General features: G+C 47.8%; 1 protein-coding gene and 1 long non-coding RNA gene across 5 annotated transcripts; one reads left to right on the top strand and one right to left on the bottom strand.

The window, feature by feature from the left end:
* The first annotated feature begins 7,136 nt into the window (after positions 1-7,136).
* Positions 7,137-23,883, top strand: TNFSF15 (TNF superfamily member 15). The gene is made up of 4 exons (XM_042879374.1): positions 7,137-7,582; positions 13,644-13,695; positions 14,056-14,103; positions 19,368-23,883. The coding sequence occupies exons 1-4, from the start codon at positions 7,391-7,393 to the stop codon at positions 19,793-19,795; spliced, it is 720 nt and encodes a 239-aa protein (XP_042735308.1). The 5' UTR covers positions 7,137-7,390; the 3' UTR covers positions 19,796-23,883.
* Positions 23,884-25,532: 1,649 nt separating this feature from the next.
* On the bottom strand, positions 25,533-49,441 carry LOC122184434. 4 transcript variants are annotated; one of them, XR_006180551.1, is made up of 7 exons: positions 48,777-49,441; positions 48,406-48,534; positions 43,680-43,751; positions 36,045-37,128; positions 29,231-29,317; positions 29,011-29,081; positions 25,533-28,391 (listed from the first exon to the last, which is right to left on the bottom strand). It is a non-coding gene; the product is annotated as an uncharacterized LOC122184434 (long non-coding RNA). The 4 variants fall into 4 exon arrangements; XR_006180549.1 differs by lacking the exon at positions 29,011-29,081; XR_006180550.1 differs by lacking the exon at positions 29,011-29,081 and having other exon boundaries at positions 36,033-37,128.
* Positions 49,442-54,613: the final 5,172 nt, after the last annotated feature.

Here is a 54,613-nt window from a genome sequence, read left to right on the forward strand (position 1 = left end):
GACCTGGCAGTGAAGGCTTGTAATGAAATACATGTGCAAGATGCTGAGATTCACACAGATCCCAGTGTGAACCAAGCTGTAGATGTCATCACCAGCAATATGGCTTCTAAAATTCTAGTTTGCTGAAGATTAAGCATCATGCCCCAAATCAGAGGGGTAGTGACCTCACCAGGGTTTCTTCTCATGCAGTTGCTGCATTCTCTCCAAACAAGTTAGTGCTTTTTCTATATAAAAATGCTCACTAACAGCTTTTATATGGTGACAGGACAAAGGTCTATGCATCAGAAATCTCGGTGGTAGCTGAGCTTGGCCAAAGACAAGTCATACCTCTGTGTCCTTTACTGAAGTCATGCATGTCTAATGTAAGGCTCTAATGTAAGTCTCTTCCTCTCACACATATCTTAGGACCGTGGGGGAAGAAGAGCTCTGAAATAAGGGTCAGTGAATGGTTCAGGTCCTCTGTTTGTTTATTTAACTGGTGGGGTAATGATGGGCCATAAAGTCTCCACCAAAGCAGTTTTTAAAGCTAACAGAGAAAGATTCGAAGGACAAAATATTTGATAACAGAAGTATGGCATGAGATGTGCAAGTAGGAATCAAAATACCTGTCGGTTCATTTCAAGGGAAAAAACAGGGTCATATCAGCACAAGGAAATTGTTGGTACATAGAGAAACATTAACTACTCTCAGATGCAAAAGGTAAGGTTTGCTGTGCCACCACACATGAGGACATAAAAATACTGACGTCAATCCACACTGACTTCTGTTTCATGCTCTGCCCTTGGTCCAGGCTTGATGCCTGGGATGTGAGTGTGTATTTCTCTTGAAATGAGCTGTGGGGTATTTTCATACTCCCCATTTTGCTCCAGAGAGTAGGATGAAGGGAAGCAATGTCAATGGCTCCATGTGTGTGGCTGGAATGCAACCTTCCTGCTTGGCACAATGGCAGCATCCTGCATTTCAATCATGTCTGAGGCTGATATTTTTCAGGGGAAGAACTGGCCTTGACTAAGGAGACCTGGGGACATCCCTACAACTGCCCCGATAAATGCCCCTACATGGGGCATTACTCAGAGGGCAGTGAGGTGTTGGAATAGACTGCTGGGAGAGCTGTGGATGCCTCATCTCTGGAGGCATCCAAGACCAGATTGAATGGGATCCTGGTCAACCTGACATAATGGTTGGCAACCTTAGCTGTGGCAGCAAAGTTGGAACTAGATGGTCTTTAGGGTCCCGTCCAACCTCAGCCATTCTGTGATTCCATGATACAAAGAAATACATCTCTATCCCCAGGATAGAGATAGAGATTTGGCATGCTGTTGGGGATTATTAGTGCTGGTGGGCAGCTGAGCTCTGCGTGGCCTCTTGGTAACTCATCCCCATTGTGTTGGTAAAGAGAATTGGAAACGCAACAGTGAGAACACCCATGGATTAAGATAAAACTTGTCAGTAGGTAAAGCAGAAGCTGCTCATGCAAGCAAAGTAAAGTAAGGAGTTCATTCACCACTTCCTTTTGGCAGGCAGATGATCAGCCATCTCCAGGAAAACAGGGCTTCATCAGATCTAACACTGCAACTCCTCCTTTTCCCCAGCTTTTGTTGCTGCACATGACATCAGCTTGGGTCAGCTCTCCTGGCTCTGTGCCTTCCCAGCACCTTGTCACCTCAGCCTGCTGGTCACCAGGGCAGGATGAGAAACAGAAAAGGCTTTGATTATTTGTAAGCACTGCTCAGCAACAACTAAAATATTCCTCTGTTATCAGCACTGATTTCATCACAAATCCAGTACGTGGCACTTAATCAGCTACTATGAAGAAAAATAACTCTATCCTAGCCAAAACCATGTGCACTTCATATATTGGTGACAGCCTAAAAATTTAATCTCTGTCTCAAAGTGAAACAGGCATCACTCACAGACTGAGTCACGAGGGTCTGGGAGCATATTAGGGCAATACAGGCTAAGATGTCAAGCTAAGACTGTGTCCCCACTGCCCTGCTTGCAGAAAGCTGGAATCTAGAGCAAGTGAACTGCAGGATCCCTGATTCCTTTGCTCACACTTGACACTTTCTCAGACAAAGCAACAAGAAAAGGAAAGTCCAGCTGTGCCTGGCCGTGACATGTAAAAGTAAGGAACCAACAAGTCATTCTTCCGCCAAGCCAAGCCATACAATCCATTCTATAAAAGAACCAGGAACTGCACAGTGTAATCTGATTTTCTTCATTTGTTTGCACTTGCCACACAAATATGCATCGCTGGTATTTTGTGTATCCTCAGCAACTTCTCAGTATTGAGACAACAACTGCTAGCTGTGGTTTGCTTCTGAAGTACTAACAGGCAAACAGAGCAATGAGGCTGGTGTGGAGCAGAGTCAGGAGGGACTGCTGGCAGCAGGGAGAAAAATACAGTGCTTCACCATGAAAGGAATACTTCATGGAGAGAGCTTCCTTGTATTAATTGCAACAGTTGGGAGAATGTCCAGATAACCTGTCTCTGACAATACAAAGTCATTCTTGCAAAGCTTGACCAGGAATGTGCTCCAGCGGTAGACAGAAATAAGCAGTGTCTTGTACTCAGCTCAAGAGGAGAACTTCATATGTCTGACCTGATTATATTATTTCCTGATGCTACTGTCTGCTCCTTAAACATCTTCCTGAATGAGAAGCTGAGCTCAGCATATGTTCTAGTGCACAGGTAGTAGTGTGATTCTCACCAGGACAACTGTTCATCCTGGACTGATGCATGCTCTTTTCATGCATGAACTTCAGCTCACCTGTACAGATGTGGCAAGGAGCAGAATACTGGCCCCAGAGCATCTTTCATAGAACCTTGCTTGGTTTGGCTAAGAATACTTTCCATAGCCCTGTAACTGTTCCTGGGCTGCTGCAAAAGGTGAATGATCGTTTTGGTTTCCAAAACATTTTCCACTGGCAGTAATCACGAGCTTTCCTCCTTATGTCTATTTTCTGATCCTGGGAAATGCACTGGGAGGAACAAGGAGTAGCTGTGAGCATTATGGCTGAGAAGGAACAAAGACAGTGAATGGGTCTCAGACCACCAGAAATGAATTTCCAAGAGAGTAAATCACCTTGTTGCTAAGTCACCACAATTCCTGAATAAGTGCTAGAGGAAAAATACCTTGGGCAAAGGAGGAAATCAGAGCAGAGCAGGGAGACCTGCACTTGAGTTCTCCTGGTTTCAAGAGAGAGGAGAGACACTAGTATGCAAGGGAAGCCTTGTCAAGTTCTTCCCTAGGTCATGCCATGATTCTTATCCCTTGGTCGTACAAAAGATGTACGTCACTCCCTCCTGAGCAGCAATTTGGGGCAAAACAAGTAGTTTGCCTGGTCGGGGATGATTTCTTTCAGGGCCTACACCCCACGGGAGCCATGTCAGGTTGGGTCAACATTGCTTCAAAATTATTCTAGGGGACCTTGTGCCATTGCAGTTCTCTTGTGCCATCGCTTTCTGCCCCACTGCCCTCAACACAAGAGGAACGCCGAGCGTCCTAAGTGTTATTTGCCTTTCCCTCCTGAGTGAAGGTACAGGGGTGAGAAGTGCGACCTGAGCACCAGAGACCATGGATCTACTTTGCCTGGGCCTCACCACATCTCGCTCCTGTGAGCATCTCTTGGTGGCAGAACAAGGTGAGGCAGTTCAGCACAGTCACAAGCTTACATCATGCTGACAAGGATCACTGTTTGCCACAGCACACAAGTGGGAATAGACCCGGATTTGCTCTGGAAGGCTCTCCCAGAGATCGTGGCGTGGCACAGCTCCCAGGAGCTGGTAGCAGCTCCCATCCCACCATCCCTGCCTCCTCCACAGCCAGGGATGTGGGAGTGGCATTCCCCGGGGCCATGGCATTCTTGGTGCAGTTCCCCACACTGGCTGGCTGACTGTCTCCCCGCTGATCTCCTTTTTAGGGTGCGTGGGAGGGAAATGTGCTTACACGACACTCACGGGACGGCAGCGGGAGGCTTTCGGCAGCAGGGAGACGGGAGGTCACAGCAGGGACATGGCATTGCAGGTAGGAAACCATTCCGCATCCTCCCACTCCTTCCCGTCTCACGTCATGCCCTGGCCAGGGGCAGCTCGAGGAGCAGGTCCGTGTCTCTTGTCTGGAGACAAACCCAGTCTAATTGGGTGATACTTCCACCGATCGGCTGCGTTCCTGCTGGGAACAGGGTTGTGCAACAGTGAGGACTGGTGTGAAAAGCCCCTCCTGACACACATCCATACCTGACCTTGCTCACGGCGAAGCCCTCCCACAGCTGTGGTGCATGAGGGAGGACACACATCCTGTTCCACAGCGGTGGTGCTGGCGGTGCTGGCACACCAAGCTGAGCCCCAGTACCCTGCCTTCCCTCCAGCCCTGCTCTTCTCAAAGACAGCAATTGTAACCAGCAACACGTTGGTGTCCATGGGGTGAGAAGTCTCTACACCAGCAGCACATTTTGCTCTCACCCCTCCTCTGGTTGGCTCAGAAGCACACGTTGCATGTTTTTCTCATACAGCCCCAAGTGCTGGAGGGTATGGATGGTCACAGGGACAGTGGGGAAAGCACAACCAAGAAGGGGCCAGAACCCAACAGCCATGGCACTGGGGCGACAGCAACATAAAGGAAGGACAAAATGACAAACAGGTATGCTGTGACCAAGACCAGAAGTGCTTGGTGAGCAGCTGCAGCCTGTCCATGCTGTGTAAATGGGAGACTCCAGGTGAGCGAGTAAAACACTGAGAAGGAAGGAGATGGCAATATGGCGAGGGGCAAATATCACACATTGCTTCCCCCTCTGTTCCCAGCTGAAGGACATGCTGTGCTCTGTCTTTCTAAAGGGAATCTCACAGGATTGAATCTCGTAGATAAAACATTTAACCACACTGCACCAAAAGCACTTTGCAAACTCAGTTATGGAATTATGGAATCATGTGAGTTGGAATGGATCTGTAAAGGTCATCTAGTCCACCAAAAAGTGTGAAATGGCCTTTGAATGCTCAATTTTTTTTCCTCCAAACTTGCTGCAAGTTTAAAAACTAAAACCAACAGCCACTGTTTGGTGTAGATAAGGAATGAATTAAGACACTACATGCAAAGTAGCTCCCAAGATGAACAAAATGTACCTGCAGTACCATCCCTTTGCATGCTGCTTCATCCTTACCATATATATGATTCAGTGTATTTATCCTCATGTGTATCATGCACAAGCTTGCAGACAGAACAAAAAGTACTCCGGGAAGAAAAGACAAGGCAGCAGCATGCAGGTGGACTGCCCCGATGACAGGATGTTCCTTCCTCCTCTCGGGGATCTCTAACTCCATCTGTGCCTTTTCTTCTCCTAAAACATCTCTCAGTTCCCATGTGTTTACAGTAAAATATTTCCCCCCTTTAGAGGTTGTTAAACACATGAAGGGAGCTGGCTGGTGATCGCTGCAGACTTTTCTCTCATTGATACCAACTTGTCAGGGGTCACAGGTAGGAGCAGCAGGGCACTGAAGGGAGCAGCACGAGGCGTTTGGAGAGCACCAGGATGCACAGACAGACAGCCAAGCAGGGCTGCCCCTTCTTGCCAAACCCAGTGCAGCATGGTGGGACCTCCATGAGAGGCGTGCTTCAGATGTGCATTCAGTATTTGTGGGCACTCGCGATGAAGGGAATGTTAATTTCCAAGTGTTAGTTCTAATTTTGTAATACTGTGCCCTAGAATAAGCATCTGGGATCCTAGCAAACACAACATTGCATCTCTACACGGCACTTCCACAGAACTATGGGTTCTCGTGCTGCTGCTCCCAGGAGCACATTCTTGCCCTTTGGAAAAAAAAATATATGTGACTAATGGAGCTACAGTGAAATCAGCTCTGGGTGCTTTAAAAATAGATGATAACACTTCTCCTCCTTTTAAAGCCTGAATGAAAACAAACGTTGAATTAGAGAAGAAAACAAAGTCAGCGACTTGTCCGAGGTCACAAAGGACTGGCAAGGCTCAGCATGGATTGCAGCACGCATCCCTCAGTGCTTTGGCAGCTCTCTGTCCCCTCTCCCTAAACCAACCCAAAGGCTTTCAGCATTTCCTGCTCCTGCCTGCATACTTCGTGACACACACAGGGCTGCACCAGAAGGTATTACTAATGTATCCTCTGATAAGAAGGCTTCTAACAGTGTTATCAAAATTAAAGTGATAAGGTTGAATTTTTATGGGCTATTCCTCTGCAGGTGACTGGAGTGCAGCAGGCAGGTTGGGATACAAGCAACTACTTTCATCACTCAGATGTCATTTTCTAGTAACAAAACTCTGAAACATTCTTGATGTGGGAGATGGAAGGAACCAAAACTTAATGCTCTCCCACTGAAAACAGAAAAGAAAAATCCACACTGCGGGAAAAAGAAGTTTCCATGCATCAGCATGTGCGAACGTTTCAGTTTTGAGGAGACAATGCTTCTGTAGGAAAACCTTCCCATTTCAAAGCTTTGGCTCGGCCCTGAGGGCCCCATCTCCATCATCTCCACCATCTCCACCATCTCCACCATCTCCACCATCTCCACCATCTCCATCATCTCCATCATCTCCATCATCTCCATCATCTCCTGCAGTGTGGCACACAGGGGCCCTCTGAGAGCAGCAGGAGCTGCTGCAGGAGCGTCCTTGCCTGAACCACGCTGTGCAGCACCCTTCTCTCTGAGATAGCAGTTATCAGCAGGGCAGGATGACATGCCATTTTCACATTTCCCCACGTGCAATGGGTTCCCAGCTTTCCTTCCTCCAAGCAGAGGGCGCAGACTCCTGTGAGAGCATAGTGATAAAGGTATTGCTCTCTGGCCTGGCCCTTGGCTGCGTGCTGCAAAAGGTGCACGGAACCAACCCGGAGCATCCTGTTAACACTTGAGAACTAACCCGTACATCAGGGTCCAGGACCCCTCCTGGGTGCTCCTCGCTTTCCCTGCAGCACTTCCCTTTCCTCTGCATGCCGCGCTGAAACCGAGCCACGGCCGCTCGCCCTCGTGCTCCCCCTTCGCTTCTCACTTTCCCTCCCATTGGTTTCACGTTCCCTTCGCCACGCGGAAAAGCTTTCAAGCTCATCCAGCCCGGCAGCAGAGTTTATCCTGGTTCCACCCACTGGGACTTTCCTAGCTTCCTCCTGCACGGCGAGGGGAAAAAAAGGCAGAGGCAGACAGCAGGCATCCCGGGGAGCTCGGGGAGCCGCGGTGCTCCCTTCCCTGAGCTAGGTTTCTATTGTAGGCGGTGCATTCCTCGGGAGGGAGGGTGTGTGTGTGTCGGTGCCTTCCCACACTCCGGGCAGCTCTTATTTAATGGGGGTCTCCATGCAGGGCAGAAAGCAGAGGAGGTTTAGCCATTGCCAAGCTCAGCGGCAGCTCGTAAGCCAATTGCCGGCATGGATCACAGGGCTGAAATAACCCTGGAGGAGGCTTCGGCGACTGGCCAAGCCTCCAGGATGCACATCAGGGAGGACCTGAGGAGGATGCGCTGCGCCGTGCTGCTCTGCCTGCTGGCCGTGCTGCTGCTGGCGCTGCCCATCGCATACCTGCTGGCTGGGAACCTGCGAGCACCCACCTCCTGCCCCCAGGTAAGGCACTGCCATATCTCCACCTGTGGAAGTTCTACCTCTCCCCTTGTAGTTGTGTTTTGTTGGTTTTTTTTTTTTTTTTTTTTTTTCCAAATTTTCTGGGTCTGGTTTTCTCTTTGGGTTTCTTGTGTTTAAGGGAAGGAGAGAAGCACACTGTTACGTGCTGTCATCCTCGTGCAGAGCCAATCTGCTGAGGTTCTAGCTGATTTTTGCTCAGTCCCTGCTCCTCTTGTCTTTATTTCACTCTGCTCACAGTACAAGATATGCCTTTAAAACTTTTGCTGGCATGCTGCTTGAAATTCTTGAGGGGAATCTCTATTTGGTTGAAATCTGTGTCTCTGCACTGATCTCAGCCAGATTTTGATACTCGTTTTCCTCCTTTCAGATGAGCTCTGAGACTTCCCCTCCCATGTCCTATTTCAGCAATCATCTGCTGACCAAACGCTGATGTCAGTGGCTCAGTGCCCATCATACATCACCCAGCAGGCAGCAGCAGCTCTCACGTGTTATTAAAGTACAGCCCTGCACAGATACCATCCGGGACAACTATGGGGCCTGACCCTAAATTTCCCACTGTGGGATTTGCTCCCTATCAAAACTTTCTCTACATCTGGGGAAATTCTCATCTCTTTGATAAGACAGCTGAGCTCTCTTTGCTCCTGGGCTGGTGAAGGTGGTCACCACTAAAGCTCTTCTGTGCTGCCCCGCTCCTGCTTGTGTTAGCCTGCAAGTGCTTCTTTCCATTCTATCCTATGAATCTATCAGGGCTGCCCTGTGTAAGAAGAGCACACGCATACAGCTCTGAAGAATGAAGGTTTGAAGGAATGTTAGCTGCAGGTCTGAAATTCTGCACTCAATTAGTCTGCTTGTCACTTAGGGACAGCAGAAGACAGCAGCGTTAATAAGTGGCCTCGAGGGTAAATTTTGGATGCAGCAACCATTTTGCTTGTGTGTATTTAGACAGTCTGACAGCTGTGCCCGCAGCTCTGTGCCTCTGCTTGTTTGGCTGCATAGAAAAGCTCTGGCCCTGCTTTGAACCTGAGTTTATACCCAAGCAGACGCAGCTCCTGGTGCAGCATCTTCCACGTTAACTTTGCACCCAGCTGGCAGGAGGTGCAACACCCTGGCACCTCAGATTGCTAAACATGCTGATTTCTTGCATGTGTAGAAGTGCTTACTGCTGTGCTGACCCTCCTGCTGTTTATGGAGTGGGTGCATGCAGTGAGAAGGTATTTGGGGGGCTGTCTCTTTCCTCTTGCTGTTCCCACCCTCTGAGGTTCCAAGCAGAACAGTTCAATTCCTGAGATGACCTTAAAGAGAATTAGTAATAGAATGAATTAACGATAGAATGCAAGCTGTTAGGTAGAATAGTGCATTCCTTGTTCCTATTCTGCTGGCACAGTCAATAGAGAAAAGTGTTTGTGTCAGGGTCTGTTTTTTTTTAAGAGGAAAAGAGCAATGTAAGCCATTAGGTTTGCTCTAGCCTATACATGCCCTTCACAAGCATGTACTTCTATGCACATGCACTGAATTAGAGTGTAATAATCCCACGGTGATGCAATCAGGTGATCAGTTGCTTTGCAACCTTTGCACGTCCCACTGAGGCAGGAAAAGCACCAGGGCTGGCTGTGTGCCCATGGTACCAGTGCTAAGCTGGGTGGGGGTGTGCCTGGCAGCACTGTGCTGCATTTGCTGAGCTTTTCATTCATTCCTCCAAACTCTGAGTGTGTCACCAGCTTTGTCCAGCAGCAGAGTGCATTGGGGGGGGGGGGGGGGGTTGCTTGCTTGCTGTTCACCCCTCTGAGCTCACCATGTCTGCAGCACAGCTGGATCCAGAGGAGAGGTTCTGAGTATACAGGCTCTCAGGACCAGGTCTTTTTGTGTTTCCAGCTGCATTTATACAATTAGAATTGTGTTGCTGGAGGATGCCTTCTTCACGTGTCCCATTAATAAAGAACTTAGCTGGGAGAAGGCATGTCTTGCATTGTGGTCACAACAAGCGCAGGTAACCCTACAGGCTTGGGGATGAGTGGCTGGAAAGCTGCCTGATGGAAAGGGACCTTGGTGTACGGATGAACAGTCGGCTGAATGTGAGCAGCAGTGTGCTCAGGTGGCCAAGAAGGCTAATGGCATCCTGGCTTGGATCAGGGATGGTGTGGTGAGCAGGACTGGGGAAGTCATCTTGCCCCTGTTCTCAGCATTGGTGAGGCCTCACCTCGAGTACTGTGTTCAGTTTGGGGCACCTCAGTACAGAAATGACACTGAGGCACTGGAGCAGGTCCAAAGAAGGGCAGCAAGGCTTGTGGAGAGCTTGGAGAATACGGCCCTACGAGGAGAGACTGAAGGAACTGGGGCCATCTTGCTGTCTTCAAATATCCGAAAGGAGATTGCAGCAAGAGCAGGGTTGGTCTCTTCTCACTTGTGACAGGTGACAGGATGAGGGTAAACGGCCTCAAGTTGCACCAGGGAGGTTTAGGTTGGGTATAAGGAAAATATCATTTACATGAAGGGTTTTTAAGCAGTGGAATGGGCTGCCCAGGGAGGTGGTTGAGTCAGCATCCTTGAGTGTGTTTAAAAACCATCTGGATGTGGTGCTCAGGGCCATGATTTAGTGGTGGGCTGTCAGAGTTAGGCTAGCACGGTTACGATGTGGTTGGACTTGACGATCTTATCCAACCTGAGCAATTCTGTGGTTCTATGTGTTCGGAAGCCCTCACAGCAGCGCTTTTGGGCTGTGGGTGCCCTGGGCACACTGGAAGCAGGTGGGCTGGCCCTGCTTTGCAGCTGACATGAGTTTGCTCGCTGACCCTTGCAGCAGTGAGCTCATGGCAGGAGTGCCGCAGGACCAGAGCTCAGCCCATACAGGATTATCTTTTTCCACTGCACTCTGGCCAGTTCTGGCCCACAGCTCCAGCACCAGCTGGGAGGAACTGGTGCAGCCGAACGGGTGAGAAGCACGTAGTAAATCCCTGAACCCATCCTTCCTGGAGCAAGGAGGAGGGGGAGGGTTGTGCAAGCGGGGTGTGCCTCTGTGGCTGCAGGGTGAGACGGTTGTTCATCTCAGCTACTGTGTGGGTGCCCGTGGTGTCATGCTCTCCTCAGAAGGGACATAAGCTCACCTTTTCCTCAGGAAATGCCCCTTTTAGGGAAGAGCAGTTATGTCATCACAGCAACACGTGCGAACCACCGGTTCTCTTTCTTGTGGTGAGCTGTGTCTTGTGTGAGTAACTGAGGCTTGATGATGGGTTCCCTGGACACCTTCCAGGTTCACACGCGGCTTCCCTGCTGGAAGTAGAAATCAGTTTCTTTTGTTCTTCAAGACAAAGCAAGGTGAGGAAATAGGGTTCTCTAAGCATTTGACACAGTTTGGGCTATTAGCAGGAAATCATAAAAGGCTGCGGGGCATCCTTCCCAGAAGGAAAGCCAAGTTTTAATCTGAATGCGCAAATGCACTGAAGGGAATCCAGGCAAGCATCTCCATCCATCCCAGCAACTCACTCCATTCATTCCATAAAGCTGAAAGTCAAGGCCTGCCCTGCAGATTTTGGTACCTGGGCTTGTGCTGCTGGGAACCTTAGCGTGGCAGGACCACAAGCAGGGCACAAGGGAGGTTCAGTGTGAAACCAGACAAAAAATTTGCACGTGTACCTGTGTGCCATGTCAGCCTGGCTGAGCCAGGAGAAGCTCAGCCTGGGTTTCCATCCTATAGTCCAAAAGGATGAAGCAGCAAATATCAGAATAAGATTGGCAGAGCTGTAACCCATGCAGAGCCAGATGCCCTCATGGCCTGCCCGAGTGGGAAGGAGAAGCCCAAGGAGGTGGTGGAGTTACCATCCCGTGAGGTTTTCAATAAGAGGGTATATGTCACAGTGAGGGATGTGAGTAGTGGGCATGGGCTGATCTTTGGACTAGTTAATATTAGTGGTCTTCTCCAGCCATAATGACTGTGATTCAAAATGACTTCTTGATCCATAGGGATGTAGAGGTGCTGGGGGAGCAGCAGGGAGCCTTGAGCCATGTCCTGGGTGTGGGAGACTCTTCCAAAAGCCATAAAACTTCTCTTTGATGCTTACGGTTCTCACGGACAGAACAGCCAGTATATGCCACAGCCCAGGCAAAATGCATCCAGCATTAAGGACAGCTTTTGCCAAAAATCCAGGCCATGCAGCACCCCTGAGCTGAGGAAAACCGAGTGCAAGCACCATGTGTGCCCTGCAGAGACCTGCCATGAGATTGCACCTTGTGCTAAAAATGGAGCTGGGGATGTTTGGCTCATGAATCCCCCCACCTCCACTGCCAGCCTGTTTTTCCCAGGCAGTTCTCCTGGACAACCCCAGCCCTTCCTTGAGGTGCAAAGGGGATGTTTTGTGTTTGCCCTCCTCCTGGGCTGTAGATGTAAATGCGGCGGGACTTTGGGTAGTAGTGGAGTTTTGCATACTGCAGTTTTCAGGATTACCATAGGTGCTGGAGATGCCCTTTGCTCCCAGCTCAGCTGTAGGGCGGGATTTTCAAAGTTGCTCAATGCTGCTTACATTTTCTCTGCTGTAACCAAAGGGAAAACTGTGGCCACTTGGTGAACTTTACAGAAGCCCAGCTAAGCAAGAAAGGAGAATAGAGAAAAATGCTAATTGTGTGGTTTCTCTACTGCCTTGTGCTGCTTGGCTCTCCCTCACCCCCCTCATCCTGAAAGCTCTTTATGCACCTCATCCACACCCCTAGCGTACATCAGCAGCACAAGCATTGCTAACATCAGGCTATTGTGTAGCCTTTTTAAGTACTCAAATATTTTCTGTTTAAGCTGAGGTTTGTGTCCTTATCAAACAGCACAATTAGGAAAAAACCTCCAGCTTTGCCACGCAAAGAGCACATTCACACCATGCAGCACAGCTCTTCGGCACTGCTGCTCTTCAGGGCACAGAAGTGCAGCTGCTGCTCGAGGAGCATCCATCTGGCATTCTTTGGAAACAAGTGAACGGAGGTTGCATGAAAAGCTTCTTTACCGCTGGCAGATAAAACCATTTTGATGTTTTTGACTGAGCAGTGGGGTCCTTCCCTCTCACCTCTGCTTTTATTTCAACACCTGAGTGTACATAAGATACGTGAAGTTAGGCTTTACGCAAACAGCTCCACTGAAGTTACATCGTTAAATGTTGTGATTTGTGATTGATTTGTGGCTCTTTGTGGCACTTAGCACTGTCTGAAAATACACTACTTGATAAATATGTCACAGGGATGCACAGCCAGCATCTCGCAGCTCCTTCCTTCCCCCTGCAGCCACACTGCTTTCCAAGCTGCTGGAGGAGAGCTGGAGCTACAGGAGCATGGCAGGGTGTGAGCTGGAAGCAGCCCGTCAGCATAGCACGCAGCCAGCAGCCCCTTCTTCTTTTTCTGCTCAACCCAAAGGCTGGCACTGCTTGGCACAGGCACTGTCACTGTGGGGATGTGCTCATGCTTAGTGCTGGGGGAAGGTTTAAGGTGCAAACAAATGTGAAATAAGTCTATCTTGCCCACAATTCAAGATATGCCTAAGCAGTAGACTTGCAGCCTGAAATAATGCAGGTGTAGAAAGAGAAGCTGCAGGTCTGTAGATGGTACACCTCTTTACTGGTGTTTCAAATGCACCATGCAGATGGTTGAAGCAGGGAAGAGCATCTCGTGCTGTGCTGCTTGCTCCATTTCACTGCACAGATGGAGACAGCAGCCACCAGGCAGCAGTGCTCCAGCAGTGCTATGCAGAGGCACTGGCCTAGGAGTGATAGTTCCTTCCCTCAGTGCTCCCCAAGCTGTGCCAGGGGTTTGTCCAACCCACGAGCTGAGCACAGCCACTACAGCAGCCCAGCTCCTGCCCCAACACCTGCCCGAGATGTGGGTGGCTTCAAACAAGCAGCAAGAAACTTGCACTGAAGCAAAGCTCTGTCAGGGCTTGTCCTTTTACATAAAAGCTTTAACGGAGGAGAAGGAGGAGGAGGATATCAGTGTACCATCTCCTGTTCTGGGGGGTAAGCAAACTGGATGTGGTGCAGGAGCCCTGGAGCTAACTTCTTGCACATCTCTCTTGCAGGTCGTGGACGAGAGGAGCTCTCACTTTCTGAAGCAGCGAGCAGTAGCTGCTGGTAAGTGTGCCAGCCCTTTTCCCATCCCCATCATCTCTGTTTGTCGAGGTTTTGCAATTGCTGACGCAGCCCCTGGGCCAGACAGCTCCCTGCCTGCTCTCACCACGAGGATCCAAGCATGTCAGGGCAGGGCAGGGTCACGGGATGTGGGGAGATGGGTACAGCTGGGGCCATAGCGAGGGGTGAGCATTCCCAACCCCAGACAGGGCCAACTCCATCCCAGGTGGGCTCACACCTCCCGGCATTTTGCTGGGACCAACATATCTCCCTTATGGGCCGAAGTGTGGATTTGGGAGCCTGTGAGTTCATCCCTCACGCCTTCCCTCCACACACTTAAACTTTTTTCCTCTTTTCCCCCAGTTACAGACACACTTCCCAGTGCCGAGAAGCCAAGAGCACACCTGACAGGTAATGCTTGTTCCAAACCAGTGTTTCCTTTGGGTCTCACAGATGTTGCAGTGCAATAACCAAGGTTTATAGGGTCTGATAGAATCAAGCTGCAAGATGCAGTGGAAGAAGTCACCAGCTTTGTCTCATTGACCACAGCAGTGATTATAGGAAAGGGCCCACAGAGGAGGCAGCTGGCAAACATTGCCACTTCCCTGGGCTGTTGCTGTCATTGTGTGAGCACTTGGGTTCCTGTAACTGAGCTTCAGTGCTGCCTGTCATGTTAGTGATCTGCTGGGTCCCACATTGGTGGGAAGAGCCCAAGTGAGCTGTGAGTTAGAAAGATCTGCCAGTTCTGGAGTAAAATAAGACCAAATAAGGCCGGTTTTGGGGTGCTTATATTTTCTGCAAGTGCAACCTGAAGCCACACACACCACATTCCCATCAATAGCTTCCTGGTTTTGCTGAGGTCACACGTAACATGCATTGGAGCAACCAAGGGAAGAGCTTGTTGTCAGCTTGTGTTGGCTAGGAAGATGCCAGCTCAGAACATCACCACCTCAGCATCAAAGCTGAGGCTGTCAGCACATTGAAAGGAACTTAGGGAATACTACCTGAAGAAAAAGATTTGTAGTTTCCTGAGTGGATGGGACTGAGAGCTGAGGAGCTCTCCAGCTGCTCTGGACTCCCCCCCCTTATGTCCACTAAGATAATTTATACCTCCCCAACATATATCTCACTTGCAGAGGCTTCCCCAGTAGCCTGTGTGTTGTCCCAGAGGAGCCCTGTAGTAACTTGAAGCATGCAAGAAGTTACACGAGACTTAACACGTGTATGCACGGGGTTATCAGAGCTTCAGGGCTGATTTGTCAACCACTATCGTTTGTTTACTTTCCCTAACCCCAAGCTCCTTCTTAATGCACTCCTTATGTCCCACCCCTTTCTACACACAGGTGGATAGAACTGCAAAATGGATCTGTGCTTGCTCAAAATACATAAAATCACAGAACCACGGAATATCCTGAGTTGCAAGGAACCCACAGGGATCACTGAGCCCAACCCAGCTCCACACAGGACCCCCCAACCCGCAGCCCTATGGCTGAGAGCAGTGTCCCAGCACTCCCTGAGCTCCAGGGCTGTGCTCACTGCCCTCTGGGACACAGCCATTCCCCAACCCCACTGGGCCATCCCCTGACAGCTCCATGCTGTTCCCTCAGGTCTGCAGAAGAAGGACCTTGGCTGCTAATGTAGGTCCCTTTGTTTCCCAAATCTCCACATGACCAAGACCCAGAGGCTCTCAGTGCAGCTGACTCACAATTGCAGCCCAAGTGTTGCTCTGCTGATGGGAACTTCCCTGGGTTGCACAAAAGTCCAACTGTCACAGGGAAGCACCCAACAGTTTGCTTTAAGTTTTCTCAGGCCTCTGTTTGAAACTCCTCCACCATCACTCCCAAGCAGTGCCCTGGGATGGGGCCTGTCCACCTCCTGCCTCAGCCCCATCAGTTTTATCTGGGAGAAGGAAAAAGCAAGGGGAATTTTCTCACTTCTTATCTGTGCATAACAGAGTCGAGAGCCTGAGCTGAAGGCTGCAACCAGGCTGCTGTGCCACCGAGCCACCAGGAAACCAGGCTTCCATGAACTTGGCTTTAAGCTTTCTTGTTGGGTTCAAGCACTTCTCTTTTGCTTTTCTGCACCCTGCAGCAATGATTTCCTGAGCTCAATGCAGAAGTCTTTGGCGTTGTTCTAAACTTGTTGTATAATGATTTCCTGGGTGTCCTTCTGGTCTTCACTTCTCTGAAACCATGACTTGGGCAGAGAAAGTGAAAAAGGAATAATTATTCTTCAGATCTTTTGTACATTCCCCCACTTCAGGTGCCTGGTTCACTGTGCAGATAGCAGGCTAGGTGCCTTTCCTCATGGCAGATCTTCTCCAGAGCTCCAGCTGCCCCTCTCTCCTTCTGGGTTTAGGAACGTATGTTTTAAATGTAAAAGCAGAGTGAAAGGAATGAGAACTAACCAGAGTGTTTAACACGGGAATGCACCACTAAATTAGCAGTAACAGGATGACTCAATGTTTGGGTCTCTGTTCCTTTTCTCCACCTGTCCTTGGCCTCTGGAAAATACACAGAGCAGTTTGGACTCATCCGTACCGACACCAAGACCTCCTCTCCCTGTCTGCCACTGAAGAACAGTCAGTGTGAACCCCAGCTGGGGCTTTTCTCCACCCTCACTGTTTCCCATGCAGTAGTTCAGATTTGGTGCTGACCACCACCATCCCTGCGGCCCTTATGGAGCTGTGCTTCAGGTCAGGAGGCAGACCAGTGCCTGCATGAGATGGCATGGCACCTTTGGATGAAGTGTGTGACGGAGACCCAACCAAAGATTTGTCCAGCACTTGCTGTGCTGTGATGCTATCTGAACACCTCGCTAAATCTGGGTAGAAAATAACTTCCTGGCTCCACTTGGCAGTTTGGCAACCTCTCCTATGAGGAAAGGTTGAGGGAACTGGGCTTGTTTAGCTTGGAGGGAGTGTATAAACAGGAGGGGGAATGGCTGTTTATGAGGGTGGATAGTGATAGGACAAAGGGGAATGGTTTTAAACTGAGACAGGGGAGGTTTAGATTGGATATTAGGAGGAAGTTTTTTCCCCCAGAGGGTGGTGAGGCACTGGAACAGGTTGCCCAAGGAGGCTGTGGATGCCCCATCCCTGCAGGCATTCAAGGCCAGGCTGGATGTGGCTCTGGGCAGCCTGGGCTGCTGGTTGGTGACCTGCACACAGCAGGGGGTTGGAACCAGATGAGCACTGTGCTCCTTTGCAACCCAGGCCATTCTATGATCGTATGATTCTGTGATTTTAAGATCAATTATTAAATTTCTTGAAAAACAGAGACCCCTCTGTGCTTTGCAACTTGTGCAGCACGAGACCGGAGCTGTGTAAGAGTCCAAGGCCCTCATCTCCTTCCTAAGGTATAGCTCAGTGTCACCAGTGAGGGCCATGAACCACAGAAACCCAAGCTCACCAGCATGCCACCAGTGCAACCAAGTGACAGGGATTCCCCAGCAAGTGGCTAAACCAAAAGGGATTTTAGGAAAAGAGAAGAAATTTTACATCTGAGAGATGCACAAAAAAATGAAAGTGAAAGGGAAACTTGAAGGAACTGCAGCAGTAAATCCCATAGTGAAAGCAGATTTTATTTACTTCAGAGATTAGCATAAGATGTGCATCTGCAGGAAGTGCAGCTCCATATACTTAAGAAGTAAATGAATGACAAGTATGGCTGTGCTGGAAAAGGAGCCATACAATATTCAGAGGCACTTCAACATGCATCTTTCCTGATATATCTCTAAAGCATGGGGAAATTTGACCAGCCTGAAAATGGAGAGCATCAACCAAGTGAGTTTTAACCTAAAAGGAAGGTTAGAGCCATAAAACTTAGAATTGCCTCATTCCAGAAGTTATGAAATAATGTGTTTCATATGAGAGGCTTCGTAGTTATTAAAAACACTGAAGAATTGAGTGTCGCTGACATCTTAAATGCGTCATTGGATATGTAGAAAAAGAACATTTCTCCTGAGCCTTCTCCTCAGTTTTTTCTACCCAAGATGGAAGAGAGCCCAGAACTCTTTCAGGAAATGTTACAATCTTTCCTTATCTTCCTCTGCCACCACCCTATCTCAGAGAGGCCTTACTCCTTAGCCACAGTGACCCCAGTGCCGTGTTAGTTTTTGCCAGGTCCCAAAGCAGACGAGGACACAGACCAGGAGTGCTTTTGCTTTATTTCCTCCTCTCTTTCTATATCAGCAAAGCTCTGTTTCCCCTAAGCCTCACATTCTTTATAATGCTTTTATATTTTAGCTTGGCTTGCTATCACAGTCCCCGTCTATCGTCTTCCAGCAAAGAAATACTCCATGTGCTTTGCCTTCTGGGAAAAGATAGAGGGATTTAATTTTTCCGAGCACTGACAGGCAGGCTGGGAAAAAAGCCATTATTTTGTTGTGCTACTGAGAGAATATGCAAGAAATTGCACTTCTAACAGCAGCTTGTTTTCCTACGGGTTATCTATTGTCAGAAGACAGGAAAAAAAGGATGGCACTGGGGGCTGAGGGTATTTGTTTTCCTGGATCTCATTTCCCCCAGAATAAACCTAACAGACGTTGCCAAGAGCATTTCTAAGCTCATCCCCACCCGCCTTCAGTTTGCTTCCCTGCCTGTGCACACACACCCTATCCCCAAATGCTGAATCATAACTGACCTTAAGCATTAACTTAAGCTCATGAAAGCCGCTCCCTGGTTCTTCCCCCCCCCCCCGTCCTGAGCATCCTGATCCTCTGCTTAGATCAGGCTGTGCTGGAGGTGGATTGGAGCTCTGTGTGTCATCGGTTAACCGCGGGAGCGTTTCTGTTTGTTGGTTGTTCTGTCTGAAGTAAAGCTGAAGTTAGCACCGAGCTTAGTGTTCTGTCCCAAACGTTTTCAAAACAGAGTTAAAAATGGGTTTTATTACAGCGTGTCACTTCAGAAGTGGGTGTTTTAAAGCACAGTGGGGTTTTCTAGCTCTATGGTGAAATCAAAGGACGGCAGTTGTGCAGCAGAAGATCTCAGTGCAGCACCCAGCAGCAAACCCCATTGTTAGCCTCCAGAAGTAACCTGGCAGGAAGAATTCGAGGTTTTCAGTGCTCAGTGATAGATCACAATGATCGTTGTGAAGCTTCTGCAAGCAAACAGAGCCTGATGTCCTCAGTTAATAGTAGTAGTTAGCTCTGCTATGGCACAAACACAGCTTCAGTCCATCAGTACTCACGAAGACACTGCTCTCGTGTCTCTGACTGCTGTCCTGAGCCATTAGGTGCAGGCACGTATCCAGCTGTACGACTGGCCCAGCACTGCTTTCACTTAAGAACAAAGTTTATGCTTTGCAAATGGGTGAGAGCACTCCAGACCTATGAGCAAAAGCCCTGTGTCCTACCCCACAGTGAGACAGCCTTAGGGATGGACAGTCCCATCATTTGGGATGCCCTGTCACCTAGGATACCCAGCTGTAACCGAGCCCTGTGGGCAGCATGCTCCAACCAAGGTCTTCCAACTTTGGCTTTGGCTCTTGGTTGCTCAGATCTGGACATCTTATGGGCAGCCTCCAAAAGTAGCTCTTGACAGTTTGCCTGCAGCTGACTGACTGTAAAGGAAAAACATTTCTCTCCTGGAGTTTTGATTGCCCTGTGGAGGAAACATCCTGTATTTCTCCAGCTGGAACAAACTAACACATCTCTTCTCCCTCTTTCTTCCACAGTGAAGAAACAAGATCCCTCCAGCGCCACGGGAAGACATCTGCCCATCCTGCAGTGGGAAGACAAGCGAGGCTTGGCCTTTACCAAGAACAACCTGAGTTATTCCAGCAAAGCACTGGTGATACCTGTGTCGGGGGATTACTATGTCTATGCCCAGGTCACTTTCCGAGGGCCCAGTGACACTTCAAGTAAAACCAATTCTGTCACTGCAGTCATCACCAAAGTCACTGACAGCTATCCCGAGCCCACCCAGCTGCTGACCAGCAGCAAGACCCTCAGTGAAGAAAGGAACAACTGGTTCCAGCCCATTTATCTGGGAGCTGTGGTTTCCTTAGAGATAGGAGACAAGCTAATGGTCAACGTTAGTGACATCAAGCTGGTGGATTACACTAAGGAGCACAAAACCTTCTTTGGTGCCTTTTTATTGTAGGTCTCTGGCAGCAGCTTTGTGGAAGCCTCCCTTAAGGGCCCTGGTTTGGTGGTTGCATGTTGGGGAGCTGGTCTCTGTGCTGTCCTCTGTGCTTCACTCACCTGCTGCCTTAAATTATGGGGGGGGGGGAGCTGGAGCTGCAGGATGAATGGAAGCAGCCCAAAAAACTCCAGAAAAATGAAAGTCAGACTTAAAAGATGATGGGGATTCTTGAAAGCTCTGTATATTGGAGAGGAACCTTTTTTTATGGGTTGGGTAGGGATATTTATCGTAAATAGGCTAGGCTGCATCACTAATTCCTTTTCCAGTACATCATTTCTTCAACTGAAAAGAGTGTTTTAAACTTTCTCCAGCACTTCCAGTGTAATTTTGCATCATCTTTCTTCAGATTCTTAAAGGCAATTACAATTAATAATTTCCTTAAACACAGTTCAGTGCTTTGCACTAATATAAAGCCTAGATTAATCATTAACTGCTCAATTAATCACTTCCAGTTTCCCTGTAAAGTAGATTAAAATTATATCATGTGTTTTGCAGAAGCTACCTGATTTTCTTTTGTTTTCCAGGATACCATTTACAGATATTTAAGTCAATGTATAGGCTTTAGCTTTTATTTAAAACTTCTAGGGAGCGTGCAGAAACATTTTCATTTCAGCATGACCGTGGAATCCCCCCACCAGATCCAAACATTAGGAAAGCAGAAAAAAAAAAAAAACAACCAAAAAAAAAGAAGGCAGGGAGATACGCAGAAACATCCTCCACACTTTCAAAAACCAATCACAGAAATTTAAAAAAAAAAAAAAAAAGAAAAAAGAAAATTGCTCTGCAATATTTTGCTTTCCACCGTGCATCATGCAAAGCAAATGCAACTAAAGACATCAGTGCCCTCCTAACGCTTTGCAACCACTGCTGCAGCAATCTGCTGACACAAAGATCTCCCCATCCTTTGCCTGGGTGCAGGCTGACGATCAGTAGTCCATGCAAAAGGTCGGAGGATCCAAAGAGAAGCTCGCAGTGTGCCATGGCCAGCTACAGAGCTTGGGAATGCTTAGCTTCCCATCTCGTGCTTCTTTTTCTCATAGACATTACTATCTCAGGGAAATTCCCCAGCTCCCCTTCTCCTCCCACAGTAAATACATCACTGTCAGTGAGTCAAGTCACGCTCTTCTATGTTCAGGCTTTACACACTGAACTGCTTGGTGGTCTCTCACTTGAGTCCCTACCAGGCAGCTGTTTGGCAGGGTCTGTCCAGTGGCCAGGCTGCGCTCTCTGCAACTCTCCCTCTTTCTTCCCTTTCCCCATTGGGCTCCTTCCTTCTTGGCCTGAAGTGTCACCAAGATGGCCTAGCTAACATTTCCACCCAGGGACATGGGCCCCAGCAGCATGCTGTTAGCACCAAGGAGGCACCCAGCACCCAATCTGTCCTTGTTACTCTCCAGAAGGGCAGCTCACCATCACCACCTCAGCAGGGCTTTTCCCACTGCTTAAGAAGCCCCAGCTTTTCTCTTTGCACCAATATGGTAAAATCACAAGTCCAGGAAAAGTTTATTCCTCTGGGAAACCCTAAGACTTTCCATTTTTTTAGATCTTAGATTTGAGTCCTTCAGAGCTTCTGATCCCTTCGTTTTGTGCCCAAAACTGGATCTGCGTTCTTGCAGACCTCCATAGAAAGGCACATAGGTGACCAGCACACAAAAATTCATTTTTTATCTCACAGAGAGAAGACTTAAAGTGACCTGTCCAGGACAGGGGATTCTCAGCCACTAGTTAAAAAAGCTTCTGTGAAGTTAATAGGACGAATTTGGTTTATCCTTGGAGAAAATTGAAATGCAAATTCTAGCTTTACTGAGATATTTACAGAAATCCAGAAAGGTCTTTATTTCTACAAATGAGATTATGTAACACTCCTATGAGGCCATAATGCAGTCTTAATAGGCTTGTAGAACAGATTTCCATAAATACTATATTTTAAGTTGTCATCCCTTACTGCTTGTTGCACTGAATTATGTGTAATATGGGTTCTAGGGGAGAGGAGTCATGCATGCAGTATTTGGCTCACAGAGAAAGAGCCTTCTAGGGCTACATAAATGTACATACATAGATTTTCTATATATATTTATGCATACTCTATGTACAAGTTTTAGGAAGTGCTTTGGCAATGATGAGCCTTTTGCTATAACAAGACATAATTTGTGCCTGCTGTACACTGACGACAAATTTCACAAGCATCTCCTGCTGCTGTAACAGATACAGATGTGACTGTCTTGTTCCACTGGCCGTAGCACAAGTGTATTTATTTTAGTTCATGCCTTGCAAGCTGTCCCACCCCATCTCATACACTGGCTTCTAGCACGTTTAGCATGCCAGCACAATTTACAGAGCATAAAGTAACATATCTAGCACTACTTGTTTTAAAGTAGTGCAGGCAGATTGATCCAAGCACAGCCACCCCAGTGGAAATTTCTATTTCTCCCCTTTTTTCCCCCTCTTAGTGCTAATAACGCTTCTGTAACAGTGACCAGCAGGTACAGCAGGGAGCACCCAGGGCTGGCTGTGACCCCACTGACTGCAGAAGCCAATGGTACAGCACTGGGGTAAAGCTGCTTAAGGGGAATAGAGGTCAGGCTCAGAGGGAAGGATCTCAGGCAGACTGAACCCAAGCTGCGGGTGATCAGATTTTCCCAAAGCTAATTGAGGACGGAAGCGTTCTCGGAAAAATCACTGTTATTGGGTTAGAAAAAAAGAGTTCCTTTAATGTAAATCATTTGTGGAGATGTGAAGATGCCCATAGGTCAGCATTTTCAGTTGAACGAGGTGATGAAATGGGGCCTTGTGAACAAGTGACCTTTCAGCCTGCGGTCAGGCTGAAAACGCGTTTTGTTTTGGGTGGATGTGAAACTGAGACAGCTGGAAGAAGCTCTCCTAGAGGAAGAGCTTCAAGAAGGCAGCTTATGTTCACGAGCTAAAAATAATGGTAGGGTTTCTGGATTTGGCCCTTTCATCTCTCAGAAAAAGACATTTAAGAACTGCTCAGTACAAAAAACATTGAAAGAAGCTGTTTCAGGTCTTGTTGGCTTTGTTGTTGTATATTTTTTTACGAATATTTATTAACAAAAGACTTCTGTTCTTAGGAATTCTTTTCTTCTCTGATTTCTTTGATCTCCAAAATCTAACGCTAAATATAACCCAAATTCCTAATGCAGTTCACTTACCTACTGCTTCCTTTCCCCTTAAGGTCTATATGTTAGTAAATGAGCATTCTCTCTGTATCAATAAGTAAATCTAAATCAAGCTATAAGAGATTACAACTCCAATCTTACCAACATACATGCATGCCTTGCTTAGTCTTAAGCTTGTGGGTAAAAAGAATGCCATTGTAAAAGGCAGCTCAGTTTCCCTTATTGGCATACAGGAGTAAAGCCAATTAAAAGTTGATTGGTAGAATGTTTTAGCCATGTTTACCCTGAACAACACCACTACATGGGTAGCCTCTCAATAAGGAGAACTCACATGGGCCACCATGTGTTTTGGCAGGACTGGGGTCTAGAGGTGGAAATTTAAGGTCGGGTTTCTGAGTCAAACATCACCCAAATAGCATCAAGTAGGCTGGTGGGAAGAGTTTGGACGTGCCAGTTTGGTGAATGTTAGTCTGAGCCATCCCTCAGAGGCAAGGGACACGGCCAGGCTACACTAACCAAAAGGAATGGGTGAAAGTACTGTCATTTCCAACACACACACACACACACACACAAAACGTATTTTGAGAGAACGTCGTTACTCAACTCCGTGCGATCCAACTGACTGCACTGCGTTTTGCTTTTATTAATCTCTTGAGTGGCCCATCATTTCAGATGGGAAATGAGGAGAAAATTCATTCTTTAGAAGAATCAGACAGTGTCATGAATTTTTGCCCAAATCTGGGTGTTAAACGCCAGTATAGCATTTTGCTACTGTAATGTATTTTCATATAAATGATTGTGTACTGTTTTGTGCTTCAGTACCGGTGTGAGCCTTCAACAGCAGAACTGACTTTAGAGTTTTGTTTCCAAGTGTTATGAAAATAAAAATGCAAGTTAACTAATTTAAAAGCTTCTGAGCCTGGTCTCCATCCAAAAACACTAACGAAATCACACGCAAGAGCGATCTGCTCATACAGCCAGAGAAACCTCCTCTGCTGTGCATCAATCATCTTTGCTTCCAGACACACACGGTGAGCGATCCCCCACCAGAGTGAACTCAGACACGGCCCTTTTTCTTTGCCACGGGGTATGTAGGGCTCCCATTTCAAAAGAAAAAATGTGAAGGTTGAGCAATGCCCCGCTGAGCACACGAGGAAGATGAGGATATTCTTCCAGCCAACTTTGAATATCATCACCTGATCAAAGAGCCATGCTTTCCCTACCTCTACGTGAGAGCACCTCGGCAGCTTGGGAACTGAGTGTGTCCGATTGCTTTCCACTAGCAGAACCCAGAAACCTTCTCCCATTTTCTTTCCTATTTGCACTATTGTTGATACATCCCAGGATTGAACTGCAAGTGCCGTTTTTAAATTGTTTTAGAAGAGATTTCTGGTTAAGGGCCACGTGCTCTGGCTGAAGGGAGGTTTTCGCCTGCAAACTCAGAGGGAGGAATCACGTTCAGGCACATTTACCCTGGCTTTCACCCACACTCACATACCTGAGATGTTTTGTTAGGCTGTGAGTGGCAGCATCCTCAGATCAGCCAGAAGTTAACTAAGCAGTAAGCATCAGACTTTCTCCTGTGGAACATCCACATCAAAGAAGATTTTTTTTTTTTAATTTTAATACAATAGTTATCTCAAATTAAAAGCTTTTTATTAGTATTAAGATATTTGTTAACAGCAGCAGCTGCCTGCAGCAGATACACAGCATTGCACTTAAGCTGCTCAAATACTTGCTGCCTGAGTAGAACATAGGGCAGCTATGTACGTAGACATTTAAGTGCCACTCCATTGTGATCTTGATGGAAGGAAGAGCCTTACCTTCAAATGATGAATTTGCTACACCATTAAGTTCTTCCTGGAGAGCAAGACATTACCCATGGTAGTTTAACTTCCTGAGATGCCCAACCACAGCTGAAACTATTTGCTCACGCACAAAGTTCATGCCAGCTTTGTTCATGTACAAAGATCCCTTTTCCAGGCTGGGGACATGTTCTGTATCACAGTACTTCCAGCTTTTGGGGAGATCACTGAGTTCAGTCTGGCAGGGTTTGGAGACTTTGTCTCTTCAGCACCTTGCAGGATGGAGCACAAAGCGGAGGCAGTCTGCACCCCCAGGAACAGCATGGGTTATATACACTTTCCAGCTCATCAACGAGCAGCTGAATGAGGGCTGTGTTCTCTAGCACACTCAGCTGTTGTCAGACAGGTTCTCGAAGAAAATTAGGGCTCCATGATGCCAAAGACAGATAAGAATCTCTTCAAAAGTGGAAAGCAGGAGCCAAGTTTGTCAACAGCAGCAGTTACAAGTTTGTTTTTGCCTTAGAAGTATCAGGAGCACCAGCTAATAATACAACATTAGATAATACAGATAGTTAGATAATACAGATAATACAACATTATCAAGTGCCCTAACTCCAGAATGTTTTGGTGGGATGTTTTTTCAGAATTATGAACTAAACTTGCTTCCAGAATCCCTCATTGTTGCACAAGTCAAACTATGTTCTTCCATCGTCTGTAGATTTTTGTATTAAAAAGTCAAGAAGGCACTGGAAATATTTTGTGTGTATTTATTGGCACTATACATATATATATATGTCAATTTTATGTAAGTGACTGTAAAAATCAAGGTACAAACTTGAAAACCTATTGTTCTCAGCAGCTTTCTCCTTCAGCAGATGGCTTTGATATCTTCTAATGATGAAGTTTATCAATAGCTTGTTTTTAAAATCACTTTGGATCTTAAAGCAAAATAAATAAATAGATAAAAGCCCTTTGTTTGCTTCACCTTCATTCCTGACTCGTTCTGTACTTTCATGAGCATCCACCAACAGCTGACGTTTACAACTGTGAAGAGCAGGAGTTTGTTCACCCATGGCAGCGTTGTTTCGTGTGCTGTATTTTTCACACGTGATTCCCCAGATCACAGAATCACAGAATTGCAGGGTTTGGATGGGATCTCTGGTGAGATACTGGCACAGCTGCTCAGAAGGCGGTGGAGTTACCATACCTGGAGGTGTTAAAATGGGAGATACCACACTGGGTGACACAGTCTACAGCAATCGTAGGCATGAGTTGATGGTTGGACTGGATGACCTTAGTGGTCTTTCCAAGCTGAATGATTCTATAGTAGGTGCAACTGTTACGTGACGATATGAATGTATTTACAGCTCACATACAGAAATCCCCAAGCTTCAAGCTGGTCTCCGTAGGCAGGATACAGAGGCACAGCTGTGCATGTAGAGACCAAAGTGGAAGAGATCTATTAAGATGTAACCATGCAAGCCACTGCCAGAGCATGACTATCACTCAAAATAGCTCTTTGCTCACTACGCTTCCTTTCTCTTGACAGTTCCTAAAAACAAAGCATGAAAAATGGTATCCTTTGAAAGATATGGCAAGGGCTGCTCCAGCCCTAACCCTCTAGCAAGATGACTTCACTTCTTGCAGATACCCCACTTCCTTTTCTTCATGTAAATCAGGGGAATCTCTAGTACAAAAACAAGGAGATATGAAACAACTTTTTGCTGTAGTGGTGGGACTGTTCCTCTTTGCTACAGAATTATCCGGCGAGTAGGTAGAAAAGGCATTACAGCATTTGGAAAACTCCCGTGTTTGTACAAACCTCTAGGTCCACTGAAACTACACAGTTCTGCTCTGCTACCACCACTGTACGTGTGCTGACATCTCATTAGTTTACATTTGGAGGTCATGCCTGTATGCTTCTTTGATGAAGGATGTTAAAAGAGGAGGTGAGATTGAGAAAAGACTTCTTCTTTACCACAGGCTGCTGGCAGTTCTCACTTTGACTAGAAATGTAGGACTGATCTCCTGCATAACCCATTACTGCTACCCCTCTACGGTCGTAAATTTTGATGCCTGTTCATTAGGCATGTTCTGTCGAGCATATTGCTCCTCAATTACAATCCAAATTTCAGGGAAGCATTTATGCATCTATTCGAAGCCAAGTGCTTTGAACAAATCATTTTTTTGGCAAGCATAGTTTTCTGCGGAATTGCTTTCTTGCTTCAGTGGGGCACCGCTGGGATTGTGCTTTAAGGCTGCAAATGTAGCAATGACAACACAGCTCCTTCAAGTAGGTTTAGTTTATTCTTGCAGAAAGTTCTCAAATGGTAGTTGAGGAAAAAAAACCACGCTATTTTTCCAGCAATGATGTTGGATAGAGAAGCTTGCTGGCGCAGCTGCCACAAGGATTTTTCTTGTCTCATACTGTCACAGGGTGAATTTCCTAAGTGACAAGGCTGACTGCCCTGCTCTAGCAGCACCTGCTCTGTTCTTGCTGAAAAACCCTCAGGGATGGCACACGTGCTGTGAGCATATGTGAGTGTCCTCAGTGCAACCAGGCAGCCCACGCTGCTTCCACCTGCACTCAGCACTGCTAGATTGCCTTCCTGTCCTCCTGCGTCCACATTTGCTGCATCAATGCTTTGACAAAGTGCTTCCACACCTATGACTTTTAGGAATAAACTCACAGCTGAGAAGCCTGTGAACGGAATAATAGCTTTGTAAACAAGTTGGGAGTTGTTTGCTCCTTCTGTTCTTCCCATCTCCTGTGGCAGATTCCTCACACTCCCTGCCTGCTGTATCAGTTTCAACCTGAGGATGAGGAAGGCCCTTGAGCCGGGGCAGCACTGCTCACCTGGGGCACAGGATGTGTGAGATCAGTCTCTCCGTCTTGGCTGAGGCTTTGGAACATTACAAATCTGTGACAACATTCATGTTTCCTGTTGTTTGTCATACAGCAACCTGTGTCACATTAAAGAAACCTCCTCAGAAGTCTCCTTCCCAGGGTCTGATCTGTGGCCCTTCTTTGCTGCCAGAGCAGTTCTGGAGCCACAGGAATTAGCATGGGTGCTGATAACTCAGAGACTGCACCGTATGAAACCATCCTCCAGTGATGAGAGAGCTCCCTACCAGGGCCCTCTTGAGTCAGAGAGATCAGGACGAGATGACAGCCTCAGACAGCTCTGATAAGAAACACCACCAAGAAAATAAATCTTTCCATCCTGCCCTCCTTCCCTCGTCTTTATACGCCATTAGTCCCTGATCTGGGAAACAGAAGAAAGATCAGCCAGGATATTGCTGGTTTGCTAGCGTTTTCCCTTTTTCAGTCTTTCCCACCTGGCTCTTCAGCAAATAGGTAGTATTTCCCTCTTCTTTCCCTATGCACTCGAGGTCATGCAGTCCCAGAGTTCTCTGCGAGTTCCACGGCAGTTCTCTGGAAGAATCCATGCACCAAGGATTGAGGCTGCTCTCTTCCACAGCACAGACTTTCCACACAGAAGGAATTTCAGAAGCATGCCAGCAGGCTCAGACAGCAGAATGACATCTCACTCACCCTGTAGACACCACTATCAATTCTTCCCATGGATGGGGAGCAGAGAAAGCCTTTGGCTGAAGAAGGAAAGGCTCAACTCAATCACATGCAACAGGAAGCATCAAATAAGCATTAGCCTGAGCTATTGCAATACTTAAGTGCTTTCCACTCACGCACTTAAAGGAGTACTTTACAGAATTGACTAAGTAGCTAAATATAGTCAAATAAATAAACAAATATCGTAAGCAGCTGATCTCCCTCAACTTCCCACTGCAACCTTCCCAGATAACTCATCATGCCTCACATTCCCCCTATACCTTCAGTGATCAGCACACCCAGACACCTGAGCCCCAGTACACACCATCACATTACCCTCTGCAGAGCCCCTCCTGCCCTGCACGCAGCACCTCACAACCCCTTCCTTCACCACTACACTTTCGCTCCCACACAGCTACAGGAGCAGAGCAAGGTGGAGCTAATGGGGTCAATTGGCCCTCGTTAACACCTTGATCAAAGTCAGTGCCTTTCCTTCAGCTCATCGGACCTGGGAGTACTTCCTCTACTCAACCCAACTCAACTCAGCCCAACTCAACCCAACCCAACTCAACCAACCCAACCCAACTCAACCCAACCTTCTCTGTCTCTGTCTCTTCATACTGCCTCTTTCTCTTAAGGAAAATACAGCAGTCAACAAACCAAAGTCCTCAAAGAGTGCCCAGGTGCTCTCCATAGCCTTCTGAAATGTCTGGGATCCCTCTCCCATAGACCTGGTTTGGATTTAGGTGGGGTGAAGACAAACCTGCTGTTAGACTTTACAAGTGATCCCCTGATCCCATCCACAGCTCCCCTTAAGTGAGCTGTCAAGAATATTCTCAACAAGAATATTCATTGTGTACATATATTATACATAACTTACTTTCTCCTTCTTCTGTCTTTACAGGCTTTCCCTGATGTATTCATAGACTTGAAGCAGAAAACTCCAATGCAGCCAAACTATAGTGTCCTATAAATACCAAACAGAATTAGTTATCAAGAATGACTTACAAATACTATCATGTGCTCTGATGCAGTCATCCAAAGTATTACTTGTTTTCATAGGAATAACTGATATCTTCCCAGAAAATCAGGATGTTTTGTGTTTTTTTTTTACTTAGATAAGACACTGAGTTAACAGGATCCAGTTGACCTACACCAAGAAGGCCTCCAAGGCTCATTAGTGTATTTATCCTTTTATTATTCCTTATCTGTGAAGTAGGGAAAATCCATTTTTGCAAATGGGGAACTGTGGAGATACTAAATGACTCGTCTACAGCCACACAGGAAATCTATGTGGGGGGAAGAAAAAGGAATCACAGAGATCCTCCAGGTTCCCCACTTCTCCCCTTTTCTCATCCTTGGCACCCGGAGCAAGGGCTGCAGGTTGGGAGACAATGAGAGTTGCCATGGAACTGTTCAGGCAGGGACAGCAAAGGCTGAGTCAGTGGTGGTCACTTCTGTCCACTGTGCTGTTGGGGACCCCAACATAGGAAAGAAAAGAAAGCTCTGGGGAGACCTCACAGCAGCCTTCTAGTACTTAAAGGGAGCTTATAAGCAAGAGGGAGAGTGAAATTTTACATTGGCAGACAGTGATAAATCAAGGAGGAATGGTTCTAGACTAAAAGAGGGGAGATTTAGATTAGATGTTAGAGATAATTTTTTCACTCAGATTGCGGTGAGGTCCCAGAATGGCTGCCCAGATCCATGGATGCCATCCCTGGAGGTGCCCAAGGCTGTGGATGGGCCCTGGGCAGCCTGAGTGGGGGGCAGGCAGCCCATGGCAGGGGGTGGGACTGAGAGGGCAATGCTAAAGTTCCCCGTCTCTGCTGCAAAAGGTGCAAGAACCTATGAGCAGGCTTGGTGGGGACAGGACTGGGAAGCATGGTGCTCAGTGTCACACTGGTGTGCCCTCATCCATCCTGGCTTGTTGGCGTCTCTCCTCCTGCCCTGCAACGTCTCCCCATGCCCACTTGTTGCTACCTCAGTGGGATAACAAAGCTAAGGATGACCACATCTGTCTCTAAGGAATTCATCCATCCTCTGATAGGAAGATGACGTTAGATTAAAAAAATACATAAAAGAGAACAGATGAGTTTTCAAAGGCAATATTTTCTAGCCACTAAATTCCCAGTCCAGAGGGCTTCACTTTGAATTAGTATGGGCTGTCTCTGCTCCAGAATTAAAGTTATTGATCCAGTCCTTGTTTACTGTCATCCACCTTTGTTCCTGGACTTATTACCACCTGTACAGGGTGAGAGCCTCTAATTAGCATCTGCAATTTATGGGCTTACTCTGGAGAATCACCAGTCAGGAAGCCACCCAAAAATCACTGCAGAGGAATTGTGGCAGGACATCCACCTCCCATCCCCAGGGAGCTGTGTGCAAGCTCTTACACAGACTTCTATGCAGCTCCTTTGGATTTGCCAAGTAAATCATTTTACGGGAAGCTTTGTAATTGGCCATTCAACAATTTTTTCCCACAGTGACAATCTTTTCCTTGGCTAATCTGTTGGAAAACAAAAACCTCCTGAATAATGTCCAGCAGTCATAAATCCTGCACGCATCTAACGTGGCGTGAATGCTGTTCCTCTGGGAGGTCGGGAGGTTGGGATGAAGGTCTGGATTTGGCAAGAGCTCCATCAGAGCAGGCTGAGCACATCAGAGCAGGCTGCCAGCTATTGTGACTGATGATGGGATGGCTGCTGGGGTCTGACTGCACCGCAGCACAGAGGATGCTCTGCAAAAGCCTGAACTGACTGTGCTCATGCACAGAGCTTCTTGGATAAGATCTCTCCTTGACCAGCTTCTCTCTATCAGTTTTGTTCTTGAAGTGTTTTGTTGTTTTTTTTTAACAGACTAAGTGTTTCTAGGTAAGCCTCCAGAGGATGTTTGCTCAATGATTGTCACTAAATAAACAGAGTGTGCTGACTGAAGTCACAAAAACAAGGACATGGCAGTCTGGGGACCTTGGCTGCCACAGACAGCCAGACAGCCTCCCTGCAGCATCCCCAGGCGTTGAGCACTGGTGTAAGCAGGGATCCTCATCCAGGACCCCATGAACACTCCTCTTTTCCCACACTATCTATCTTCAGCAAAATTAAGGACCTGTTCTCCCGTGACCAAATTGCAGAACACATGTATAGCCCTGACCCCACTATTTCCCACCAACCAAAATGCAAGGGGCCCTGGAAAACCCACGGTCTGTGCTCACCTGTGAGCCCCTGAGCACTGCATGAGCATCACATGCTCTGGTTTCCCCATCTCTGTTGGCAGGAGGTGCTGGCAAACACTGCAGAATCCAGCATCTCCTCTGGGGAAGTCACCTCTGAATCTCCCTGACCTGCCCAGGGGTGGTTTGAGCTCAAACCTGACATTTCAGAGGTTTGGGACAATGTCACGTTCACCCATAGGTACCAGAAACCTGACTGTGCTGGTGGTGAAGTATTGGGATCCCACATCCTTTCCCCAAAGGAAAATCTGAGGGGGCTTCTTGTGCAGTAGGTGCAGGAGGGTTTCCTTGCCCTTTCTGAGCCTGACTAAAAACGCAGGGGGGAAGAAACCTGAAACAAACACTCCTTTCTGCTTTTACTCCTCAGGTAAAAGCCCTTTGCTTTGAAACAAGTAACCTTCTGATGTACAGAACTATTAAATCAAGGAGGGAAGGACAGGATGCATTCCTCTAGACTACAGTTATTTTCTGAGCGAGTTTCACGATGGGAACACAGGGTGACTTGTGGCCCTGAAGCCTAAATCTGCAGCACTCGAAACCAGAACTTCCATCCCAGGGCAATTTCTGACATTTGCAGTTTCAACATCCTCAAGGATGTTGAAAAGTGAAAATATTGAAGTTCACTGATTAAAGGCACCCAGGAAGTTTTGTCTTTCAAAGTAATAATAATAATAATAATAATAAAAGGAAGACCTCTGTAACTTCTAAAGAAATACTTCATTCCCAATGCTGGTGTTTCAAAATGCCTCCTCTTGTAGATATTTTTCATTTAAATTCCTTATCTGAAAACCAGAATCATTGCCCTAAAGCATCACATTCCCATGATAGATGCCAAATCCAGCACCCCAGCAGCACCACGAGATTATTGCTCCAGTTACAAATGTTTTATTCACGTGTTACTCAATCTAAATTTCAAATCTGGGTCCTGAACCCCACGTAATGGCTTTCTTTCAAAAACCATTTTCGAGCCGCTGAGCAGAAACACTTAAACGTGCCACAGAGAAAGAAAATGTATGTGGAATGATAATGGCTTTAATGCACTCCAAGGGTGTCAGTGCTTCGTACCACCCCCGCCCATTTGTTACTGAGCCACAATGGGCAAACCTTGAAGAAAACAGCATTACACTGTGGAGTACATATTTGTTAGCTCTACGCACCCTTACACTGCTGACAAGGAGCCAGAGAATGACTCATGTGGTTTGTTAGAGGGAGAAGCTTGAAATGGAGAGCACAGAACTTAGCAATGGAATGAGAAATGCTCGGAGGATGGGAAATAGAGCAGCAAACAACAACAACAACGTTAAAAGTGTCTCTGAATTTTACAAGGTAGTTTCTTCCCAACTGTGTTTTAGGTCATCAAGAAGATGAATAAAGGAAAACAAAACACAGAGAACCCTTTGACAAGGTGCAGGAAAAATGCCCTGGTGAACAGAGTCTCAAAACCAGCTCGGTTTTTTCTTTCTGCTTATTTTGCATCTGTGTGCCAACCAACCACAGCAACCTCCATTAACTGATGGGAACCACAGGTTACTTTTTGATGATCACAATCAGGCAAGCATTAGCAAAACATGTGCCAAGCTGACGTTTGGGTTGAGTCCAACCTCAGCAAATTACTGACCCAGGTTGGAAAATGGAGACTGCCTTTCCCCACTCTTTGAACATCAGCACTAATGCACTCTCGGACCTTCAGCACGTGCCTCTCCAGTCACAGAGCAGCTCTCTGACCCTCAGGGAGCACCTGGTGTCACAGCCAAACTCTGCCTTCATTTCTCCCTGCCTGAGGTAGAAGCTTGCAAGACAAAGCTGCTCCATGCACCGAAGCCTCTACACAGCCATAAATAATTCCCTCTGCTCATGTTGGTTTCCAAACCCAACTGCCCTTGGCTTGCAGAGGACTCTTGCCTTGTTTTGTTATTCCTGTCTGCCTTTTTTTTTTTGCTTGGTTTGCTGCAGTGAGATGTTTCTGTGGAAACGCAGCTGTAGGAAGAGGGGCCTTAGGGGAAACCTGGGAAGTCTGGGGATTTTGGATTTACACTCATTGTTAGCTTATCTCACCAATAAAATGGAGCAGCATATTGTAATTACAGAGTATGAGGATAAAAAAAATTATTGTTACCCTTTTTTTTTTTTTCTAAGTCCCATTTACAAGGGCTGGTGAGCCCCTAGACTGGCTGCTTGCTAGACTAGTGACTTGTTTGCAGCCTAAGAAGTCAAAAAGGCAAGAAGCACTGAACCAGAAGTGAAGCGGATGATGACAGAATGCATGCTTCCCAAAGCCGATGGCCATCACGAAAAAGCAGTGTCAAACCTGCCAGGTAGGTCTGATGGATAAGTGAGGGCACACAGCTTTGATCAGCTGCAGGAAAGTTTATTACATCAGCAATATTGCAAAACACAAATAACTTTGTCCTAGAACAAAGAAGAAGGAAATGAAAGCAAATGAGCACGTGGAAACTTGACAAACCCCAAAAGCCAATATCTCCTCCTTAGGACCATAGAAAACAAGCACAGATGTTTTCTTGGTGAGGAGAAGCTGAAGCCACTCTCTAACAGCCCTTCTAACACACTTCATAGCACTGTGTTACCGTGTGATGCCTAAGGAAGCCAACCAAAAGAGCCTTTGCCTTCCATGACACAAAGAGAAAAAACTTGGATACCAAATAGACCTTCATTTCTCACAGATGTCACCAAGGAACCAGACAAGCTATGAGAATAAAACTTAGAAGTAAACATTTCCTATTCAGCAGTACAATATTTGCAGCCAACAGACTATACAGCCTCTCCCTTCCTGTTGCACAGAGCACTCCATGTAATTAATCGTAGCTCAGACACAGCATAACCAATGACACTTAGCCCGTCTCATCAAAACCAGGGAACCCTTGACATCGTTTGAGTCATTCTCCTGGTAGGTCTTTTCAAGCCTGCATTCATCAGCTGGTAAGTGAGCAGATTTCTAGCTCGTGTGGCTTTGACCTCCTCACTCCCAAAGACCAAACAGCCCAAAGAGTGCAAATATCTGGCTGTAATTTAGTGGAAGCCCGACCCCACTCCTATCAGCACTGCTGATCAGAGCGCAGCAAAAAGCAATCCAAGGATCTGAGAGCAAGTTCTGTTCACGCTCGTAACCTCAATCAAGACCTGCCATAAAGAAACCTCTTGCAGGTGCCAGTACTCAAGGAGGTCATCATTTTAAAAACCACCTTGTACAAGCAAAAGTTCCTCACGGCAGATTTGTGTCTGCTCATCCCTTGTGTTCTCTCACATTAACCAACTTGTTTCCTTTGGCTTGGTCTGGCTCTTGCATTACTGCTCTTATGCATGAGCTTGAATCCCATCCAGATGAAATTACAGAAGGCTGTATAATGAAATTTCTAGCCACACTGGGGCTTTGGCTCTAAACATCTCTTAATTATACCTGCAGCACCTTGAAGTTCTTCACTGAAACATGGAGATGGGTGGAAGAAATTTGTATCAACTCAGATATTATTTTACCTAGCATGGGAAACTGCCTGCATCCTACTCCAGAACGCACCAAATAAACCCATTCTGCAGCAGTAAAGACTTTTCTTTTAGAGCATAGTCAACAGTTCAGCAATCTGATTTCAGAAGGACTTTCACTGGTTCCTGCCTGCACTGGGTGCTGTTTTCTACCTGGCTCCAGGACGCCAGCAGAGCTCTGCAGCAGTGCTTGACTCTGCCCCATTTGACAGTGAGGGTATCTGAGAAGAGTTTTCCAGAATGAAGTTGATATGTTCTGAGGTTTCTGGTTTTGGTTGTTTTTTGTTTTTTTAGTGTTTGCAATATCACCAATAATTGTTTTTTTAACATTCAAAAAAGGATTCCGGTTTATGATAGGGCTTCTATTCTCTGTATGCTTCTGGGCACCAAGCAACAGAGCACGTCTTGTATCTGTGTGCTTGTCATTAAGGTGGCGCTTCTGTATCAGTCCTGCACTGAGGACAAAACCAAGTAGGGCACAGTTATTATTCTCCAAATGTTCTGCCAAAGCCACCAGATGTCAGTGCCCCATCCCTGGAGGTGTTCAAGGCCAGGTTGGATGGGACCCTGGGCAACCTGGTCCAGTATTAAATGGGGAGGTTGGTGGCCCTGGAGATTCATGATCCTTGAGGTCCCTTCCAATCTGGGCCATTCTGTGGATCTGTGGAAGGGTGTACAGTGCTTCCCTGGAGTCCTCCATCTGGGAGGCATTTGGAAATGAGCTCAGCTGCGATAGGAATCCCCTTATTGGACAGCAGAGAGGAGCTGCAGGAAGGAAGGAAGGAGACTCCAGGCTGATGGGAAGCCAGATTCATCTTCCCAGAAACACTTTCCAGACAGGGACACAGAGGGAAATGAGACTGTGGAGACAGCACCAGGGAAGAAAGAAAAATGCAAAGGGAAACTGAGAATCCTGTGTTGGCAAGATGGCCTACAGTGCTGTAATACAAGTTACCTTGCCCTTTACCTTGCCCCAGTGACGTCCGTACCCGCTGGTGTAATGTCTGTGCTCTTTTCAAATTGAGAAGTGATTTAAATCCTCAGGGCTGACCTTGCAGGAGAAAGCACAGGGAAAAAATCAGGGTTTTGCCCGTAAGGAAAAGCAGACCTGTTTCAGAAGGGAGTTTTTGGGAACTAGATGGATGTGTCTGAAGCAATGACTGGTAAGGAGATCACTCAGGGACAAGTATTTTGAGCTTCTCAAAATCTGAAGGACAATTGCATATTTAAAACGAGGAGGCCTGCTATTATTTTCACTGAGATTATTTTCACATCGTGCACTATTGAATCCTCTGAAGCAATCTGATAAATCAGAAATTGTCTGTTTTATTCTTCCTTCCCTGGAGAAATGGAGGCATAACAGCGTTTGTCAGCATCCCAGCCTCCACGTGCTGCCACGTGAGAGCAGGTTCCCTTATCAGACACGTGGAAACACAGAGACAATGCAAAATGAGTGCCTTCTGAAGCACAGTGCTTAAAGATAGCATGGCACCGGGCTGGAGCCACAGCCCCTCTCTAAATTACCCCTTCCTTCTTCCTATGGCCTGAGCACACCAGGTGAGCGTGCGAGTACAGCTTTCAAAGAGCCCTCGTGTTTGCCATGGATTGTCAGGAGAAAATAACAGTCCTGGGAGATGGGAATGTCACTTCCAGCTGTGGGCTGGTCTAGGAGTTGAGGTGGGGTGATTCTGACAGGCAGCCAGCTGTTTTCAGCATCTCTAAGTAAGAGGAGCTGCAGTAATTAAACGTCTCAGGCAGAATATCTGGATGCAGTTTCTTTGAAGAATGGCTGGAAAAGAAGTAGCAAGTGATCGTTTATGTAATGGAGTCATTACTGTAACAAGATTACAAAACAACCCATCTGCTTCTTAACCTTTACCCCCAGCTGAAGGAGGAAGCCAGACTGTGATGTCTGCCTGCAGCTGGGCAGTCAGGGTTTGTGCTCAGGATGTGCTGTCTGGAAAGAGACGTGCCAGAGGTTGCAATGCTGGCCACACTCCATTCTGTCTCTGCACGGGGTTCCCAAAGAGGTATCCAGCCCACAGAATGCCCTGGGGAGAGAGAAGGGGGTGCTGATGTGGGTGCTGCAGGTGGCTGACTCCTTGTTCCCAAGGCGGATGGAAATGAGAACCCAAAAAGGTCCCTGGTCTTTGCTGTGATTAATTCCCAGAGCAGAGACATCACCTTGCCTTGGCTTGGAAACAGCCAATGAAGCTCTGCTCTGCCATGTTTACATAGCTCTGCTGGAGATGTCAACAGCATCGCTGAAATTTCCACTTCTCTAAGCCCTCCAGAGCACTGACTGGCTGACCATTTGGCCACATTTGCTTGGAAAGTTTCAAGGAAACTGAAGAGTGTTAAGTCTCAACCGTTGGAAACAATATCCTCTGCTTAGCTGAACCCAATTGCAACATCTTCCAGGAGATGAGAATGCAGCAAGCAAAAGCAGCATGTAAAATACGTACGAGTTTGTTGCTTTCTGCCTTTCTGGTGCCAAAGAGAAGTCAGATCAAAGTCCTCATAAAAGCAAAAGAAGAGGTCAAGATTCTAAAGGGCAGCACGCAGAATCATAGAATCATAGAAACATAAAGGTTGGAAAAGACCTCTAAGATCACCAAATCCAACCCCAGTCCATCACCACCGTGCCCATTGATCGTGTCCTTCTGTGCCACATCACATGCTGCAGAGTGACTAAGGAGAGGAAAAACATGCTGGTTCTGGTATAAAAGGTGCTGAGGGAAATCGGATGCAAACTCTCACAGCCCAGAGCTGGGAATGGTTTGTGGACAAGGCTGGGACACCTCTGATGCTGGCCATGATTGTGGCTGATGCCACAGCACTTCATACCTTGTCCCACCCTGCAGGAAGGGAAGGGAAATAACTGCAAGGGATGCAAGAAGCAGAAGCCAGAGGTGCAAAACCTCAGAAGCAGAACAGCTCACTTCCCGAGCACATCCAGCAGGCAGTCAGCACAGAAAGGGGAATGAAACTGCAGCACAGGGATGGGGCTGTGTAGAGAGAGAATGCAGAGAAAGGGGGGAAAGGCAAAGGCAAAATCCTCATTGTCCTTGGCAGTTGGGTGTCTGAAGGAGATGGCTGGGCCAGAAGCATTCTTGGCTTTGCTGGATTGGTTCAATCTGTGCTGAGATGTTGGAAATGTGATGCCCCTTCTGCTGCTGACAACAAAGGGATGGGGTGGGTAAGTTGGAGGAGGTGTGGCAGGAGGTGCAGTGTGGTTGTCCGTCTGCTCTAGAGCCAAGAAAAAGCTGATGGAGCTGGATGCTCTGCAAATAGAAACAAGATTGAGTCACCCTGACACATGTGAAATGACTTCCTCAGCCCTGTGGGACAGGCTGTGTGATACAGTAGTTCTGGCCTGAATTTAGAGGCAGTGTTGGCAAGAGGAAACTGCCCGGAAAAGGCAGAGCAAATGTAGATGCAGCCTAACCACAGGACTGGCACTGCAAGGCAGTGGCTTCCCAGCTGAAACAGGAGACGTTTGATGCTAGGAGCGTTGCTCAATGCCCTCTCTACCCCTCACACCCCGTGGGTGATTCTTCCCTGCAGCACTGGGGGCATCCCAAGGGATAAACAGACCTTCCTCAGACCCAGCCTCCAAGAAGCCCCTTCTGCTTGGGTGGAGAGATATCGTAAAACATATTTCATAAGGAGCAGCAATGCACATCTGGAATAGGCTCTGGTGAAGGCTGCTCATAGAAGCCGTGGGTGCTCCATCCCTGGAGGTGCCCAAGGCCAGGTTGGATGGGGCGCTGGGCAGCCTGAACTGATGCCTGATTTGCAGCCCTGCCATGGCAGAGAAGTTGGCACATAATAAACACTGAGGTCCCTTTCAACCAAATCATTCTGTGCTTCAGTGTTCTATAAAATCCTCTTGGGTTTGGGCACTTGCCTGATAATATCCAGGGGATACAGTCACCCACATCTTGTTTTTAACTGATGTGCCCACGTTGTTCCTCATAGTCAGCACTCATTGTACTGCAGATGCCTTCCTTGGAAAGGAAGGGGAAAGAAGTAAATGCTGTTGTTGTTTCTTGGGAATGAAATTGTACTGTATTGATTAAGTCAAGAGGCTGCAGAGGGCAGCTGCAGCTCCTTCTTCTGCTCCCAATGCTCATCTCAGCTCATACATTACTTCCAAAAAGATTTTAATAATAAAAAATGAAAATATAACCGGGGCATTGATTCCATTACTGTTCCTTCTGAGCAATAAACCTACTGGTTGCCACTGAACAAAAAGGAAAAAGCAATTGTAAGAGATGCCTGGATAAATGCCCTGATCTGTCAATGTTTCTGATGGAGATAAATTTTGTTGGTAAAAGCAAATATCCAGCACTGAAATAAAAGGAACCCAGAGCCATTAATATCAATAAAAATCGGTCTGCCAGACTTATTGAAGAACTGGTGCAGCTGGGAATGGGGAGATCAAGAAAGAACGCAGGGGGGAAGATACTACATGTGTGGGTCTGCAGAGAGAGGGGAAAGAAATAAGAGAGGGAGGGGGGAGGAAACAGAGAAAAACATTTCACAGAATCACAGAATCACAGAATCACAGAATCACCTGGGTTGGAAGGGACCCCAAGGATCATGTAGTTCCAACCCCCCTGCCTAGCAGGGCCACCAAACATGCACATTCAGATCAGGTTGCCCAGGACCCCGTCCAACCTGGCCTTAAACACGTCCAAGGACGGGGCATCCACAACCTCCCTGGGCAGCCCGTTCCAGGGCCTAACCACTCTCCTAGTAAAGAACTTCCCCCTAACATCCAACCTAAATCTTCCCTCCTTCAACTTAAAACCATTTCCCCTAGTCCTGCTGTTATCAGCCCTTTTGAAGAGTTTACTCCCCTCCTGGGTGTAGGTTCCCTTCAGGTATTGATAGGCTGCAATGAGGTCGCCCCGCAGCCTTCTCTTCTCCAGGCTGAACAAGCCCAACTCCCTCAGCCTGTCCTCATAGGGGAGGTGCTCCAGCCCCCTGATCATCTTAGTTGCCCTCCTCTGGACCCTTTCCAAAATCTCAATGTCTTTCTTGTACTGAGGGCTCCACACCTGGACACAGTACTCCAGATGGGGCCTCACAAGAGCTGAGTAGAGAGGGACAATCACCTCCCTGTCCCTGCTGGCCACCCCTCTCCTGATGGAGCCCAGGATCCCATTTGCCTTTCGAGCTGCCAGAGCGCACTGCTGGCTCATATTCAGTCTCTCGTCCATCAGGACCCCCAGGTCCTTCTCTGCCGAGCTGCTCTCAAGGACCGCTCCTCCCAGCCTGTACAGGTGCCTGGGGTTCTTCCGGCCCAAATGCAAAACCTTGCACTTTGCCGTGTTGAACCTCATCAGGTTCACCTGAGCCCAGCCCTCCAGCCTGTCGAGGTCCCTCTGAATGGCATCCCTTCCTTCCACCGTATCAACCGCACCACTCAGCTTGGTGTCGTCAGCAAACTTGCTGAGGGTGCACTCAATTCCCTCATCGATGTCATTAATAAAGATGTTAAAGAGCACCGGTCCCAAGACAGACCCTTGGGGGACACCACTTGTTACCGGCCTCCACCTGGACATAGAGCCATTGACCACCACCCTCTGTCTGCGGCCTTTCAACCAATTGCTTATCCATCGGGTCGTCCACCCATCAAATCCACTTCCCTCCAATTTGGAGATGAGGATGTGGTGGGGGACCATGTCAAAGGCCTTGCTCAGGTACAGGTAAATGACATCGGTCGCCTTCCCTTCGTCCACCAATGCCGTCACTCCATCATAGAAGGCCACAAGATTAGTTAGGCATGACCTTCCTTTGGTGAAGCCGTGCTGGCTGTCTCGGATCACATGCTCATTCTTTATGTGACCGAGCATGTTGTCCAGGAGGATCTGTTCCATGATCTTCCCAGGCACGGAGGTGAGACTCACCGGCCTGTAGTTCCCCGGGTCCTCCCTGCTCCCCTTCTTGTATATGGGAGTGATATGACCCTTCCTCCAGTTGTTCAGGACCTCACCTGACAGCCACGACTTCTCAAATATGATGGAGAGCGGCTCGGCAACCACCTCAGCCAGCTCCTTCAGGACCCTGGGATGCACACCATCCGGCCCCATAGACTTGTATTCATTCAGTCTAAGGAGGCACTCTCATTTAGTGGGGGAGTCCTCAGGGAATCAGCCTCTCATCAGGCACCTGAAAAAGGATGGAGTTAATGCAGAGCATCCGTACAGCTTGAAAATTGTCTTTTCTGTGCACTCAGTAACGGGCCTGCAGGCACTGAGCCTCTCATAGAAACGTAGAATCATGGAACCGTTAAGGCTGGGAAAGACCACTGAGATGATGACGTCCAGCCATCAACCCCATTGTGCCCACCAGCCCAGAAAGAGCTCAGCCCCAAGGTCTGCCAGCCCAGCCCCACAGCACATGGCACAGTGCTGGCTTCCTGTCCCTTGGGACAGACAGCAGGTAAAGCCAAGTTCTGCGGTCTTGGTTCATTCCTCATTGCATGCAGATCGAGAGCCAACAAGGGAGGTGACTTCAGCTCTTTGGCACGTCAAGCCATTGATCTTATGGTGTGATTCCCCTGCTAAGTTTCCTCGTGGGCACGTTTTGCTGTTGTCCCTGGGAGTTTTGCCAACTAATACTGAGTCAAAGCCCGTCCCTGGAACGCTTCTTCACTGCAGCTTTGTGGGACGTGCCGGAGAGTAACAGGGTCAGGGTGGAACGAGGAAGAGATGCTGGGCAATAACAAACAGCCTGGTGTGGGGACAGGGACACGCTGGTACCGAGTGCTCGGGGAGGGCAGCATTTCCTGGGGGAACATTTGGGACCACCAACATCTGCAAAACTTCTTCAGAAATGCCTCCTGTTTTATCATGTTGGCCCACGATGTCAGATGCAGATGTTATTCCATTCCATTTTGTTGCAGAGTGTCAGATGGCAGCAGAGAGGCACTCTGTCATAACGGTGCCTGACATGGGAGCGCTTATGAAGCAAAGGGGTGGAATTGAATTCCTCCTGTTGTTATTCACCAACACTCACAGAATGTTCATGAAGACCAAACTTTCTGAAGGCCCTCAGCAAGGGCGAGCTAGCCTTGGAGATGACCTACCCTGGAGGCAGCCCTGGGTCATTTTAAGCATTTCATTTTTCTAAACACAGAATAGAAACTGGGAGAGGCTGCAGGAGCGGGAAGAGGTTTGACTGCATGTTTTCATGGGAATTCATCTTTCTGTCTTTTTTTTTTAAATCAAAAAGTATCTGAATTTAACGCTGCAGCCTCATTTTTAAACACAACTTTGGTACATGTTGTACTGAGAGGTGTTGAATGGGAACACTTTGGCTTCAAAAGAAAAGAAATGCAGAATTTGATTGATCGTTTTTTTGACCTAAATATGAAATTTCAAGAAGCACTGAGTACACTGGCTTGGACGGTTCTAATTAGTGCTGAGTGTTACCATCAGCCAGGCAAAATAATTGTAATCCTGAGCTTTGTAAAAATTGCAAAATGCTTCAAGTGAAATAACTGCCAATGCAAACAACTTTAAGCAGCTGACAGAAGTCTCCATGCCAGGACATCACCATTCCATTTATTCTCCATCGCTCTACTACGCATTCCCTGAGCAAAAGAGAATGCTGTGGAAATGAGGAGAGCAGGAATTGCTAAGAGCCCTTTCAGAGCTGATAATGGAGCAGGAGGGGCACAAGTCCTCAGGCTGTCCCTTGGTGTGTGCTTTCAGCAGCTGTGGAAGTGCAGATGGAGGTGAGATTCTGCACGGGCTGGGAGCAGGGTGCAAGGCTCTGGCTGATAGAATTAAGTGGCCACAGCTGCTGGCGTGGTGCTCTGTGATCAGATTTAATCAGCCTTATGCTGCTTGTGCTTAAAGCAAATTAAATTAAACCTCGTTTAAAGTAATGAATCCCAAGCAAGCAAAGCGCTGGATCAAAGCAGGAGGGGGAGTGGATTGTCACTGCTGGAAATGTCAGCGCTGACATGGCTGGATCAGGGCTTCCTTCAGAGGGGCTGGAAGGGCTGGTGAACAAACCCACTGAGAACAACTGAACCTTCAGCAGGGGCAAATGAAGAGGGACATCCTGAGAAACTCCACATTGGGTGTTCCATACAGGACAGGCAAGTCCCAAAGGGCAGGGAGATGCTCCTCACCAAAGAGAACCTCTCCCACTTCCATCCTCTCCCCTGTCGAATTAATCTGGACTCAGATTCACCATAGTACCTGTTGCCCAGGGAAGTTGTGGCCGCCCCATCTCTTGAGGCTGGGTTGGATGGGACCCCAAGAAGCATGATCCAGCAACCCTGCCCATGGCACAGTGATTAGAAATGGATGATCTCTGAGGTCTCTTCCAACCCTAGCCATTCTATGACTCCACAGTTCTAGCTACACAGGACTGTTATTTCCCGCACTGTTTTGCACTGGTGCTTGCTCCTGGCTTGTGAACGGCAAAGTTATTTAGATCAGAGCCATGCCAGCCCTGAAAGTCCCTCCACATTTCTCCCAAACCACTGCCAATCTTCCCACAAGTTGCCAAAGTAAAGGAAGCGACAGGAGCCCTCCAGCCTTTGCAGCCTCCTGCAGAACCAAAGCCTGATTCTTACCTCCAGGATGCCTCAGAGCAGACAGTCACCAAACCGGTTCACATTTCCTCCAGCGTGAAGCACAAAGGATGGCTGGGAATGGGAGAGGTGAACTGCATACATTTAGGTTCATTCATGAAAACATTTTGGGTCATTCATCAGGTGCCAGCAAAAGCAGGAGCCCATCCCATCCACGCTGGAGAGATGTGCAGACATGTGGAAGGAGTTCAGGTGAAACATGCCTGGATGGCTTCCAGAAGGCTGTGCTCACAATGGGGCACCAGCTGAGCTGGGTTCTCTCCTGTGCAGGGCAAAACCCTGAGCCAAGGGAACCCCCATCACCCACTGCCAAGAACTGGGAAACTGAGCAGTGTTTGCCTGCATTGCCCTTCCGGTGCTTGGCTTTGAATTTTTGATTTATTTATAGTATGAATGTGTAATAGCATGCTATATGACCTCAGCTGGCTGCCATTCACTTGCACAAGAGTAAATTTTTGACGCTGATGATTAAGATTGCTTTGTTGTGATCAGCAGTGATCTAGGAAGTCCAAGCTGTAAAATTAGGTGTTCAGCATGACAGCAGAGTAGGCAGACACCTGTACAAGCTGTCTCTAAGAAGTCTTATATTTTTACAATGACCCATTATTTGCTGAGTAGTGACCATAAAAAAAGTTTCTGGTGGAAGAAGTGTTGGACCCCTCACTACAAGAAGGACATGGAGGCCCTGGAGCATGTCCAGAAATGGGCATGGAGCTGTGAGGGGTCTGGAGCACAAGTGTGATGGGGAATGACTGAGGGAGCTGGGATGGGTCAGCGTGGGGAAGGGGAGCTCAGGGGAGATCACAGTGCTCTCTACAGCTCCTGAAAGGAGGCTGTGGTGAGGTGGGGTTGGCCTCTGCTCCCAGGTAACAGCGATAGGACAAGAAGCGATGGCCTCACATTGCACCAGGAGAGGTTCAGATTGGACATTAAGAAAAAATATTTCTCAGAAAGAGTGGTCCTTCACTGCAGCAGGTCTGCCCAGGGAGAGGTGCAGTCACCATCCCTGGAGGTGTTCCAGAACCATGGAGATGTGGCACCAAGGGACAGGGTCAGGGGGCATGGTGAGGATGGGTTGATGGTTGGGCTTGGCGATCTGAGAGATCTTTTCCAACCTTGATGATTCCATGAAGAAAACCCACCTTCCCTATCAGACAATAAAATAGCAAGAGAAAGCCAGACCTTGGGATGCACTGAAAGCCTGGGATGCTGAGACCCTGAGGAAACCTGCCTTGCTTGTCCAACCCAACAAATGCAGCCACTGAGCTTAGAAGTGAAAAAGCAGCACCCACGCTTGTTCTTGTGGCTGGGGAGCACAAACAAGCCGTTAACTGAACCCCCCCCACCCCACCCCATGCTGTGCCTTTGGGAGCTGGTGCTCAGCTGCTGCAGTGTGAAACCTCCACAGAGCGAGAAGCAGCTGTGCAGAGCTTGGGGCTTCCTGCTGCCACCACGCTCACCCAGTGCAGGACGGGCTGGGACAAGGCTGCAAAAAGGTGGCTCTGTGCTGAGGAATAGCTGCAGAAAGGACAGCTGATGCTGGAGGGGTGGTTGCAGGAGGAGATCCAGGCCTGGAGACCTTCACTCTGCACAGCACCAGGGGAAACAGTAAGCTAACGTAACCGTGGTACTTTTATGGTTTTTCTAGAGGGCTTTATGGAAGCAGGGCTGTCTCAGCTTGCAGCTGCCAAGAGCTGACGTGGGTTTTGCAGCACTGCATGGCTTTTGGAAGAGATGCATCTGTGCAAAGCAAGCGTGGAACAGCACCAATTCTGCACTCCACGCTTCCACTGATGCGCGTGCATCCTGCAGGTTCCATTCACAGCAGGTGGGCAAAGTGCTGAGAATCGAGTTTAAATTTCATCTAAGAATAAGTTACCTACCAGTCTCTATAGCTCACCCAGACCATTCCCATTCCCACTTGCTGTCTGTGGGGAGTGGATGGTGTTTCTGCTCCCTGGATAAATGATTGAAAGCATGTAAAAAAGCTACATTAAGATAGATGAGAGACTTGTGCCTTGTGCTCCTGCTTGTGAAGTATTTCCAATTTGCACGTAGCTGCACTGCAGGAATTTCAGGGCTTGTACCAAGGAACTGGTGACAATCAGGAAGGCACAGGTTGTGCGTGACGGCAGCTCCAGTTCACTGCATGGGCTTTCTGAGCACCAAAAGCAGACTGAGAAATGTCCTGCATATTATTCTGTGCAGGAATGTGAATTTCAAGGGAAGATGCTAGCAAACCTTCCTTCCACAATCTTGTTCAACTGCTTGAGTTAGCAAAGCAAGAGGTAGTCCATGTCACTACTTAAAGAGGTTGTCTCTCCTTCAGAAGGAAACTGGAAGACATTCTGTACGCTCTGCAGATGCAGAGCACCCAGTAAATGGAAACAAAGAGTTGTCTTTCCTCAGAAGTACATCCCAGTCAGTGCAAACATAGGGTGGACCTTTCTCTTGGCATCCTTTGCACTGGTACCACCAGCATCATCCCAGCAAAAGAGGCAGTCAATGGTAGAATTATTGCACAACACCAAAGATCCAAGCAGCCCTGCTGCAGCCTAAAGCAGCATCCTAAAACCCAGCTGACATCTCACTGCCTCCAGCTCCAAAATTAAACCATCCTTAATGAGTGCTTGCAAAGCAGGGTGTGGCCACTCAAGAGGGAGCTGCGTTAAGTGAATGGCGAGTGTCTTGTAATGGAAAGGATATTCCTCTAATTGCAAGAGTTTCCTGGCTCTGACATAACGAGGAGAATTATTTCTCAGTCTGTCAGCTTTACTGTCAAGCTGTGGCTGCACACTCATCACAGGCTCAATGCCATCAGCCTGGAAGTTATTACAGCTGGCATTAGGCAGCTGCTGCTCTGGGCATACCCTGAACTGAGGGCAATGAACTCAATTGGGGATGCAGCCAAGGGACAGAGGGACACAGGGTTGACTCTATGACCTCTGTGCCAGCCACCACATCCCCAACAGCCACCTCAGCCCTTCCTTTCTGCCGTCTGCAGCTGCAGTTGTACAAAGGTGATGGGGAACCAAGGAGAGGTGCAATATTTGGGGAACCCTGCGTGCTTACCTGAGCAGCAGAACATTCTCCAGTTTGCAAAATTGGGTCAGAAATTGCTCAGTGACAAAATTTCTATTGCTTTCTGCTTCCACTCAAGCTAAAAATAAATGAAAATGTTATGCCAGGCTCATCGCTGCTGCAACCACGTCTGTTTCAGTGCACATTGGGGTGAGAGTGGGATGGGTCTTTGTAGCACCACTTCCAGCACCAGGACAAGGAAAGGGAAGCCAGGGATGAGCATCCAGCCCAGCACTGCCTCTCACAAAAAGTGTCCATGTCCCAGAATGTGTCCCATCTGCTCTTCCTCCACGGTCCCAGCAATGTGCACTGAAAGGCTGTGGGTGAGCTCAGGTGCAACCACGCTCTGCTAAAGTCCCGACTTTGTGTTCAGTAGGAGATGTATGCACCCCTAAGTGACTTCAAGCCACCTTGCTTTATGGCCTTCTCTGTATTTTGCAAAATTAAGGCTTTATTTTGCTTCCATATGCTTGGGGAGCATTCATTTCTATTGGAAGTCCCATGTAGCATAGAATCATACAATCATTTAAGTTGGAAAAGACTACTAAGATCATATAGCCCAACCATCAACCCATTGTCACGATGTGCTATAACACATCACCAGGTGCTGCAAGAGGCTCTGCAAGACGCAGAATGAGCTGTGATGTTGGATCTGTGAGTTTGAGCCAACCAGTCAGTCTACCCCCACCAAGCGTGATCTGATTAGCTCTCAGTAAGTGACCTAAAAGTACTTCAAAATTGTGTATTTCTCCGTTTTGCAATTAGAGGTTCAACACCTTCAGTTGTAGGAATATTCTTTGGAATTCTCTTGCAGATAGTGTAGAGGGAGCCAAGCATTTTGGAGTTGTTTGGGTACTGCCATGAGCTCAGGCATGGCTCTTGACTTTGAGCATGGCATGAACTGCTCCCCGTCCCCATGTCCCCAGTGGATGTGACCCTACAGATATAAGAGCTGCACTCAAACGTGCACATGCAAACCCTGCTGTGTTACTTCCACCAGCCCTTCTGAAGCTCTTCTGGGGCACTCCCACCATGGTAGAGCACATCCTGCTTTCTGGTTTGGGTCTGGACCTTTTGCTCCAAGCTTAGAGCGAATGAGGCTCACACATGGACTGAGTGTTTGGTTATTGCTCTGCACTGCGTGACGGGAGCCACAACCGAGCCAATTAAATGGCAAGCACATTTCAAACAAATAAATGGGGATTTATCTACGCAGACTGTGTTGTCAGCACAGTGGAAGGAGATAAGGCTCAGCTCCCGTTGCAGAGATTTCACACAAATTGATCACTCACAGTACCTAGCAGAGGTAATTATATTTCACACCTTAGATAAATAGAACACATCCTCCAGTAAGCCCTGCTGTCTTGGCAGGGTGAGGATGGAGCTGCAGCTTCCCCTGGAACAGGATGTGTGGTCAGGGGTAGAAAAAGTAGTAGATAAGGCAGGAATAACATGCAGATGCTGAAATTGCTCCAACTGCTACTTATTTTCTGATCAATTCCAAGCTGAGGAGATTTAAAATAAACAACAATCATTTCAATCAGCGGCCAGGAAAGCGTGCGAAATCAAAGCAGCTCTGCCTCATTTTTCTATGACCCAGTGTCCAGCCTATGGGAAGAGCCTTTACCTGCGAGGCCAGAAGCTCCATCCTCCCATGGCACCAACACCGTACTGACGATGCACCACCCCCAATGGCATGGCCGCAGGCAGGGCTCCAGAAGCAGCACTGCAGTGTCACTGCTGGCATGCTTCATTACTGCATAGAAAGAAAACAGTGTAAGGACATCAGGAGAATTTCGAAGGCTGACACCTCTTGCCCGATTACCGCAAATGATCTCAGCGGCACCTATTAAATCATTTCAGAAAACGCCTGGAAACATTAACCAACAAAAAAAAAAAAATTCCACCTCATGTTTCCATTGGCTCAGATACGTGCATTCAGCTTTATTTTGAGAAACAAAAAAAGCAAACAACAATGAGTTGAATTATCATTTGTACCTTTGCGGTCCCGGTAGAATTTCCCATCGCTTCTCCGGTTGCAAGTTCAGAGAGAATAGGTACATGGGGCAAAGCTGAATCAGGAAATAACCAAATGGGTAGAGGGGAAATTCAACAAGCCCTGTGCGACGGCGGATCTGAGGTTGGGCTCTTGCCTTGGGCCTGATTCCCAGCACATCACAGCAGTGTGACCTTCAACATAACCGCATGAGAGAGGGCTCTTTGGCGCTCTGAATCCTGAAATGACTGACTGCTTACTCAGGCAACATCCTCCTGGGCTAATTAGTCACTTGTTGTCACCGGTTCTTGTTTCTTTGCTCTCGTTTTGGCTCCGTGGCATGGCGTGGCTGTGTCTCCATCACCATCCAGGTGCTCTGCTCAGAGGGCACTTGCACTGCTTGGGCTCCGCAGGGCAGCTCTGTGCAGCTCAGGCTGTTTGCTCACATGGTTGTTCTTCTAAAGATGCTTTACTTTCCTGGCTGTCCTCTAAGGGCTGCAGAAGGGCTCAGATGCAGTTTTGAAGATGTAAGCAAAAAATTATTTACCTCTGGCTTCCCACTGCTGCCCAACAGCCACTTCTTCTGAGTGATGGCCTCAGGCTGTACCAGGGGAAGTTCATGCTGGATATTAGGAAAACTTCTCCAAAAGAGTGGTGATGAGTGGCACAGCTGCCCAGGGAGGTGGTGCAGTCAACCTTCCTTGGGGTGTTCCAGAACCGTGGCGATGTGGCACTGAGGACGTGGCCAGTGGGCAGCATTGGTGGTAGATGGATGGTGGGACTTGATGACCCTAGAGGTCCTTTCCAACCTTAAAGATTCTGTGATTCTTGGAAAAATTATGTTCAGTCTCTTAATTAATTTATGCCATCCCTGAGCCAGCCCTGCAGCAGGAGTCCTGTAGCTCTCAATTTCTCTCCCACTCAATTTTTGTGCTCTAAATTGTCCAAATTCAGTGCTGAGCTCAGTAGGGACACCCAGCCTCATTCCTCCATGCTGGAGAGGAACTTGAGGCAGATTTATGTGTCCTAGCAGCTATTTCCAGTCCATCCCTTGTTCACCACGCTGGTATCTTGTGCTCTTTTCCCTCTTTTACAGTAATACCATTTTGCAAGCAGAAAGGGCTAGTCATGAGGATGTAGACATCTTGCCTCATCAGCCACAAGATCTTCCTAATTTTGCTGAGATTAAAAACCACCCAACATACTGTTTTGTTTGACTCTACGTGCCAGCTCAGACACTCCATCAATCACATTAACACGAGCCAGAGGTGTCTGAATACCTCACAACTGGCACACAAATACTTGCTGAGCTCAGCTGCAAGATGCTAATCACACACGTGTGTGTTGTTTCTGTATGGTGGCAACTGTTCCTCAGTTAATCAATTATGTTAATAGCCCTCATAAATAATTTTCCTCTTTGTTGTGGTTGGATAGGGGTGTGAATACAACTTGCCTCACATGCTGATGTGCAAGGCCATTCACCTGGTACAAATAGGGGCACAGCTCTTAAATCTGATTTATCTTGTGTAAACTGTGGATAATTCCATTGATGGAAATGGGAATGTTTTCATTCATTTATCACCCGTTGCAGTTTTCTTAAGTTCTGTGGCTTTTCTTCCTCTTCTGCCTATTCTGGCCTTCTCCAAAATGCTGCCATGGCATGCAAGTCATGTGGGTGCTGAGCCAAGTGCCAAGTGTAGGAAGTCTGCTGCTCTGAAACACCACCCCTGGCTGCAGGCCAGAGCTGGATTCCTGCTTTCATCATTGATTTCCCCTGCAAGCATAAGGCAGTGACTCACTCTTCTCACACCTCGCTTTACACAGAGCAGCAGAGGGGTGATGATGACATCTTTGTCTCGCTTGGGTGATTCAAGTGTGATGCAACCTCTTGGGACAGGGAATCTCACACTGCTCCAGCCCAACCTGTGACCTGCATAGCTGTGGCTGGCAGTTTGGCCATTGGTCCCTCCTGGCTCCAGGGATGGACTTGTCTCTGCAGTGTTTTGCAGATGGGAAGGCAACCAGCCCAGTTCCTGGAAAGACCCCGTTAATAGCACAGGTAAGGCTGATGTTTAACTGTAATCAAGATCCAAGCAGTTCTTGGAGCTGTGGTGCCTGCAGAGCAGCAGGATCAGGACCACAGCTATAGGCACGGTTGGGCCCACAAGACTTGGAGATATGGCAGCATCTCGAGGCAGAAAACCATTCCCATCCCCTGGCACTGTACCTAAACAGGCAGATGCAGTATGCACTGTTCCATGGGGATTTGGGGTGTTGGTTTGTTTGGGAGTGCTGGGCTCCTCGTGTCACATTGAGAAACAGCTGCCAGAAGCATTAACATTCCCAGCTGATCCTCTGGGATGGCAGAAGGCTCTGTTCTTAGTGATAGCCTGTGCACCCAGAGGTGAGCACATCCGCAGCACTCAGCACACTAACAGTAAACCTGACAACAGACAGCTCATGAGCTCAGTGCACAGGGATGCATTCATCACCCCTTCCTACTGCCTCCCTCTGTGCCCCAGCACCTCGCTGTGCTCAGTCCCTGTCCCTTGTTAACCTGGAGTTCCCACTAAAGCACAAAGGCTGTGTGCTTTTTTATTGTTTGCTTCTAAACTCCATAAACATGCCTCATTTCCCAGATGGCTGTTTTGACTGGCCAAGTGTTGCTGTTATTTGGACAGCAGGGTGCTTCTTTGAAAACATGAAGTATTTGGATGAGATATTCTGGAGTGGTGAGCTCAGATCTGATAGCCTGGGCCACTTTTAAATCCCGTTTGCCTGGGATTTTCACACTTATCCAAGAACTCGGTGCTGGATCTAGGACATAGCAGAAAGTGCATCCAGCAGCCTCCCAGTGAGTCAGGCTGAGCTGCACCCAGATCTTCACACACAGCTCTGGCTGGGAGGAAGGACCTGAGCAGCATGGAAGGAAAGTAGATGAGAACAAGGGGTATGAAGGTACAGAATGGATGATGAACTTCGGATGCTGAACTTCATCAGTTCCCCAAAAGGCCCCAGCAAGTGGAGCTGCTCGGAGCTGTTTCTCTTTTCCAGGCAGAGTAAATCAGGATGCTTCCAGATGGCAAAGGGGGAAAGGTCTCATGGGAAGACATCCATCCAGCCACACACTCCAGAAAGCCACTGCTGTTGCGCAGTACAGGAAGCCAGCACAATGTGTTCGCTCCAGGCACATCTCACCAACAACCTGTGCTTCTCCTGAGTTCCCATCCCGCCCCACAGAGCTTCAATCAGCAGGTTTGTATCAATGTTTGGGTGCTCCTGGACCACGTCCTCCTGCTGCAGCAGGCTTTAGGGGTTGGGGGATTCTCTGCTCCCTGCACACAGCCTCCATTGCGGCTTTGGCTTTATTCCTTCTGCAGTAAGATTCTTGGCCCCATTCTCTCCCTGCTCATTCCCTGGACCAGCAACTCTTGGCCAAGCAGGACTGGGAGAAGAACTGAAAAAAAGTAGGGTCACTGCTTTAGAGGGTTTGCAGGTGGGATAAGCAGAAGCAGGAGGGACTGCTTGCATGCATCCCAATTAGAACACAACAGGGAAGAAGAAACCACAGCAGCATTTGCAGAAACGTTTCATCCCTGTAATCAGCATGGGCAGAGAACAAGAAAATCAACTCTAAAGTGTCCTCCAGGAAACCAACATTGGCAAAATTCAGCAGAGCAGCACTTAATCTCGGCTGTACTGTGTCATTCTTGCATTCTATTTCACAGTCTTATTTTATTCTTGTTAAAAGAATAAGAATAATAATAGGATAAGGTAGGCATAGGAAAATATGAGCTAGCTGGGGGTTATTTCTGTGAACAGCTGTAGGAACAGGTTTTAACACACAGTGAAAGCAGATGAGATCATAACTTTTAATAGGAACATATTTAATAAACCAAAGGCGGAGAGGAGATGATCCATTGCCTTTACCGAGAATTATTCATTACGATTTACATCAAGGAGGAAACAGCACTTTCCTAGAATCAATGCATCTTCAACAGCAGGTTAAAAAAAAACACGGGAGTAATGATTTTCTGAGCGCTCTCCTTTGATAAAAGCCATGGCAGCCCAAGGAACATCAGCCATCCTGCTCCCACTGTGCTCCCAGCACAGCCCTGCCCTACCCTGGAGGAGCTGAGCAAGGAAGCACCAGGGTTCCTGCACCGACTTGTGCCAAGAGCAGCAACAGGACTGCAGCCCAGCCTGCTGGCACAGCTTCACCCCTGGAAAACACCAGGAGACGACGCTGGTCTCTGCCAGGGGTGACTCCCGAAGCTCTTGTGGCCCTGAGCCTTTGCATTCCTATTCAGGGAAAGAGATTCTGCATGTGGGAATGAGGTAGCGGTGAGGAGAGGCTGCCTGAAAACCTTCAGGTGGGACAGCGAGGAGAACAGAGGATGTGCAGGCAGCAAGAGGAATTACCCCAGTGATACAGTGCATTCCTGGGACAGCCGGTGCCAGCCAGCCCTGAGCAGTGCTGGTCTGTCTCAGCACAGATCTCAGTGCTTTGCGCAGCACTGTTACCTCTGGTGGTGAGAATTCTGCTGTTAGAGGCTGCTCACCCGGCAGGACCTACAGGGCCGGCATCTGCCACGCAGCATGAGTGCCCCAGGCTCATTTCTGAAGTAGCCCAGAGCAATTTCTCCATAATGTTCCATTAATGTGACAGCTAAAGCCCTGGCCTGCTGTAAAAACATCACTTCCATTTACATTAATTGCGACCATTTTCATGCAATTTGCTTCCAAATGTGACCAACCGCAGCTTCAGTGGCTGTGAGCTGATGAAGTCCCGTTGAAGTTCATCACATTTATCACCCTCTAGCCAGGGTACAGTTATTACACTGGCTAAGGATGTGGCTCTGCACCGTTCCCTTTCAAGGTACAGACCAACACCTGGACGTTTTTGCTACAGTTATTTGGTATTTGTGAAATCATAGGATGGATTGGGTTGGAAGAGACCTTGAAGATGGTGTAGTTTCAAATCCCCCACCATGGGCAAGGACATATTTCACTGGTATTTATCATGCAAGCATCATCTCTTTAAACACAAATCGTTTCCATACTGGGGAAATCTTAAGAAAAAGGCATTTTTCCATGTGCCTCATTCACAGCTCAGGGTCCCTGAGGGTCCCAATCATCCTGCTGCCACTGATGCAACTTTCTCCTTGTTTCAGCCTGAAAGAAATATCTGCAGCCTGGCCATGTAACAGCACACGGTGTCATTGGGAGAGTACTTCCCTTTCCATGCAGCTGCTGTGGTCTCCCTTTCATTACTGGAAGCACTGCCGTGCCTTATGAGCCATCGTTCATCACTGGAAATGAATCTGGAGTTACAACAAAACCAAAAGTCGGAGTCGTGAGTCAAATGTCCTCAGCTCATTGGCTGCCTGACGGCATTGCAGCGTGAGTTAACTACAGCTGGGATTCCTTCCTGATAAAGAGCTGCATCACATGAAGCTATTGCACACGCATCAGTAGTAGCCAAGGATGTCGAATGAAAACTTTCAGCTCGCATATTTAAGGATCCAAATGCAACTTTTGGAAGCAGGCAAAAAAACAAACAGTATTTCCTCTCCTGAAGTTGGGATTTCTCACTTGTGGTGAGATGTGACACCAGATGCCAGTGGGAAGGAGTTTGTATCACATTCCTTTCATGCTCCATGGGTGGGGACTCCACCTCTCACCCAGCTTGGCGCTGGTGCATACTGCTTGCTGCTGATGCCCACACTGGGGGAAAACACAACGACAGCTTGGACAGAAAATGCAGATTTGCATTTGCAAGTTGTTTCAGCAGCCAGTTTTAGTTTGCATCGTGAACTCGCTGGAAGTTGGACGGCAA

This window comes from Lagopus leucura, unplaced genomic scaffold (assembly GCF_019238085.1).
Source record: "Lagopus leucura isolate 7727_CA_CO unplaced genomic scaffold, USGS_WTPT01 Super-Scaffold_100022, whole genome shotgun sequence".
Lineage (NCBI taxonomy): Eukaryota > Metazoa > Chordata > Aves > Galliformes > Phasianidae > Lagopus > Lagopus leucura.

Bases quoted from the DNA above. Each gene is read 5' to 3' on its own strand.
- TNFSF15 (XM_042879374.1), top strand. From the start codon at position 7,391: ATGGATCACAGGGCTGAAATAACCCTGGAGGAGGCTTCGGCGACTGGC. The intron at 7,583-13,643 runs GTAAGGCACTGC...TCTCTCTTGCAG, and splicing joins CACCCACCTCCTGCCCCCAG to GTCGTGGACGAGAGGAGCTC. The intron at 13,696-14,055 runs GTAAGTGTGCCA...CTTTTCCCCCAG, and splicing joins GCAGCGAGCAGTAGCTGCTG to TTACAGACACACTTCCCAGT.